This window comes from Nelusetta ayraudi, unplaced genomic scaffold, assembly GCF_046127955.1.
Source record: "Nelusetta ayraudi isolate G7.1 ecotype Tasmania unplaced genomic scaffold, CSIRO-AGI_Nayr_v1 ptg000120l, whole genome shotgun sequence".
NCBI classification, from domain to species: domain Eukaryota; kingdom Metazoa; phylum Chordata; class Actinopteri; order Tetraodontiformes; family Monacanthidae; genus Nelusetta; species Nelusetta ayraudi.
The window spans coordinates 2,893,846-2,952,089 of record NW_027466170.1 but is presented as its reverse complement, the minus strand read 5'-3'; the positions used below and the strand labels follow the sequence as shown (position 1 = coordinate 2,952,089).

General features: G+C 46.8%; 2 protein-coding genes across 2 annotated transcripts; one reads left to right on the top strand and one right to left on the bottom strand.

The window, feature by feature from the left end:
- The first annotated feature begins 3,581 nt into the window (after window positions 1-3,581).
- kcnj5 (potassium inwardly rectifying channel subfamily J member 5) lies at window positions 3,582-27,109 on the top strand. Its single transcript, XM_076049876.1, has 4 exons — window positions 3,582-3,731; window positions 14,610-14,692; window positions 17,439-18,312; window positions 23,771-27,109. The coding sequence occupies exons 2-4, from the start codon at window positions 14,630-14,632 to the stop codon at window positions 24,154-24,156; spliced, it is 1,323 nt and encodes a 440-aa protein (XP_075905991.1). The 5' UTR covers window positions 3,582-3,731; window positions 14,610-14,629; the 3' UTR covers window positions 24,157-27,109.
- A 22,510-nt stretch (window positions 27,110-49,619) lies between these two features.
- On the bottom strand, window positions 49,620-56,733 carry st3gal4 (ST3 beta-galactoside alpha-2,3-sialyltransferase 4). Its single transcript, XM_076049934.1, has 8 exons — window positions 56,624-56,733; window positions 55,789-55,886; window positions 54,685-54,748; window positions 54,390-54,473; window positions 52,528-52,720; window positions 51,882-52,016; window positions 49,909-50,058; window positions 49,620-49,803 (listed from the first exon to the last, which is right to left on the bottom strand). The coding sequence occupies exons 1-8, from the start codon at window positions 56,716-56,718 to the stop codon at window positions 49,720-49,722; spliced, it is 903 nt and encodes a 300-aa protein (XP_075906049.1). The 5' UTR covers window positions 56,719-56,733; the 3' UTR covers window positions 49,620-49,719.
- Window positions 56,734-58,244: the final 1,511 nt, after the last annotated feature.

The following is a 58,244-nucleotide window of genomic DNA, read 5'->3' as shown; positions in this document are numbered from 1 at the left end:
CTGCTGCAGGAGATTAGCGTTGGTGCTGCAGTCGTAGCTGTTTCATCAGAATCGTCTTTTTTCCCCCACATAACAGGAAGAGGGCCGAAGGCTCTTCTTGGCGGAGAAATTTCTCCCTGACCGGAGTGGAGGAGCCAGCCATGCTGATTGTCGGCAGCTATTTTGTTCATGATTGATTTTATTACTTGAGACACTTGGTGGCGGTAACAAGAGCAGGCATGATGAACCTGTGGCAGAGGCAGGTGACAGGAGGGAAGACGCAGGTGGTGAGATGCTGCTGCTACCTGCTGAAACTGCAGCGGGTTGTTTCGCATCCCAATCAACCCTCCTTAACATTGCACATGGTTTCTAAGGCTTACGGGAGAGCTCCAGCTCCAGCGGTGTAAACCGCCACGAGGGGATCGCGCCCTCCCTCCCTCTCCACCATCTTCTTCATCTGCTGCGACGTCGACGCTGTAAGCGATGAAAAACCAAAAATAGCACAAATCCACGTCGAACACGGAGAAACGTGGCCTGCGCCTCCTCCATATGGAATTCCTTGCATGGATGAATGTTAAATAAGGCTCTGAACCTACATGGCGTCTTACTATTTGCCCGAGGACCCCCCCCCCCCCCACTGCCTGGTTTATCACCTCCCCCTCTTTATGCTGCAATCCACTACAGAGACAGAAGCCTCAGTTGGATAAATTCTTGCTCATCACCCCCTTCCAGGACCAGCGGAGGCCCCGATCCAAGCCGGCGCCATGCGCACGATGGCACTTCTGCGCGTTCCTCCCCAAAGTTTCCTCCTCCGAAGGCCTCCACTCGAGGGGGGTAATGAATGTGCCACCAAGCTTTTATTAATGTGTGATCAATAGGATGCGGCGCAGTCTGCCGAATGGAGTTCCACGCAGGGCTGAACAGCCGAGGCAATAACGTGCCGAGTGCTGCCGGGCTCGGCCAGCTTTGATCAATAATGGCGGAACCTCGGGGGCTGAAATAATTGCGTGGATTGGCCCCGGATCTGCGCCAAGGCACCGAAGACCACAGATTTCTTCTTTTTTTTTTCGACAATTAAGAGCACACGATCAGTGCCAAGATTAGCTGGTGCTGCACGCCGGCGGTGGGCGTGAAGGCCTGGCCCAGCAGTGGGATCCTCCAGCCAAATCCCAAGCTCCTCGTTACTGGGGCCGCACCGCTTGCTGATGTCCCATAATCCGCTGTCACTGGCTCCCAGCTGCCTGAGGAGGAGGCTGTGTTGGGGGGCGGGGCGGGGGGGGGGGGGGGGGAGAGGAGGAGGAGGAAGAAGAAGAAGAAGAAGATGTATCTCCCTGCCGTGCCCTTACGACTCAGCAGGGAGGGGAAAGTAGGCGGAGCCTCGGAGGTGGTCATAAATCTCCTCCCGGACTCAATGAAGAAAGAACACGAAGCTGTGACGGCCCCGCGCGGCTGTTCGCTCCTCCCCGTTTCTTATCATCTCCCCATCTTCTGCCCCTCCCCCGTCATTTCTTCTCCTCCTCCGTTTGCGTCACATCTACTTCCAATTTTCTTCTTTGCTAATAACATCTCGGCGTCAGGGATCCGGCCGTCTGCCGCCGTCGGTGCCTGTTTGTCCTGTTTTCACAGAGAGAGAGAGAGAGAGGGAGAGAGAGAGAGAGAGAGAGAGGGAGAGAGAGAGAGACAGACAGAGAACGCCGCTCAACACAGATTAAAATGTGGGCAACTAAAGGAGCCCACGCACTCCAATTCTGTGTGAAAAAAGAAAAAGAAAATGTGCGGCGCTTTCAGATTCATTTTTGTCCAAGTTGCATTGGAAATGATAAAAAAACATGCTGCAACAGGGGAAATGACTGCAACAGAATCATGAAGCAGAGTGAGTTTGTGTTTTTTCAGTTATGCCATTCCATTCAATCTACAGCCATGCTGTAGGTCAGTAATGCAGAAATTCGCTATCACAAATGCCTTTTAGCAATAATCCATATCTGTCTGTCTGTCACAAGAGTGTGTAGGCGTTGCAGGACCCCAAAGCAGAAGAACGTAAAGCTGTTTATTGTTATTAACAACAAAACGAAACATAAAGTGTCCTCAAGGGTAGAAATTAAACAAAAGTGAAGCAGAGAAGTGACACAAAACTGAGCAAGACTTACCAGCGTGGAGGACCACGGTCTGGATGCGACAACATGAGTGATTCATAAGAAGGAAAAACAGAAGCGACCAAGATGAAACGACAGCTGAAGGGAGTCAAGGAGCACTGATACAAGAGGTCTGGGCAACACAGGTGAGAACAATCAAGGGCAGGACTGACAACGAGACACAGGTGAAAATCATGAGGCAACAAAAAAGGAGGGAAAACTAACAGGAAGTAAAATAGTGCAGAAAACAAAAGGGGAGATGAGACTTTGAAAATAAAACAGGAAACACGAAAACAGGCCATGAAATCTGATCTGCCACTGAATCCCAGAAGAAAGAAAAATATTTTTCTTTGTTTTGCATGCACCATCTTCTACACGCCATTAAACAAATGAGGCTTTTCTGATGTCACACTAGATACCGCGACCAAGTTGGTGACCACACCCCCAGCCAAGTGTTGACCCCACCTACTGAAATCACCTTGTTATTGTCCCCATCCAATATGTGGAAGGTCCAGCAAAGCATCAGTTTTAGCAGGAGGCTTTAAACAGAGGGCTAAACATTCTGTTGTTTTGCTGTTGGTTTGTTTTGCTCCACTGGAGTCCCGGGTTAAAAAATGAAGAACACGCGGTTAACTTGGCCTCACTGGAAGGACGAACAATCTTTCAATCTTTATCTTCTGCTTTGTTCTCCACACAGTCTCTTCCCATGTTCTAAGCCCTCTAGAACCTTCAGCTCCGTGACAGGTTTGCAGTAATTGATCATGCAACACCCCTCCTCCTCCTCCCCCTCTACATCCCTCTCCTCTTCCACTCTTCCTCCTCCTCCTCTATCTGCAACACAACCTTGCCCTCATCAATCATCGTCATCATCATCAAAAAATATGCACCGGGTCAAAAATAGGTTGCTTCTCTGGTGAGGCCGCAGAGCCCATGAGCCTGCTGCTGCTCCTCAGAGGAGAATTGCAGACACACAGAAAAAAAAAGAAAAAAAAATCACAAATCAGTCGACGTGATGTCTTCACTGCAAGCACCTCTGACTGCACTGCTCCAGAGTTTTATCGCATTTATTTCTCCTTGCCTTTGCAGCAGGGAGCCATGCACACACACACACACACACACACACACACACACACACATGCACAGACACATATACATACACACATACATAATGAAGCTTGGGGGGGTTTGCGCAACTGGGCATAAACACACGTTTATGAAGGACAAATCCTAAGAGACAAGAGGTCCAGCCTCTGCGTGGAAGTGAGGGAGCGAGAAAGAGAGAGAGAGAGAGAGAGAGAGAGAGAGGGAGAGAGCACGCAGCCTCTCCATCACCTCTCTCACCCACTCTGATGAGAGGGAGGGTGAGAGAGAGGGAGGGAGGGAGGGAGCTAGAGTCAAGAAGAGTGAGACACCCCCTCCTCCTCCTCCTCCTCCTCCACCGCCTCCTCCTCTCACACATGGGTAGAGCAGAGAGCAACGAGCAGCAGAAGGAGCAGGAGGGACTGCGGCTGCCGCTGCCTGAACAAAGAAAGCCAAGGAGCGCAGCGCCGTCCCGGAGAAAAGATCAGCCGTGAAATGCCTCGAAGGGAACCTGCCGGCGACTCCTGCAGAGACCTGAAGGTAAGCACCGCACGGAGATGAGGGGGAGGAGGTGTAGGAGGTGGAGGAGGAAGAGGAGGTGGAAGAGGATGGGGATTTCAAGCCGGCGATGCCTGTTTCGATTCCGCGGCTCCTCCTGCTCAGCGTGTCTGAGTGCGGATGCTGAGATTGCATGCGTGTGTCGGCTGCAGCGCAGCCTCGGATCCCATCAGGGGGATGTGGAGGAGGGCTGCCTGTTGTTGAGGAAATCACCCCCAAAATGTGTTGAATTTGTTTTTTGTTTTTTTTTTTAAGTCTGCACTACTTGGAGGGGGATTAGAAACTCCAGCATCCAGACAGACAGGCAGGCAGGCAGGCAGGCAGACAGACAGACAGACAGACAGACAGATGGACGTGTGAGACACTTCCCTCCTCCTGCAGCCTGGAGCTCCATCAGCTGCGCGTCGGTCTTGTGTGGCTGCAGATCAGGCGCCGCGCATCTCCTTGTACTCGTGTTGGGAGTTGTTGGAGGTGGAGGGGTGGGGGACGGGTGTGCGTGTGTGTGTGTGTGTGTGTGTGTGTGTGTGTGTGTGTGTGTGTGTGTGTGTGTCGGGATTGGGGGGGTCGGGGGGTGGGGGGGGGTATGCATGGATGGCACATCAAAGAGGCGACAGGCTGCCATGACGCAGGCGGAGTGGCGAGGAGCCCGGCGACGTGCACGGCAGCGCCGCTTCTGACTTCTCACCAGTGCAGCGAAGGAGTTTCACCCTGACACGGGCCAGAGGTGTGTGTGTGTGTGTGTGTGTGTGTTGTCTCCTGCTGAAACCTTTCTGCTCCCACGTGTTTCCCAGTGGAAACCAGGACCTGAACGGTCGGAAGTGTTTTGGATGTTGCAGGTGACACCGAATGCACCGCGAGGAAATCATCTGCAGCGATCCTCCAAACACACTCTACACTCTCCCACTACCCCAAAACCCTGCCACCCCTCCCACCCTGCTGGTGGAGGGGGAGAGTGTGCGTGTGTGTGTGTGTGTGTGTGTGTGTGTGTGTGTGGTTGGGGTAGGGGGGGTTGCAGCAGGACAGCTCGTCCTGAGAGTTGCACAAAAACAGTAAAAGTTTGATGTCGCTGTGGCGGACGGCGACTGACCCAGCGATGAAGTGGCAACCGCTCCTCACTTTTTAATCCTCCTCCTCCTCCTCCGTCCTCGACGCCCGCCTCGCCGCCTTCTTCTGCAAAGAAGAAGCCGCTGCTGATTTTGCCGTTTCCGGCCAGGTAAAAGTGAAACTGGCAGCCGACGGCCTCTTGACCCCGACGGCGGCAGCGACAACAACGGTGCCGTGGCCACTTTCCTGACGGGGCTGTTAAACAGTGGGACAACAGGGGGGGGGAAAGAGGACAAAGGCCACGAGAGCGGCTCATTAGGACGGCCTCAGAAGAAGCTCGGCTGTGAATAATGAATTGGATGTGTTTATTTAGCCAAGAACCGCTCGTTGCCTCTCGGGGACGTGGTGGGGTGGAGGTGGGGGTGGCGGGCGGTGGGGGTTTGGTCGGTGGGCGGGCGGGAGCGCACTTCTCCGAGCAGATCCACACTCGCTAATACCGCAGTGCCGCATTTATGTCAAGAGCTTAGCCAAGCGTGGAGGCTTTTTTTTTCAGCCTCCTTTTCCAATGTATTTAGTTCCCTGGATGTCATGGCGCTGCATAAATATACATTGAGGTTTTGTTTTTTTTCCATTTCACGCTAACAGAAGACACTTCATTATGCAGCATTCTTGAATAATGTATATCCTCCTCTTTAAAAAACAAAACAAACAACAACAACTGTGTGTATAATTCACGTCACTTCACTGCCGTCTCCTTAATGAAAAGCCGTCCACTCTGCTGGTATTTGCATTGAGCCGAGGAAGCGGCGGCGGCGCTGCTTCTTTTACGTCCTTCTTTTACATCCTTTTACATCTCAGGGCCTCGTAAATCCGCAGCCAATCCGTGGCCTCTTTGTTCGCTGCGTTTTAAAAGTGTCGCCCGGTGATGTCGGAGATTTACGGCCCGGAGAGACGCTTTCCAATCGCAACACGCAGCTCCAGGTTCCGTCCGCCGTCCGTTCACTGTGTGTCGCCATGCCTGCTGTTTTTCACCCAGAGCTTCACACTGTTGCAGATGACGGAGACGAATGCACATGCAGGAGGGAAGGCCACTGAGTGAATCAAGGACCTTGAATGAATAGAGACACAAAAAAATACAGGCTTAAATGTTTCACAGAAAAAATTGTCAAAGCAAGATAGAAGATGAAAAATACACAGTTTTGACAGGACAATCTAGAGATTTTGACGTGCAACCGGAGACGGGTGTTGTCTGGCACCAAGTTCCCTGAAGGAGCGACAGCACTCTGCCGCAACCTGTCACTTACAGCTTGGCATTCGTTCGCACCGTCGCTTGTTGCAAAGAGAAACGAACAACGAGCTCGTCAGCCGTCGCTGAGGTTCGGGTTGTGAGTGGCTGACACGACGCCCGTTCTGCTCAGCTGGTGTGATTGGTTGTCCTGTTTAGTTGCAGAGCCAACGTTCGAAAAAGAAAAAGAAAAAATCTGCACTCCAGACCTGAAAAGTAGAAAGATTATTCTCCCTGTAGTCTGATGTTCTGATGTGAAAATACATTTTTTTTTTTTGCAAAATGCGTCCAGGGAGCAAAACAACGGGAGGATAAAAAAGGGACCAAATGACTTTTCTACCATAGTTTCTCACACAACACCTCCTGACAGGCGTGGAGGGAGTGGGAACAAAATGAGAAACGCAGTGTAACATCATGTCCTGGTCAAGTGGCTCCCCAGAGCCTGCAGACTTGTTCTTATCTGTCGGCAGCAGGTAACAGGGAGTGAAATAGAAGCTTAGCGGCGTCTCCTCAGCCTCTCAATGCTGCTCTTTTTTTTTTATTAAAGGAAAGATCTTCTGCGCTGCTCACCGGAAGAACGACACAAAGCGACACAAAGCGACACAAAGCGACACAGCTGACGCTTCGTACGATTGGTCGATGAGCGTGCAGGTCATGCCGGTTTTCTTTTTATGAGGATTAATCGCGTTACAGAATTCTATCAGTGCACAGAGTTGAAAATATCACAGACCTGAAGATGGACAGGTCGGGGAATTTGGTTTGATATCCTGCACAGCAGCGGTCGCTGCTGATTGGCCAGTTTGAAACCAATGGCGACACGCTGTTAGTTTCCATGAGGTGTTCTGCGACGTTCCGCACAGGATGTTTAGAAACGTCTCGGTCTGATCTGCTTGCGGCCGTTCCCTTCAGCGATGGCCACAGCCAATCAGCTGCCTCCGTTTAACCACTTGCTCTGCATCGTCTTCTCTCGCACCAACCAACTTCCTGTCCTCTTTTTACGACGTGCATAAATCTCCTGTTAGCTCTGCCTCCAGGCCTCCTGCCTGCCACCTCCAACCTCAGCATCTTTCCGTTTCCATAACATTGCATCTGAAGGAACATGCAGGAAGATCGATTAGCATCTGGAGGTTGGGTAGCATCCAGAGGAACATGTTCATACTGTGCTTATTCATAATGTATGGGATTATGCTAACGATGAGTATATCAATAAAAACATACATTTTTCATCACTGTATGCCAGCCGGTTTGTTGGGGTCCTTTAAGTTCGCTGCATGCGTTGTACAATACAGATGATGAATCGTTTAAAAAGGTCAATTCTGAGATATTTGCACATGATTAAGCGTCGCCGGGCGTGAGACTCCTCAGGCTCATCTCCCAGGCTGTTTATTGTATCAACGCCAGTCTTCATCCATTAGGTACAAGTACATATGTAGTTGCAGTCAATTAATTTGAGTTAATGATGAAATTTACCCCACTGAAAAATCCTTTAAGTCTTTTGCCCCTTAGAAGCTGCATGAGAGAGTTAAATGCACCGTTCGGCTCAGCGATGGTTTGGCTTCAGCAGCAAGTGGAGGACGTTGAGGTATACGTGCACGCAAATTAGTTCCAGCCTTTGATAAAACACAAGGCTGCTTATTACCGCGGGATAACGAACATGTAGGGAAGGAAGCCTGCTGTCGGACTGGACCACGTGTGGAAATTTCCCTTTCTTCTGATTAATTGTTATTTCCCCCCTCTTTTGTTTGGACGGATTTTTGTTGCTTTATCCCTCAGCCAACCACAGAGTGTGAGCTTCCATCGCCCCTGGGAGTCACATCCCCGTAAACCTGCAACTCATTAAAACGTAAGGGAGGGATAGAGTGTGCTTAATAAGGCCTGCCGAGTGACACCATTGACTGTTTTTTAATTTAAAGCTTCCCTTTTCATCTTATCTTTAAAAGATGATGAGATTCCTCAGTGCTGTTTTTCCTTTTCTTTTCTTTTTATAATTTTATGGCCACCTCGTTTAGTTCCATCTACAGTCAGGAAAACAGGCGTCTCTTCAGGACACCTTGTCAGAATGAAAACTGTTCGGTGGGGGAGGGGCCTCACTCAGCTGCTCAGGCCAAAAGAAAAACCCCAAAAAAACATTGCCGGGAGGAATTTTTTTAACATTCAGCACTGCGGTGGCCATCTGACTGGGCATGTGATGACTGTGGGGGAGGCGCTACAAAGGGACGAGCGCAGGGACGCAGTGGAGCATGTCCAGAATCCCAATCAAGACTATTTGACCTTTGGCTCCCAGCAGCGTTTCTCCGCATCGCTGTCTGTCTGGTTCCACAGCCGCAACACTCACCGCCTCATCCAATCCATCTGTCTGTGTCCGTCCGACCATCCGTCCGCAGCTCAAATTTTCAATTTCAAATCTAATTCCCGCCGAGCAATTAACAGGCCGATCCGTGCGTTCAAGCTGTGCAGTAAAACACTGACTCAATTGTGCACCGTCCTCGTTAAAAAGTTGTTTGCTTCACGCCGACGTCCTGGAGTGTTAAGAGAGTCGTGGAATATAAAGCAGGAGCGGCAGCAGCAGCAGCAGCAGCAGCAGCAGCAGCAGCAGCAGGAGCCCGACGGAGACGCATGATAAGAACCAACAGGCCGGCTGCCCGTTTCCACCTTCACGCCGTTCACATCTCTCTCCGGCACGTCCCTCACACAGCAGGTCAACGCGGTTGAAGAGGGTGTGATTTGGCTGCGAGAGGTGTTGGCTGTTTAATCCCAGTCCGGGCGTCCTTCAGCGGCAGAGGAGACACCCGGACGCATCTGAACTGGCTCTGGTTCACGCTGAACCTGTCTGGAGCTTCACAGATTCCTTTGGATTTATTTCACATATCCATCTGGTGGATACAAAGTGTGTGAGGCAAAAAGCCGGAAAGGTTGATTGGACTAAATTACACTTGGTTGGATTTTAGCTCAAAAAAACAAGCTTGGGATAGACGGCCACTGTCCGGCACAGGGTTAAATGTAATGACGTCACTTCTGGCATGCAATCAGTGGCGAGTAGGCGTGATAGGCTTTGATGCTGTCAAGTGGCAGCAGCCAGTTGAGTGGAGGGTGGGGCAGTTCAGGCTTCCTATCAGTGTCAGTGGTGACATCGGCCACGTTGTGCGTTATAAACTCCTACCACAGCAGGTCGGGACTAAAGCAAAGACGTGCTTCCCCTTTGAGAAAATCCTTCAGTGCGATTCTTTGTTCAATTTTTAATGCACAAATGGCGTTTGGCTCTGATAAAACGGTGGCGTAGCGGCGTCCACGTTAAGCAGCAGCCTTAGCCCGCCGCTCACCGTGGCGGCTTTACCATCCTGCTCTTCTTCTGGGGTTTTGCTTCTCACAGCTTGCCCCTTCTTCCCGCGTCTGTGAGTCTGCAAAGAAAGTCAAATGGTTTGGTAACATATGAAAAGAAATGCTAATCAGAGCAGAGATTTCAGCAGTGAAATGTGAATGACCCTGACAGTGGTGTGAGGATGGAAATGTGCAGCTTTGTGGATTTTTTGATCACTGAACACTTCTCTTTCTTTCTTTCTTTCCTTCTTTCTTTTACCGATTAAGGCGACGTGTAAGCGGCGGAGTGGGGCTGATGTGTGTGTGGCAGGACAGGAAGACAGAGAGTGGGACGTGTCATTAGGGAAATTGTTTCTCCAGTGTGAGTCCGTGTCGCTCCAGAGAAGGTCACCCATGAGAAGGACGCGACGCGACGCACTCGGCTCACTATCGGGCATGATGGAGTGTGGGTCGCGCTTGTGTGTGTGTGTGTGTGTGTGTGTGTGTGTGTGTCTGCTGGGCCTGAAGCCAAACTAGCCGGGGACGTTTTTAGTCATTTGACCCGTCCGACCTCAAAGTGTCATAAGTGGGCAGAGATAGGGCTGAAGCCGTGTCATTTCATGGGCCAATCTTAGACCGGGACATAATCACGACAGGCCTGGTGATCATGACTCCGTGCTTTCACTCCAGGGGAGGAGAGACGGAGGGCAGGCAGTCCAGGAACTAGAAAAAATAGTGGTGCGTTGGAGAAAAAAGAAGTGACAAAGACAGAGAAGCCCAGAGAAGCCCGCATGTCCAACAGACGGCTCTCTCGCCGAAGGAGATTAAAAGTCGCCTTCGCACCAGCGGGTTTGTTTCAAAATCATCTGGTCCACATGCAGCCACATATGCAGGCCGTCAGGGAACGTCAAGCTCACGCCAAACCGAGAGGATGTGACACGACCCCTGAGCATGAGGGTGCATTGGCCAATCAGAGGCCTGCAGGGGTGACGCAGGTGGGGGTGGGTGTGGAGCACATTGATGGAAATGGCTCAACAGCCACAGCTGCAATAATAATAAGGAGGAGTCATGTCTAGCTTATGAATATTCCACTAGAATATACACTGCCAGTCAAACGTTTGGACACATACCTCTGATTTAAAGGTGTTTCTTTCATTTTCATGACTAGTTACATTGTAGATTGTCATTCAAGGCATCGAAACTATGAATGAACACACATGGAATATGTATTAAACAAAGAAGTGTGAAATAACTCAAACAAGTTTTATATATAAATATATATATATATAAATAATATATATTTAGATTATCTAGAATAGGCCATCCTTCATATACATACGTACATATATATATATATATATGAAATGGGGTTGCGTCAATAAACACAAAGTGACACAATGTCGAGCAAACAGGACGAGACCGCGAGCCACTATTTTTTCTTTTTCGCGCTCAGCTAGCACAGTTAGCCGGGGGCTAACGGCGTCCTCCAGCAGCTTCTCACAGGAAGTGACAGCAATATTCGCTCGTGTCGTGTCGTGCAGCAGCGAACAAGGTGGATAAAACTCTGCCACATCCTTTCATTTTCTCCTTTTTACTGCCTTTCGCTTCGTCTCTCTGCGTCAGCACCGTAAACTGATAAACCGGCAGGAAGAGGAAACTGCAAGCTCTGACCTTAAAATTTCTGGGTGACTGAGCGCCACATGACTTTTATGGGGAATTTGTAAACTGTAAACTAGGGGGGTTGCTGCTGACGTTGCAACATGGCGCAGCCGTTTGTAACCCCGACCGGGTCGCACCCTGGAATTCACCACCGAGGATGTAAATTATTACTGATAGCAATGCTGATTTAGTGGCATGCCTTAAAAAAAAAGAAGCTATTAAATTGAGAGACATGTTTTTTTTTTTTATTCAACAACAGTAAGCAGTATTTCCAGGATTGGCCAAATAAGCACATCTGAGGACAGATTTTAGCAGGAAGCGTCCCCAACCCCCCCCCCCCACCGCCTGGAACTAAATGCATTAGCTCTCGTACAAGTGGAGAGGAAACCGTTTGTAGTGACGCAAAGCCAGTGAGGGTGGAAAATAATCTGTTGCAGGAACTTCATTTGATCGGTTGAAATATTAATAGAGATAATTAACAGAAGCATCACGGCTGAGTCCAGCAGGCAGAGGCGACAATACGACTGCAGCAGGGGAGAGAGAGAGAGAGGGAGAGAGAGAGAGGGAGAGAGAGAGAGAGAGACAGAATTAAAGCTGTTAGCAAACACTCTGCTGCAGTTCAGGGGCCTGCTGGGAGAATTACCAAGCTTGTAACGTGTCACAAAGAAGGAAAGACCCCCTCTTTCTTTTTTTTTTTCATTTTCAGTGTGTGGGGGGCAGGTTGTATTACTTCGCTGTGGTGCAGATTATTGTTTACAACACGCAGCGTCAGCAAACACATGTCCTGCAAGCATCCCCGAGGTAACGCAGTCGCAACGCTTCGCCCCGCTACTGCTCGGCCCTCAAGCGCAGCAGATAAGTGCTCTCGTTATCAGGACACAAACACAATTCAGCAAAAGCTTCCTGTCACTCTCTCTTGCTAACAAGATAAATGCCTGTTACCCTCTTAAAGCTCCCAGATAAAGCGGCCCGGCTGCTATCCATGTTCAAACACCTTTCATCCGGGGCTCGTTGAGTTTGCTGCTGCTGCTGCTGCTACTGCCACTGCTACTGCAGCCGCTGCAGCTGCTGCTCCTGCTGCCGCTGCTGCTGCAAAACACACAAACTTAACCGAGGCTCCCGCTGAACATACATACAACAGTCTGAAGTGCACAAATCTCCGAGGAGCCGCGTCCAATGCACAGGAGAGCCCGGCGGGAACACATCCAGCCTGTTTTGTTTTTTTTTGTTTGTTTTTTTTCTTCCGTCTGCAGCTCCCCGTGTCCGTCCTGTTGCCTCCGCCGCCGTCTGTCTCCTCCCTGCTCAGATGCCCGTCACGTCACTCTGCCCTTTGCTTAGCAGCATTCGTGTCAACATCACCTTCCTCCCGCGTGGATCCCACTTTTTTTTCCCTCCCATTTCCCCACCACGCGCTCCTTCCCACCGCCGCCTCCTCGGCGGTCACCGGCTTTTTGTATTCCCCCCACGCGGCCCCGTCGGCGATCAAATAGAATAGCATCAAAGACAAGTGTGGGAGAAATGTCAGGTGTTGTCACGGTCAGGGGCAGGCAAACATAATTTACCCAAGGTGCCTTGCTTGGCTTGTTCTCAGGCTCTGTGTACTTCTTTTTTGTGAATTTTTAAGAGCTTGATTTTTAAACAGTGTGCATATCGGGACAGCACTAGAGAGCGAGAGCGAGAGAAAAGCTGGGCAGCAAGGCAAAGCAGCAGCCTCGCACACCTCCGTCGCAATGCTGCACCATCGTGGCCGCTGTGAAATGCTGCCTCGTCGGAACGACGCCGAGCTTCTTCCCTTTCGTCCTGTTCTACCTGTCATTCGGAGTCACAGATGTTTAAAAATACCCATTTTGTCTCTCAGCTCCGGGGGAGGGAGCGGCGGCAGAGACACTCTTCAAAAATCAAATCACACGCGGCGGCAGACAGTCGGCGCGCCGCCATCGCGTCGCTCCCTCGCCGAGCTAAAAACAAGCACAAAGATAACACGTGCACTCACCTTTTTTTTCTTTCTTTTGAAACTGGATTAGAGGCAAAGTAAAAGAGGCAACCGGATTATGCCGGTGACGGGAAGCAATTATTTGTCTGTCTGCAGCTCATTAAGAAAGCAGTGGCTGAGTCCGAGCTGATGGATGGTGATTGCGGCGCAGCAGTGTGTGTGTGTGTGTGTGTGTGTGTGTGTGTGTGTGTCGGCCTGAACATGAGTATTAGTTGCAATGGGATGGGAGCCGATGTCAGTTCCACACTCGCACACTCAAAACGGTCCCGAGAAAGAGACCGACTCATGTTTTGACATTTGTTCTCATCAATCACAACCGAAAAAAAGAGTCTCTGCACCCAAAACCATGTTGGTTTATGAGTGACTTCACAGACCTACGCTACGAGTTTTTGGTCCTCTGACTGACTGAGCTGCGATCTTTCGTCGACTGGAAAATGTTGGAGCCTCGACGTCGATTCATGTTTACAGCCACTGTCAGACTAGTGCACATTTCCCTCCACAAACATAACTCTGCACTCATTGATCTCAGCGTCATCGCAGTAATATTTAATTTAGCGTGTGTGTGTGTGTGTGTGTGTGTGTGTGTGTGTGTCCAGGGTAAATGGAATGCACATACGCTGATTAATGACTTCCCCAGCACCGGCTTTAGAATATACAAATCTTGTCGACAAAGTAATTAGCGTACAGTGTTTGGCCTGTCAAACATACCATTACTTCTTGCAAAAGTTAGTTTTTTTCCCCCTCCATTTTCTTTGGCAGTCCTTATCGGCAACGCCTCTGCATACATTTTCTGTCGATCAGCAAAGCATAAAATATTCCAGAAGAATCATCTCCACGAACGATGTGGTAAAGCCAAGTCACAGTCAGTCTTTGGCAGATGAAACATCCGTCCATCTGGATGGTGTTAGGAAGATGATTGTTGTATGCCGGTGTTGTGAAAGTCACCTAAGTCAGCCTGAATCACCTTCCGGTGACGAGCACATCTGTTGAGTGACTTTTGCTGATATGACAGTGAGATTCTCGGCCAGTTTCATAATATTTCACCTCATTTTCCAACGTTGTTTAGTGTGTTTAAGGTTTAATCCTGGACTTATCCGAATGACACAAGACAAGACTTTCTGCCAGTTGTAGCTGTATCCATACCTGCCATCAGGCGTGCTTGTGCCTTCTTAATTGCACCTTGAGGCAAATATTGACACTATTGACAGGCGGGGGGGTGTTTAAATGTCAGGCACGGAGGGGGCTGGACTACACGTCAACGCAACATTGTTAGTCTAGACCTAATGAACGCACATTCCAAGGCGGTTGTTTCGACGAGGCACTCAGGGGCCGAAGGGCCTGTGAGTCCTGCTGCATGGGTCAAGAGACTCAGAGTTAAAGCCCGGATTGGCCAGCCAGGACCAGAGAGCGTATTCATGCCCCATTAGGTCCCACTGAACTGAATCTAGTTTCAGTTTGCTGAGAAATCACCTGGATGGCAGTCGCAATGGAGCCAAACGGCTCAATCGGATGCGCCTCTCTGACTTTCTCTTCTGAATCCGAATGTATTTCTTTTTCATATTTGTTCCCCTTCTTGTTTCAGGTGTTGAGCTTCAGCTGAGGATGGCAGGAGATTCCAGAGTCCTCATGGACCACAACATGGAGATAGGAGTGACACCCGCGCAGGTAAACCAAAACGAACAAGCAAATCTCACATCTTTGCAAACAAAGAAAGACAATAAGAGACAAGAGAGTAAGAGAGAGAGAGAGAGAGAGAGAGAGAGAGAGAGATGGGGAGGACATAAACAGACGGGAAGGATTAGCAGAGCAGGGGAGAGAGATCCGAGGAAGAAATAGCAGACGGCGTTGGAGAACAGCGATGGTTGAAGGGGGATGAAAAGGCTGCTAGATATGCGGAAGATATGATGCGCTCGCGCTCTGTAGATTCGACGCCGATAAAGTAACAAGCACAAATTACAGATACAGCACCGCAGGGTGTGACCGAATCTCTCTCTCTCTCTCTCTCTCCCTCTGTGGCTCTGATCATCTGCTTGGTTCACTTAGCGGCGAAAATAGAGAGGTGATGAAGAGACATTCTGCTCACTTCCAATAACAGATGGCGGTGGCTTTGTGCTGGTTATCCGCCCCCGATACTCTGGCTGAGGGGGAACCTACAGCATTCTGCCTTGCCAGAAGGCTCCAGAGACCAGAGAGGCAGGAGCGACTCCTTCCTGCTGCCGACGCACTGGGAACAAATGAATTTCATCTATTGACCACAAACACTCCATTGACATCGAGGGTCTAAAGATTAGGCGGCTACCGCTTTAACAACCTCATCCATCACTCAATCAGGACCCGGAGCCGGTATCCACGTCCTTCCCTATCGTCCTCTCCTTCTGAAGCATTCAAATGATTTAAAAGCGATTCTCATTTTTACAAAAGGAAAGGAAAAAGGGAGCCTAACCTGCCACGCTAATTATGCCAGACTTTCACACTGACATTTCACTTGTACGAGTGCCCGTCCGCTGAATCTATAACCGATCCGATAACCCTGAGCGAGGTGGATAATGAGGCAGCCCAATGCCGTTTGGTGAAGCATCGTCATCAAGACACTAATTGTGGCGCCGCTCAATACGCATTGTCTTTCAATTCTTCTTTGTAAAAACGTTCCAGAGACGTGGATCAAGTCAAATCAATATGTCAACACTCAATACGGCACACACAGCCCTGACCCAAAGGTGTGTGTGTGTGTGTGTGTGTGTGTGTGTGTGTTCACGCTAGCACAACAACATCGGGAACATGGGCCTTGGATGAACCCGTCAAGCAGATTTTATGATCCGGGCTCGTAGATTTGCAGTCACTGCAAGGATCCTGTCATCTTCCCACAGTAGCGCATGACTGATTGGCCTTTAGGACAGAGCGAAAGAGCAGTCATTGTCAGTTCAATAGGATTTAACTCCCCCTGGTGACGCGGGCGCAACTCCTGGAGTCTCAGAGTGACACATCGTGGCTGTTCGAATAGCTCCTAGAGATGAAGGCATGACGGGGACGTGTCTCTTTGCCTCGACACAATGATTAGGGGGTGATGAAATCAGATTTTAGGTGACAATGTGCTGTCAACATGTCCTTGGTCCTTCTTTTTGCAAGGTGCCTTTCAACTCCCCTCCCCTGCATCAATGCACTTTCCTTTCAAAAAGACAGACAGGAAGTCTGTGTCAGTGCCTTTCCATGCAGACTAATATTCTGATGGTTACTGCAGCTATCCTATCATGTAAACCAGAATATTGTGGTTGCAATTTGCTGAGTAGGCTCTTTGTGATTCTGATTTATCACTTGCACAAATACATCTAAAAACCCCTGTGTGGTCCATGACGGTATTGACAGCAGCTGACGGGCTTGCTTCGAAGGAGTATTCCAGGAAAAAAGTAGTGCTGAGGGTACGCAACAGGAGCAACTTGGACTTAAGCTTCGCAAAAGAAGAAGCGGGGAAATCCACTTCTGCATGCTGTTTTATGCTGTAGTAATCCGCAAATTAAAGGCAATGTGAATGGGAATCAAGGTTTCATTAGCCGCAAAAAAGGCCTCATTCAAAATATTGCATTGGTTACAATACAGGCAAGACAAAAGAGGAATAATTGTGCGACACTGAGTGTGTTGCGGTTGACACCACAGCGTCTTCGCAAGGAACACGTTTTCTAGGCGAGTGCAGCGTGTGCACCCAGGCATATGCCACTCTGTTTAAGGATGCCTTGAGGCCGTGTTGGGGGAAGGATGGAGGATCTGTTCCGATCCAGGCTTGCCAATGTCCCAGAGGCTGTGGGGATGATGGGGGAGACGGGGAGACGGGAGGGGAGGAGAGGGGCGGAGGGGGAGAGGGAGGTGGAGACAGGGCACAGCTGCCTCCCCAGATCGAGGCACTGGAGCCGGGCCAGCGCAGACAAAGACCTGGGCGTCCTTGTGCTAATGTCCTGTCCTTACGCTTTCTCTTTCTCTCTCTCTCGCCCGTATGTGTGTGCATGCCCGGACGCCCCTACAATGTGAGTGCCTGCTAGTGGCACAGAGAGCAGTGACTTTATAACGGCCCTAAATTTTATTTTGCCAGCCTCCGGCAGCACACAGCCACTTGGTCTCGCAGGCAGGATTGAAGGGAAAAAATCTCATTAGAAGGCTTCACTTCTCCTCCGGTCCAAACTTCCCAGAGAGGGGAAATATAGAGGATATATGAAATAAAAAGAAATTGGTGTTCCAGGCTAAAGTTAAATACACTCATGTGGAAAAAAATGTAATTACAACATTTCTCTTTTTCCCATTTCTTCCTCCCTTCTTCACCCGCTTGGTTTCCAACCCTTCACTTTCTTCCTCTTCCTCTGTCTGTCACCACTCGCCCCCCCTCCCAAACACACCTCCCCGGTCCCTTTCATCTACCACACAGGTGAAGAAGCTGCCCAAACACCTGCGGGAGGCCCAGATCTCAACAGAGCGGACCCACTTGATTTCCGACCCGGTGAAGAAGCCGCGTCAACGCTACGTGCAGAAGGACGGAAAGTGCAACGTGCACCACGGCAACGTGCAGGAGACCTACCGCTACCTTAGCGATCTGTTCACCACGCTGGTGGACCTGCGCTGGCGTCTCAGCTTCTTCATCTTCACCCTGGTCTATGTGGTCAACTGGCTGCTGTTTGGCTTCCTGTGGTGGCTGATTGCACTCATCAGGGGGGACTTGGTGCACGCCGGGGAGGAGGGCTGGACCCCCTGCGTGGAGAACCTCAACAGTTTTGTCTCAGCCTTCCTCTTCTCCATTGAGACCGAGACCACCATCGGCTACGGTTACCGTGTCATCACGGAGAAATGCCCCGAAGGCATCGTCCTTCTTTTGGTGCAGGCCATCCTAGGCTCCATCGTCAACGCCATGATGGTGGGCTGCATGTTCGTCAAGATCTCACAGCCAAAGAACCGCGCCGAGACCCTCATGTTCTCCCACAAGGCTGTCATATCGCTGCGAGACAACAAGATGTGCCTGATGTTTCGGGTGGGCGACCTGAGGAACTCTCACATTGTGGAGGCGTCTATCAGGGCCAAGCTGATCCGCTCACAGCAGACCAAGGAGGGGGAGTTCATCCCGCTCAACCAGACGGACATCAACATCGGCTTTGACACGGGGGACGACCGGCTCTTCCTGGTGTCGCCGCTCATCATCTCGCACGAGATCAACGAGAAGAGCCCCTTCTGGGAGATGTCATTGGTTCAGATGGAGAAGGAGGAGTTCGAGATCGTGGTGATCCTGGAGGGCATGGTGGAGGCCACAGGTACGCCACGGGTGAAGGCTGGGAGGGTGGGGGGGTTGGGGTAGGGAGGGATGTGGACGGGGAAGACAGATGAACAGAGTTAGCTTTGCGCAGAGTGAGACAGAGATTGATGGCGTACCGGAAGGGTATGTGAGTGATAAGGATGAGTAGATGGATAAATGGATGGAAAGATCGGAGAGGACATATGAAGGGAAGCAGGAGTAAAGTACCTGTAAGTGCTGTGGATTCCATTGGTTAATAATTTAATGGACGGGAAGGCAGGCAGATTAACAACAACATTAGACTCTCTCAAGGAAACAGATACTGTACTATCGCATTACAGTTTAAAGAGTCTGTCTTAAGTTGCAAAAGTTGTAATATTTTCATGATTGCCAAGTTTCTTATTTCGATCTATTGCATAGATTCAAGTTACTTAAATTTGATCCACAAATGCATTTCTTGCCCAGCAAAAGGTTAGACGCTTCACATTTTCAAGTTGCAGACAGGAAATCAGAATCTGAAAGCTTTCTTGCACCCAGTATTGCCAGATAGGGAATGTCTAAGTGCCGTAGCAGCGGCTTAGAGTCATTGTATTTTGAGGAAAATGATCATACGCACACAATTTTCATTCTGACATATGTAAGGACCATCTGTGACAATAGCTCATTATAATGGACCGTGCATATTATGACCTATAACGCAGTCATAGAATTAGACAATTCTGACTGAAGGGTTCTGCTCTCTTATTTACGCCTTGAGTCACATGATGTGTGAGAACAAGCATCGAACATCCACTTACAATCTCTGTCCTGATTGTGTTTGTCAATGAATTAATTAGCAATGTAACAAAGAGGGCAGACTAATAGTGTGAGATTTTGGTAATAATTGATAGTGTTTCGTACAGAGGCCAAATACAATAATAAGGGCATACCTGGCAACCCTGCGTACGCCGCACCCCACCCTGCCACGGCACTCAGCTGTATTTTCAAGGTTGCGTCTTTGATTCTGTTTACTTCAAAATGAACAAAGTGTCGCCCGCCCACGCTTCCTCTCTGTGTTTTCGGGTAAACGACTGTAAAGTGCTGCGGGCTGGAAGCGAAGCAGGTGTTCCTGTGAAGTTCCACAACGATCCCCGCGGCTCCCAGAAGGAAACGTGACAAGGCTGAAAATGACATCCCATCAAAGCAAATGCAAGGAGCAGCCAAAGGGTTAAAAAAAAAATAAAATTTAATTTAAAAAAAAAAAGCTGCAGGAACACCAGTCACCCTATTTCATTAACAATTAAGTGTCGAATACGGGAGCAGCTAAAGCACGATAGCCGAGAGCTAGCTGTTAATTTCCTGATCCAGCATGCCGTCTGTGGGGTATTAGCTAAATTAAGCATTATTTGTATGCCAGGGCTGTGTTGTTCCCTCAACTTTATTCACAGACTAATTAGCATTCACCCATTCTAAATGCAATTCATTAAACATGGCACTAATTCACTTTATTGGTTCCTCTTGTACTTTTCATCATTAAACAAGAGACGCCCGCGACTGATTAGGGCGGTGATCGCCTTGTTTTCACCAATACAGGACATAAGGTGGGCTAAAAAAAATAAATACATGTGTAGACTACCCAACTGCTTAATGCGATCAGACGTGACTTAGCATGAGCATTTCTGCTCTATTTATTTTTTGATTTCTCATGCATTTATTTATTTATTTATTTATTTATTTATTTCCCTCCACGGTAATTGTGGTTCCTGCTCATGCTGCTGGATACTTGACCCAGCCTTTAAATCACCTTTCGCTTCGCTGCCGGAAGAGATCATAGATGGTCACCCTCCTTGACCGACAGGCAACGGAACAGTCTGACCGTCCACTAGCAGCTGTCCAATCAGAGTCTCTCGTCCCTCCCTTTTGTCAGCAAAAAGGGCAAGTCAGGAATGTCTGGAACAGAAATAAAGTGGAACACCCCTCCCCCCCAACACCGAAGTGTTTCAGTTCAATACAATCATTTAACATCAGCAACTCTGTACTGTGTGTGTGTGTGTGTGTGTGTGTATGTGCGTGTGTGCAACGTGGCGTGCAGTTTCAACAACACGCGCACCAAATGAAGAATTGGAAGTCAGTGTGGAAGTGACTGATAGGCGAGTACGGCGAATGGCTCCATTTATTTTCTTGAATAGATGTCTGCAGGTTGTGTGTGTGTGTGTGTGTGTGTGTGTGTGTGTGTGTGTGTGTGTGTGTGTGTGTGTTGTATGGAGAAAAAAGTGAGTCACAACCTATGAGTCAGGACTTATAGACAGTACAAATCAAAATCAAACACCAGGCTTGACAAGTTTTCCTATAAATATCGTTTCGCAGTGTCGGCGGTCTCGCGCGCATCCACAGGGGACGTAACCGGGACTTTCGTTTACCAGCCAATGTGGCTGGTAGATTTTTAAAGTTGGCACCAAAGTCTTGTCAGGGGAATGAGTAGCATGTTGTAGATGCTTGTATGATGCATGACACCAAGGTTTTCATTGGAAATGCAGCAGAGCAACAGTGCCACACAACCTGAAACGATATTTGCTACTCTAATCACTTGGTAATTTGGCTCTGAGGGAGAGTGCAGCAAAGCAGGATGGGCACACATGGTACCTTTCAGTTACCACCTATCTGCGCTCTAATTCATTGCTACTTAAAAAAAATCCAAAAGTGTTTTGTTGTTTTAGCTATCATCTGTATCTCCAGTCACCTTCCGTCTGTCCTTGGGGGACGACGGCGTCGCCCTTGACGTGCATCAATGCTGCATGTCGGTTTGTTCCAGCCAAATTAATTGAGTTTCCGCCCTGCGGGCTAACGCGTCACTTCTCAGCTGAGTCAGCAGGAAACAAGACCAACCAACGACAAAAACACTATCCGCTCTGAAAGTACACGCATCCCACCCACCTCCCAGGGCGTCTTTGAGGCGGGGCGCCCGCAGGAGGGGACAGAGGTTGTGAGCCACTTGAGAGGTGGCGGAGGCAGCAGCCTGTGATCGTGGCAGCGACACTTACCATCGCGACACGTCCACACAAGTGACTCTCATCAGCTCTCTTCGACTGAGCTGAAACCCGGCGCGACCCTGAAACTGTGGCTCATGTTAAAAAAAAAAAAAGGAACGTGGCCATTATTCCTGCTATTAAATACAGCTGTCATTAGGCATCTGCCTACTCGTCTCTCCCTCATTCATATTCAGGCCCCGTTTGGGTGATTGTTCTCCATCACTGCTGAATTTACAAGGGGTTGGGCTGCCCTGATTGCACTCAGTGCCACAGAGATTTGTGGACGCAGAAGCTTCCTTTATTCACATCACGTCTTCTGAGGCAGTGTTCTTGGACTTTCAATACGTTCTCTGTTTTATTTTATTTCTTCTTTTTCCATGCGTGTTGGACAACAAGAGCGTAAAGAGATTAGTAGAATTGTGCATGGTTATATTGAGCTGAATGTTTCTCTCATTATGTGTGTAACTTAAATCAGGATCAAGGATAAAATTGTAGCTACTGCCATGCATGTGCATTGCCTGTGTGGGATGTTGATGCGTCGGCGTTAAGACAAACACATCATGCAGAGCGTCAATCATCCAATAATAGACGACGTCTTGTAGTTGTAGCAGCGCGCATAACGGAGTGTTTAAGGCTTGAAGTGGGAATTGTTTAGCACCAGGAAGGAGAGAAAATACGACACGTCGCAGAACTGGCATTCTAAAGCAGAAGGTGCCCCAGTCATTTTGTTTGGCTAATCCACACTGAGAGATGATGTACAAGACTCTGTGAACAACAATTCAGCCATGAGGCACCTGGAAAGTACAAAGTCAAGACATTAGGGTGACTCGAAAAAAACCTTTGGAAATATTTTTAAATCTGTTTGCATCTGAGCTTTAATGCCCGCTTATTCAAAAAACAAAACACAAATAAAGCTTCACATTTTAATGAATTTGGACTCTAAAGTGTTTGGCTCAGAGACAGCAGACAGATATGCCAACATTTATTACTGACATTATAGAAAATCCTCCATGCTGCAACCAAGAGACAGGAGACTGTCTTTGATAATCTTGCTGCAGCGGTGGGGGAGAGGAAAAAAAACACAAATTTCTCAAGTTAAATGTGGAAACTGGGACGCTTTTATTCTGGAGGAGGGCTGAGGAAGGGGTGCAGTGGCCCCTCCTTTTCTTTGACATCAGACTTGCCATCTGCATCTTTTGTAGTGCACACAATATTGTCTGCAATGCTACATACAAGTTACGTGAGTCAACAGCTGGCTGCGTGGTCATTTGCTATTCGGCTTAATGAACACATCTGTATGAAGTGATGAAAGGAAACAAGTGTCAAGTGTTTCACTCGTTAATTCCCATCTCATAGTCCTTGTTATCGCAGCAGGGCCTATAAAACATATCTATGCATTGATAAAAATATGTTTTCTACCATGTTCTGGTGGATGATAACGCAAGGGAGGAAATGAGGCATCTTTGCACCAAAACCTATAGGACAAAGTTGAGGTCAACTTTCAACTCTGAAAATGGAGGAAGAGAAGATGGAAGGAGAAGATGTCAGTGTTTTTAAAAGTGTCTTTAATGACACCCAACAGTAGGACTACCAGAAAAAGCTTTCTTATTTTTCTGCTGTCCTGAGCAAGCATTCAGTTTTACCTGCCGAGGGTTTGGGTTAAGGCTGGGGTTACGGTTGGGGGCTGGACTAGGGTTGGGTTTTGGGCAAGAGTTAGGGTTGGGATTAGGGTTAGGGTTAGTACAACGGCTAGGACTAGGGTTAGGGTTGAGGTTGGGGCTGTGGTTGGGGTTATTAGGGTTAGGGCTTTGGTAAGGGGTAGGACTGAGTTCGCGCTTTGGGTTTTAGGATCAGGGCTGGGGTAGCGCTTTGGGTTTCGGGTTGGGGTTAGTGCTAGAGTTAGGTACAAAGCTAGGGTTGGGGTTAGGGTAAGGTTAGGGTAGGACTAGGGTTTGGTTAGGTTCACGGCTAGGGTTGGGTTTGGGTTTATGGCTGGGAATAGGGTTGCAGCTAGGGTTAGGGTTAGGTTTAGGACTGCAACTGAGGTTAGGGAAAGTAGATATGGGCTGTTTTGAAACAGGACATACAGCCACTAAAGCGGGATCAAAAACACTTCTGTTTTACTTTTTGAGTGTGAGTTACACACGCCTAAAAAAATTACCAGCAGAAAAATGACAGAATTCAGTTTTTTTGTGTCAGAATCATATCGTTGCACTGTGGTTTCTGTGTGTACGCATGCGGGTGTACGTGTGTGTGTGTGTGTGAGTGTGAGTGTACGTGTGTGTGTGTGTAAATAAATGAATCATTCACTGACTTTACTTTCTCCCGTTTGTCTCACACCATCCCACATCTTGTTTGTTTGTCTGTGTCCACTCGTATCTTGCTGTTGATTCTGTGGGGTTTTTTTGTGTGTGTGTGTGTGTGTGTGTGTGTGTGTGTGTGTGCATCATCTTGCTATGTCCATGGCAGGGATGACGTGCCAGGCGCGGAGCTCCTACCTGGACACGGAGGTGCTGTGGGGCCACCGCTTCACGCCGGTGCTCTCCCTGGAGAAGGGCTTCTACGAGGTGGACTACAACAACTTCCACGACGTCTACGAGACCAACACACCCACCTGCAGCGCCAAGGAGCTGGCCGCCAAGATGCGGGAGGGGCCACTCTTGCCTCAGCTGTCGCTCCTCAGCCCCGAGGCCAAAACGCACATTTTTGACGCCCTTGACCACCAGTCCGAACCGGAGCAGCTTGGCCCAGAGAGGGACAAGGAAGAGGGGGATTTGGGTGGAGACAGGGGCGAGACCAACGGCTCGGCGGCCCCACTAGAGGAGCCGCAGCTGGCCGACGGGCTGCCCGGCTGAGCACACGGGCCGGAAAAACCCGGACAACACAGAGCTTTTTCCTTCCTTTATCGCCGAGCTTGTTTCATTGCAGCGCTTTGGCGAGGCCGAGACTCCGCCCCTTCTCTCCTCCCACCCCCATCCCCTGCCCCCGACACATGCAATACTCCTCTACTAGAGTGTCAATCTATAGTATAGATTGGGTTGGTTTTTCTTTGTAGACATTGCAGATGCACAGGCAGCACACACGTATCGCATCTACACCCACACCCAAAGGTCGGCGGTTGGGATTGTCTTTTTATAATCGTTGCGACCACTTCCTGCTGTAACAGCTCAAGCCGCATCATGTGAACCTGCGCTGGAACCTGGCAGCCGTGGCGAGAATTCAGCCGGCTGCACACGGACCCCTCCAGTGTTGTCATGTCAGAGTGTGTCGGTCGAGGCCTTGTCCACACGCACATTGGTATTTTCCTAAACCGTTTGGTGACATAAGCAGGGGGGTGAGCACAAACCTCCTGTCAACCAGTAGGTGGCAATATGAGACGTAAACGGATGCGGGAAAGGGCTCAATACAGAACAAGCACTAGGGGGCGCCAATAAGTGCAGACTGAAAACGTCGCTTGATTATGACGCTGGTAATGACACGAGAAAATGGCACGTGACGCCTCCCAGTCCAGTGAGATAGTCGATTTCTACAGACACGCAGACGTCTTGCACAAGAGGTTGAAACCGCCGCTGTTAAGTTCCTGTCTGCCTCTTCTCTGAGGTTATAAACAAAACATGAGAGCGCAAAAAGAAAAGAAAAAAGTCCAATTTCCTGGAAACGTGCACACGGTCTTCACCTTTGATTCTACAAAGATCAGTTTCTGTGCCAGACTGCTCGGAAAAAATGAAAATACCCACAAACGTGTGGACAAGGCCTCGGCTGGGTCCTGACCTGAGTGTCCGTCTCATAACCCTGTTAACGTCAGCAGAAGCTCCTTGTTGCTGTTGATTCTTATTATTATTATTATTATTATTATTATTATTATTATTATTATTATTATTATTATTATTATTTCAAATGCACTGGGATTGTTTTCTTTTTATTCTGTCTGTATTGTCATTATTCTGTGTCAGATCCTTTAGGAGGCAGCGTGTTAGTCCGCCGCTGACAGAAGGGATGTAGGAAGTGTGTCCTGGCAACAACCATCTTGTCCTTTTGTTTGTTTGTCTGTTTGTTACTGTCATCATTTTTTCTTTGATCGTCACGCTTGTTCCGCCGCGGACGCCTTGCACATCGTGTGTGTTTGTCTGGCGAGCGTGCCGCGAGTCTCGACCCCATTAAAGTAGCTTGTACCTCATTTTGTACCAATCTTCAGGGTTTGAAATAAACATTGCCGACACCGAGGACGAGGCCAGTCAGAGCTGCGCAGCCAGACGCTGCAGCGGGCGACTATTTCTGAACTCCTACACTGTTAAAGATTTAATTCCCCCCAGTGCTGCAGCAACTGAAACATTAATTCCAAGCCATTTTTCCTAGTACGTAAAGCACAATTTATACACATGAATATTTCAGAGCAGCTCGGCGAGTCAAATGAAAAGGTCCGTGTTTCCTTTCATGTCTGTTTTGTTTAGTTTTTTTTTTTTTTAATATTTAAAACATGAAGCATGACTTTTCCATCATATGTCTCTGACTTAACCCACACTGGACCATTTTAACCTCTTACTGAGGCAACGATTTACCTTGCCCCCACCAATCAGGGTGGAGGGGGCGTGGCCTGATACACTGCTTATACAGGAAGTGTTGATGTGCTGTGATTTGGTTGTTATTTGTTCCCGATGCAGTCAAAGCTTTAAACTGTCTGCTTCTATCTCTGGAGGTGGTACAGTGCAACTATTTTGGCACGTTCGACAGGGCCTTTAGGTTCCTATTGCCACCTCGACCCGGCATCTGTGTTTGTTTGACGACGGCAGTGACAGTCAAAACATGTCAAAACGGTAACGAAAAAATTTCAACATTTGTTGAAATGAACAGGAATCAGTCGACTCTCAAATTTGGAAATCGTTATAGATTTACAATCAAAGTTATTAGGCTACAAGGAAGAGAGAGAGAGAATGAGAGAGAGAGAGAGAGAGAGGCAGAGTGTGTGTGTGAGTGTAGCTAGAAAAAAATCTGTTAAAATCCTCTTGAAGTCCGTAATCACACATATTCTTTTTTTTTGTTTGTTTTTTTTCTTAAATTATCTCCTGCGTGTCCGACTTCAGGCCAGTTATCACCCACAACATTCCTGCTGCTCTATTTAATCGCCAACATTTTTCTTTCCCCGAGAGCACTTCACTGTTTCCCCACAACTGACTGGCCAGAGTCGCTTCTGCCCGACGACGATCTTCCTTTATTCATCCTTTTCATTTTCACCCAGAGGACACACATCACTGCTTGCGTTGCATGAACCTGCTCCTTATGCGTCCCATTGATGAAAAAAAAAAAAAATGTTCAGTACAGTAAGAAATACAGGGTATTTTCTAGGCATGCAAATATTGAGATTTCTACACTATATTATCAGAGGATGTATTAACATTGATTATCATTTATGGGAAGGGTTAAAAAAAAAAAAAGAGAAACAGAGAGAGAGAGAGAAAGAGATCCCTCATAATTTAAAAATCTTCCACACCTTGTGTGCGTTAATGTTGAATTATTTTTTTTTGCAGTTTTTTTTATTTATTTTTATTTTTACAGATGCTTGTCCAATAAGTGTATTTGTCCCCACAATGACATTTTGGCATCTTGGTACGGATCCGATATGTTTGTCGTTAGCGAGCAGGAGGGAGGAGGGGTCATCTTTCATTGCTGGAATGTCATCTGTTTTCTCTGTGTTCTCATGGGAATAAACATAATATGGTCGAAAGAACAACATGTTCCTCTTAGATAATGTGTGCATGCATGAGCGGTCGTGTGTGTGTGTGTGTGTCTGTGTGTGTGTGTGCACGCGTGCGCTACTCTGAGCAGAACTTGTCAGCTGTGCTGCAACGAACCCACACACTGAACTTTTGGCTCTCTGCAAAAAACAGCGTCTGCGTCTCGCACCTGAAAAAAACCTGAAAAAAAAGAAACTGGATTAGTTCTGCATCATGTTATGGGAAAGGAGACTTAGCAACCGAAACTTTATCAGCGTGAAAGAATCTTGCGTTCAAGCCTGAGGCGAACGCTGTTTCTTTTTATTTTTCTCAAGCATATGAAGGCGACGGACGTGGGATAACATCAGGAACTTTATCAGCCCGTTCATCTCAAATCAAAGCTGTAAGTTCAAACAAATATTCCATCTCGCCCGCTTGTCTACGTCAGATATGTTTCCTAAATCTTTTGGATTTATTTCAACAGGCCTTCTGGTTTTATAAGACAGAGAAACCGTGAAAGCTGATCTTACAGACATGCCACAAGATGTTTCCTCTGTGATGACCACCGTCTTCGGAAGTCAGGAGGGAAAAATAACCATCTTTTTTCCGCCTAGGAATTCCTCTTAGGCACACTCCTACTTGTGCTTTTTGTGCGGCTCCCGAAGAATCCACGCCAATCCCATGAGCTGCAGCTGATCCTGCAGCGGTTCCCTCCATTTCTTCTTCGATGGTTTGGAAGAGAAGCTGTGCACGCGGTGGGCCTGGAGCTCGTAGCGATCGGTCACATAATTCAACCAAATTTTGGCAAGGTGGAAGATTTGGGAGTTAGAGTTGGTCTCTGAGTCAGCTCGGGCCTGCTCGCCAGAACACAACAACAACACAAACACGCGCACAACCACGAGAAAACAAAACCAGCTGGCGCAGCAAGAGCGGCAAAGAGGGTTCAGGATGATGGGCGGGGCGGGGTGGGGTGGGGGGTGGGGAGCTTGGGGGGGGACGCGATCGCAGTAAAACAGCGTCTGCGGCCGACACGCGGTGAGAAAATTAAAACATGGTGTGAGAGCCGCTGGTGTGTCGGGGAGATTCAGTGAATCACAGCAGCGCGCTGTCAAGGCTATTCTTGTCCGAGCTATTAGATTTGGGAGCCGGATCGTCCGCAAGCTGACAGTCCCTGATTCAAATCTGAATAATGCACGATGATGGATTTAATGCATGCAGCTGAATGGCGCATTGAAATGGGCAGCCTGGGCAGGTGCATGTGGATGGGCATGTGGATGATCGTGTGTGTGTGTGTGTGTGTGAGAGAGAGAGAGAGAGAGAGAGAGAGAGAGAGAGAGAGAGAGAGAGAGAGAGAGAGAGAGAGAGGGGAAAAGCGACGGGACAGAAATAAAGGGGGCAGGGGAGTGATAGGAGATAATTCCTCTCCCTGGGAAGCCGCCTGCTCACTGGAAACCGAAGCGACGACCACGATTGCTGAGCAGGATCCGGTTGAGCCGCGGCCGAGCGACAAGAAGCACGAAGGCAACGCGGCGGCCACGACGGCGGTGGAGGACGAAGCCATCGCTCTCTCTCTCTCCCCATGGCCGACTAACACTCACCCCCCGCCCCACTCTAAATAATGCATGCTCATGACAATGAAGGAGGCACATGGTCCATTAACAAGAGCAGAGTCGGAATAAAAATTCTCGCAGAATTACAGTCGAGGAAAAAAAGAAGAAGAAATAAAACAATCGAGTCAGCGGGAAGAATCTGGCCGTGTTGTGCAGTTTGGTCTCCTTCCAGTTTCTGCACCTCCTCGGGCACTTCTTCCATTTTCCACCGTGCTTTTTCAAAGTTTGCGCGATTGTGTCTGGTTCCCCTAAATCAGGGGAGAGTGAGACCCCTGAAATATAAAAAAGGCAAATACTTTCTTTCTCTCAGATGTCTTCCAGTTTGTTGGTACAGTGGACCATGGCTGATTCCATAAAGCCTTTTAATGCGCTTTTTTTTTTTTAAACGCGTATTGAAAAAGGTTTGCATGCTGGCTTGAGGTGCGTCTTTGCTGGATGCATCGCCGCCGTCCCTGCTCATTTATTGCGCCTGCTGGGAATCCTTCCTCTCCACTGTGGTCCTGGACAAAAGGCTGCACGGGCTCCGGCATCCTGCAGGGAGCATATTTCGTTATGTAACGCAGTGCTGCTCAGATCCAGTGAAGCCGTGGCAGCGAGCTGCGAGGAGACATCTGCTCGCTCACAACGGTTCAGCGGGTCAGTTTGACGGGTTAGATTCAATAGGAAGGACGAGGAAGGAGATGATAGCTGGTCTCCGCAGCGGAACAAAGAAAGGCAACGCAGCCACGGCTCCTTAGCTCCGACTGGCACGCTGATAAACGCAGCACATCGCAGAAACGCAGGAACCAATGAAACATTGAAAATGATTCCGATAATCGGAAAACACCAAGCGAGCGACACCTGACGTGGTTTGTCTCCAGTCCAGCAGATCGATGAAGGAGGTTTTCCACCAACGCACAAGAACGCAGATGAAGAGGAAACCTTTCAGCAGCGAAAGGCCAAAGGTCACTCCTTTGATTGATCACATTGGCCTTTGAGTTAGACAGACTGCGACTGAAGGAACATCCACCTGTGATAGTTGAGGTTAAAAGGCTCATATGGCAAAACTACAGGACTCGGCAAAAGTTGTTTTTTTGCATTTTATTTTGCAAGTCCTGACTTTTTCATGGTCTTCCAGGAAAAACAAAAGACTTGTCAAATAACATGCTCGACTTCATGGTGGGGGCTTTGGGTGAGAAGCGCAAAAGCTGACGGAGCGCACAGCGTTGGAATAATTAACGTGACCTTTTGGCACCACCTTCACAGCCATTCATTAGTCGTCAACGCCGCGCTGATGCGAGAGCAGCATCCGGAGCTTCTGCACAAGACGAGTGTCTTGACGGCGACTCTGACAAAAATCAAAACTCTCTTAGGGTTTCGGAAGACAGCAAGGTTGCACGTTGGAGAACAAACATCATCAGGTGCCCGTGAGCTGTGAAATCTCTCCATTTTTAGAGAAAGTTTTAGGCTAGCAGAGTAGTTCGGGCAATTATTCTGCCAGCGCTAACAAATGCGAGTCCTTGTTTTTTTCTCTGCAGTTATTTGTCTTTGAAACAGCGAGGCCTCTGTTTGTTTTCATGCCTTTTGCTAGGAAGATTTTGCACCCAGTCGGGACATGAAACACTCCCAGACATCCAAAGACTGACGTGGCTAAAGTGCAGGAAGAGGCTGGAAGCCTTTGAACTGCAGGTGGATTTAAGCCCACTGGAGAGCCCAGTACAGTGTGTGTGGGAGAGAGAGATGTCTGCAAGATGAGAGGGGGGAGAGAGAGAGAGAGAAAGCGAGAGAGCTTGCACATCAATGCGGGAGATGAATCAATAGTTTCACCACAGAGGCTCCAGATGAAGGAGCGGCTGAGCCCAGACGGCCTTTGTTCCAAAAGGGACTTTTGTTCTAAATCCACTGTTCAGCAAAAATCCATAAACGGAAAACTAAACTAGTGTAAGGATACTTGGTACTTTTGTGGTTCCCATCCTGAGAATCAGAACCAAAACAGAGCTGTTAGGTTGCATAGGTGCCGGGAGCTGCAGCACCTATGCAATATACCGAGATTTGACTCATTTAAACACGACTGGAAGAGGAAAAACCCTGGTGAGCTGGAGCTCCTCCCACCAGGACCAGCTGAGGTAAGCAGCACTTTAGGGGAACTTGGTCTTTCCCAGAAATAATGCTTCATCTCCGGGTATATACTATATATAAAAAAATAAAATAAATTGCCCATCGCAATTTTTTAATCACAATTTATGTCAAAACAGTATATAAGCCCAGCCTCTATGCACCTGTTTTCTCTTCATAGGACTCCATCAGAAGCTGTTATTCAGCAGCTGTAAAGTGAGAAGCTTGACTGTTTTCTATTTTCCCATTGGTAATTCTGTGATCAATCCCGTGGCCTATTTAAGAATGGCTTGGATTTGCACTCATCCCAACTATGTTCACCTGGCTTGACATAGCCACGCCTTTTTATCCTCGCTTGACAAATGTGCAACCAATTAAGCCAAGGTGCGCTGACCAGACTGGGTCAAGCCACGTTTGATGTGTTATCCCGGATTTCTTTATTCCACTTTTGTGCAATACCCCTCTGCGCTCACCTGCAGCAAGTCAACCCACTTCCTGCTCTCTGCAAGTGGGCCATGACTCATGAAGCTCGAACGCGTGGCGACCTGGCTGCTCCCGAGGTCGGCTCCAGGTCTGGTGCTGATGCGGAAAACCAGCGTGTCAATACAATATGCACATTATTGGGACTGATGTTAACACGGGCGGGGCAGGGGTACGCGCATCCACGGAGAGAATATAAATCAGCGTTTCACTTGTTTTGTGCACTCCTTCCGCTTCTGTCCGCGTCCGTTTTGTCTTGACCTTGTCGCTGGTCTGCAGTCAAACCCTTTTCTATCTCACAGCTGATTTCCCCATCAGGTGAAAGTAACCGCTAAACAGAAGAAGGAGCTACTTGAAACACAGCTACACAGTGCTGAGATTTCAAACCAGAGGTCCCTCAAGGAGACAGACTGGTATTAAATTGCATCAACTGATAAAGTTGACCTTGGACGCCCTCTGAGAGATAAGGAGCGGCAGCCCAGTGGATTCCTTCACGACCACTTCTTGCTTGGCACGAAGGAATCCTCCTCCATCACCCAATCACATGAAAGTTTCTTCCAGAAGAGACCCGACATTGCTTATGTTTATGCCCAGTATCCTCTTCCCTTCCATTCAGTTATTGGCCTGTTGTACCTCGGTTGTCCCTTGGACCAGTTAGAGATTCCTATTGACCTTGCTTGACTGTAACTCAAACTCTCCACCTGATATTAAATCCTCGACTGCCATCAACCCTTCTGTTTGGAACTGCTTCCTCCGGTCAGAGTAAGTCCAGAGTTCTTATCGACTCTCAAATTGTTCAACCATCCAACACGATCATTCACTGACCATGTGTGGAAAAAGTGTTTGCCCCATAAACCTAATAACTGGTTGGGCCACCCTTACCAGCAACAACTGCAATCAAGCTTTTGCTTGCACTGAGTCTTCTACAGCACTGTGGAGCAATTTTGGCCCACTCATCTTTGCAGAATTGTTGTAGTTCAGCCACATTGGATGGTTTTTAAGCATGAACCACCTTTTTAAAGTCATGCCACAACATCTCAACATAATTCAGGTCAGGACTTTGACTGGGCCACTCCAAAGTCTTCATTTTATTTTTCAGCCATTCAGAGGTGGACTTACTGGTTTGTCACCACCACCATATTTTACTGTTGATATGATGTTGTTTTTTTTTGAAAAGCTATAAAAAAAAAAAAAATGGCTTTATAACCTTTTCCATGCTGACAGATCTGAATTGCTTTTTTTCTCATTTGTGCCAGAATTACACTTTTACAGGCAGGTCCGAGTTAAGTGACTTCTGGATTGAGAACAAGCCTAGAAAAATTGAGAACTTGAACTCAGCTGTGATAAACTACAGTTAAGTTTTGTTTTAACAGGGGGCGGAATTACTTTTTCTCACAGTGTCATATACATTTGTTTTTCACCCTTTATGATAGACACCTTCATTTAAAAACTGCATTTTGTGTTCACTTGTGTTGTCTTTTTCCACACCGCCATAAATGAGATGTATTTATCAGAAATGCATCGGACCAACGACGATCCAGTCTCCAGGGGCTGTAGTTTAAACCCATGCTATGATGCAATGGAGCTCCACAATACAAACCAAATGGACCCGGACGGGTTTGAATGCGCAGCAGTGGTGAAGACGCAGCATGTGAAAATGAGATAAATTAAATGGCGGCAGGATATCTACTGTCTTTTTATGACTCCCTGCTGTCAGGTTAGCAGGGAGCCGGATCTGCATAAAAAAAAATATAGTGAATCTCAAGAGAAGAGTGAAATAAAAGGGTTGGCTAATTTTATGGAAGTGCAAAAAAAATAATTCTTTCCCAGCGTGCAAAGGCTTCGCCGGCTGGTTCTCTAAAAAGGTGGGATTACCACTCGCAGAGATAAGTTAGCGCTTTAAATTTATCTCCTCTTCTCATTTAGCAGGTTATCCACTCCTGTCTCCTCAACCTCATTCTCTTCCTCCCACTCCTCTTCCTCCCCCTCCTCCTCCTTCACCTCCCACACACCACAACAGCCCTGCAACAGGAAAGCTCTCCATCCGGTTCTTACATACCTGTGGATGACTCACTTGTTTCCAGGGCAAACAATGGGCGTCGCGGCAGCACAGACAACAACAACAACAACAACAACAACAACAACAACAGCCACCTACGTGTAGTCCAAAGGTGATTTAATGTTTATCCGGTTGCCACTCTTTAGTTTTTTGTTTTGTTTTTTCCCTGCGCTCAGGTAAAATCCTGCATGTGAGGGAAGACAGAGCAGAATTCAACTCCTTCCGTCTCTGCGGATCCCAACAGATCCGTCCGGCACCTTCCAAGAAAGCGTCTCGCTAATGCTCCGCTGTGCTTTCAGTCTGGGTTCGAGAGGAAGAGAGAAGCGTGCCAGCTGACAGCCAGTGTGCCGCCAGCCAAATCCCCTCCTTCGCACAAGACGCGCTGACTTCTTAGTCGCTGAGACAAGCGGCTGTGCCTGTGCAGCGGCTCGCTCGGCCCGCTGGTCCCACTCCCAGCGTCTGGAGAAATAGCACAAATGAAAAGGTGAGAGTCCCCACATTAGGCCCACTTTCAGATCGTGATTTTCGAGCTAGACTCCGGTTGTTTGATTATGAACAAAAAAAAAATGTCGTATTTATCCCTCTGTGCAGCCTCCTGTTAAAATGTTGTGAAGGGAGAAGCTAGTGGATGGTGCGAAAAGGCTCCCAAGTGCCAGATCCAACATTTGTCACGGGATTAAATGATAACACATGCTGTCGACAGCTTGCTCTTTGTTCATTTTTTCTGATCTTTACATCACGACAATCAAAGAAAAAAAACAAAACAGTATATTAACCCTCTGTTTACAGCCCCCCGATAAAAAAAAAAGGTGCTTTGTTGGGCCTTTTTCACGTGTTTGGACAGGGGCAAAGAAAAAGGTGGTCTCACAGCGGCGGAGCCGACACCTCGCTGGGGACGCAGTACCCTCACCTTGGAGTTGGTACCCCTGTCCTCTGTGACATCACACAGGGCTCATTTCCAAAGTTGTCTTTTTCAAACCACATTTAATGAAAAGTGCTGCAAGATGAAGACGGTCAGGACGCTGAAGGACGTTTCCTTTCTGTCAGCGAGGGAAGGGGGGTTCTTTTGTTTGTCTGTTTGTTCACACGGCATCGTTAAGACCCTATTTTCTCTGCCGGGGGGGCCAGCATTTCAATTCACCCGTGCAGCTCTGTGCCTTCACCCCTCCAGCGTGACGAGCCCGTCCTCTGTGACTCACGTCGTAATCGCATCAGGCGCTACCTTTGCCTTTTCCCGGCGTGCATGACGCACTCACAACCAGCGACCCTGAGTGTACGACTGCAGGGGAGAGAGAGAGAGAGAGCGAGCGAGCGAGAGAGAGAAAGAAACATCTCACGATGCCTTTAAGCGAAGCGGGCTGGACGAGCAGGCGGGGGGGCGCGGGAGTCCCAGCAGCTCTGTGCGTCTGTGCCACGCGCTTCCTCGTCACTCCTCCTCAAGCCAAGCGACTTGTTTTGCCTGTGACCTTTCAGCAGATTCCCCCAGCGTCGCCGCAACCGCCGCCGGCAGTCATTTGCGACGCTGCCACCGTCACAAGCAGCATAGCAAGCGACCCCCCCCCCATCCCCCTCCCCTCCCCAACTCCAACCAACCCACCAAAAAGAATAGAAAGCAATTTTTTTTTTACACTAAACTAATGCATGTCGTGTTCGCCCCTCCACCCAACCGTCGTGGGTCGTGGCGTTTGAGGAGGAGCGCAAGGCGGGAAGAAGGGTGAAGAATCAGTAAACACGCTTCACACATGCTGCGATTTGTTTGTTTGGCCTTCAGCGTCGGATTAGGCTCTATATTTAGACAAACGGGCTATGCTAATGAGCACCTAGCTTCTGGAAGCGCTCGCTCCACACGCGCTGCCAACTCCATAATCTTTACACACGATCCATTTTCTCTCTTCCCTCCAGTAGACCCCCCCGCACTCCTTTCCTCCCCGGTTCACTTGTTTAAATGCTGATCCGTTTGCGATACACAAGGTTGATTCACACGGATATGCTGTCTGCTGCTGCTGCTGCTGCTGCTGCAGGCGAGGGCAGTTCTAACCTTTACTGCATATATCTGCATTTGAGTCAGGAAGTCCTCTTCATGTAGTCCGTCTTAAGTTGTGACATGTTTGATTTAAGTGGCCGGTTATAGTCGGATTAACATGTCAAAGCCTTGGTGTTGTTTGTTTGGTTTGTGTATTTTTTGTTGTTTTGTTTTTTTCAAAAACAAACACACTGGTTGTCCAGGCTGAGAGATCAGTCGAAGCACCGACACCAGCCTGAAAGCCGAAACCAAAGAAGTGTCAGCTGAGGACAGGAAGGGCAGTTCACTCGTTCTAATTAAGAGGAGCTCGCAGCGCTCACTAGAAATCAATGGAGGTTATTTCAGTAGTAAGCTTTTAAAACCCTGCAATCAATTCCCTGTCAACATCTGGATCAGGCTGTAAAAGGAGGACCCTTGTGGAGTCCTTTCTGCTTACTCAAGTCTTACATATCAGCAATGTGTAAAAATCAGCCAAACATTTGTTTTCTATTGTTACGGTGTAGAAATGTGAACTGTGTGGGGACACATAGTGCACTCATAGAAGTGAGTGAAAACAGAGGATTTGGGCCTTCAAGCATGATGTTGTAAGAGAAGCAGATGAGGCCCGTTCTTCAATGTCAATGTCCTCTGAAGGCCCTGCCCCATCCGTGGTGACTTCCTGCACAGGCAGTCATTACTTCTCGTGCAAAAGACATCAAAAAACAAAAATGTGAATGTCTTCTTAAGGAATAATGGCGAAAAACAGCTGCTTTTTTGTGTGTACATTCACAGAATGTCTAGAACTCATTCACTGTGCAGTGGATCGTGACGGGTTTTGCATGAGTAATTCAGCATTTCTAAAAAATAAAATAAAGCTGCAACGTAGGGGGTTTCTCCATCAGTCGCCTCAGGCTGAAATACGGCTGGTATTTATTCGTCCTCGACTGCTTCCAAGTGTCCAATGTGATATATAAAGGTCTTCAGCATTACTTGAGGGTCATTTTCCAGTTGCACAATGGAGGCTCAACTCTCGCTCTCCACCAAGGAATAATCGAGGGGAATGAAATTTCCCGATGGCTCTCAGAGAATCTTAAATAAGGTTCAGTGGGTGATTCACTCCACTTGATGCCAAACATGCAGATGAGCAAGAAAATCAGCAGAATCGATAAAACACTGCATGTCAGTGGTGGCGTAAGCTAGGACTTACATGGAAAGAGAACATTCGCAGTAGGACCTCCTCTGTCTGCAATATTGGAAACATCGATGGTCCCATTTTATCCGTCATATCTCTCTAGATCAGTGTAGCTTCAGTGCTGCTGCTGCAGGACCTGCAGAGAGACGGTTTGTTTTGGTGGACATGTAGTGCAAAAGCTGTAGTCTTTCCAGTGGTGAAACTACTGTATCTTGCAACTTTAAACATTAATATTGTTTGACACGCATGCATTTTCTGTTTCCTTCCTTCTGCGTCTGTGATTTTACTTTCAGTTTTTTTGGTTTCTGTTGTCACTTCCTTCCTTCGTCATCACAGGAAAGATGCTGATAGATCCACAATTCGACTGAAAACGCTTTAGATGGGAGCTCAGCGAGGGGTCGGACAACGGGCCGTGTTGCACGGTTTGACGTTTTGCACACGCGTGTTGAATAAAAGACGAGGCACACTGAGGCCGATGTGAGTAACACCGTCCACTCACCGGAGCACAATGCCTTATTATCTAACAGATGTGTGCCAGCTCGGCAACCAGCCCTCCCCGTGTGCACGTCTGTGTGTGTGCACGCGTGTGTGTAAAGGTTTTTTGTGTGTGTTTCTGTTTGCCAGTCTGTGCATGGCTGCCCTTGTATGTGTGTCGGCGCACGCATTTATATGAGGACTCAGCTGTAAAAAGGTCTTTAATTAGGATGGGACGGCTCATTGTATTCTGGGTATTCTCAGCTTTTCCATGGGCAGCTCCCCCCATGGGACGAGCACTGCGAATTTAGAAATGGACGAGGACGGTTTGCCAAGGTTTATTCACCCATTTCCCTTTTTATTCACCGGAGGGCAAACGCTTCAGATGTTCCCTTCTCTCCTCCTGCTCCTGCTTCGCGGACCATCTCTTATGTGAACCGTCTAAATGGTCTCTAACAGAGTACAAAGCTTGAAGTGCTCCATTAAGCCTGCCTTCAAAATACTGGCAAAGCCATCAGAGATACTGAATGACGATGGGATATCTCTGGCGCTAATGTTCCACCTGGAAAAGAAAAAAAACAAAACTCTTGATGCTGTTATCATATCAGCACTTTTCTTGTGTTGGGAGAAGACAATCAATCAATCATGTGGTGAATGTCACCTGCAGCTCGTTGAGTGATTGTCATCACATATGCAACTGAAATTACAAGAGAAATTAGTCCAAGTTCCGTAGTTGTTGTTGTTGTTGTTTTTGTTGTTCTGTGTGTTTTGCCCGCCACCCTAAAAAAAACACAACGCTTTACACAGCATCATCAAATCATCAACCTGTTGTCTTTCCATTCATGTCATGTGATGGCTCCTGAGACAGAAAGATTTATGGGCTTCACCACCTCCTAATGTCATTAAAGTTCCAGGTTCGCATCAAGTATATGCAAATGTTCTAATTAACATAACTTTTAGTAAGCATGATGAATAGTAAATTGGAGGTATTAGTCTGAAACTGCATGTTATATGAATCATGATTATTTATGGTGCACACTGCTGGTGTCAACACAGCCTGCGTGCAAAACAGATGTGCGGAAAATAAATAAAAATGCTCAAATTAGGAAATTAGCAAAAATGGTGGGGAAAAAAATGTAAATTAGTAATTGTGATTGAATGAGTGAGTTGATTGAATTAGTCAGCAGAGTCAGCAGTGACCGATGATGAGTTGAAGGTGTTTGGGTCTGTAGGTCTTTTTGTTTTGTTGTGTTAACACTGTTCTGTTGTGAATCTCCAATCAGTTCAGGTTGAACAAAAAACTACAACAAACATTAGTTCCATTCAAGAACATTAGTTCTGAAAAATGCAGGTGAATGATTGTTCCAGTACCCATGTAGTTGCACGTCTTAATCTCAGGTGGCACCACCTCTTAGGCTTTACTGGCCCAAAGTATTTTTTTTTTTTTTTTTTGGTTGGCTTTATTATAATCTGAGTGCGTGATTGGATCAAAGGTTGCGAGTTCAAGACCAAAAATGAAAATGAGCCACAATGCCCCATGAATTAGAGTCACGCCTTCAGGTTTTAGTGTTCATTTTTAGTCTGAATTATTCCTCTCTTGTGTTTATCCTCTCCCTTTCATCGTCTTGCTCCTCTGTGTTGACGTCCACGGCCCCGATTTGCAGCCGCGCAGCAGCTCCAATTACACCAAAATCCATGTAATGCAGCGGCGTTACAGCGCTGTTGTTTTAGAAAGGAGTTTGAAAGGCGATTGTGTAATTTAGTACGGCATCAGACACTGTCGGCATGTCGTCTCAGTTGGATTGGATCAGCGGCACGAAATCAGAGAGGCCTCCATCCCTCTGCACACAGACGGGGTCATGATTAGTTTGTTGGTTTTCAACAAAAAAAAATGTTATTTTGCATGCCGGCACGTCAGTATTATGACTTTAGGTTTTATTCCAAAATTGCACCATGCAATTACAATGTGCAAATTTTAATGAAAGAGGAAAAAATAATTTCTTGAGGTATTTTTTTTCTTTATATTTGTTATTGGGTGACAGTGAAACTGATTGTCTTGCCCAACTTTAAACTGAAGAAGCTTCTGAGACTGTGAAGCTGCATAAGGAGAGCTCTTTGGAGCCCACAGTGGAAAAACAAAGACCCTAAAAGTTAATACGTTAGTGGCATGACCACGTTTCATCATATATTGCAATTTCTTTCCAGAGAAATGTTTTGGTTGGAGTTTTTCTCTGAATTTCACCACCTTTTTGTCACCATCCACAAGTGCAACTCTGTCTGTGTTTGCATGTGTGCGTAACGTGTCTGTGTTTGTGTGTTTGTGTGTGTGTGTGTGTGTGTGTGTGTGTGTGTGTGTGTGTGTGTGTTTGCATGCATATGTCAGCGTCCAGGCTGATTAATTAGGACACGAACCGAGGGAGAACCGATCTCCAGCTGCTACTCCTGCCTCGATACCCCTGGGTTAACTCACTCCTCTGAGACCAATACGCATGTCACTCTGCACGTGGGCACATACGCACACACACACTCACACAACCAAGGAAGGGAAGCGTGAGGAGAGGAGAGGATACGAAGTTCAGTCTGGTTCTTGAGAAAAGACAAAACAGAAGTTTGGAGAGGTTTTTTATGCTCCGGCAGCCTTTCACTGAACATCTTGTTAGTTACATTCACAGCTGCACTCCGCTACTGCAGTACTGTCACACTGTGGCGTTTAGAAATCTTATCAACTACCGAGGTAACACCTTGAAAAAAAAATAGAGCCTCAGATATGTGGTGGAAAAGACTGTACCGTCTCAACTCTGAGGTCCTCGTGACGTATCGAGTCTTACAAACTTTGCCAATTTTTCTGTTGACAAAAATGTTATTTATCAAAAAATCTAAAATCTTTAAGGAAAGTTTGGCAAAGAACCATTTGAAATTGTTGCAACCTCAACTCTCAGGGTGAAACTTTCACTCTGGCCCTTTAAATGAAGTCCGAGGAGAATCAACTTTTCATGGGAGATTACATACACATGAAAATGGAACTAAAAATGTATTGATTTTTTAATCATTCCGTCATGTGTGGCAGTAGAGCTGACTTGACCTGTGCACACTCACTGTGACTCTCTAACGCCTATCTGCTCATCTGCACACAGATGTTTTATTCACATCAGGAGCTTCTACCCTCCCACCCTCAAGCCCCTCCCACTGGTCGTGTCCTTTCTGTTTCAGCAAAGATTGAAAGCGCCGCTGCTGGTGGTGGGCCTCCCTCTTTCTCCCTGTCTCGGACGCTCTTTCACCAAGGTCCTTGTCATTGCCACACCAGCCATCAGGGCCCCGGCTAATCAAGGCCCTGACCCTCATCTGCTTACTGCAGCATTTTTCTTCCTGCAGAATGGGATGCAGTATATTCCGGCGTGTCAGACAAGGTCTCCTTTTGAATAATCAGCGGGTAGGTCAAAAGAAAAGAGAGAGAGAGATGAGAACGAAGAGGTAGAGCTGCTACAGCTCAGATTTAATCAGGTTGGGTTGAGACTGGATTTCCTATAGCTGCAGTTAGTGTCCAGCTTGATAAAATGTGATCCACCTCAAAGTGAGTTTTTTATTTTTTATCTATTCATTCATACATTGATTCATTCATCTATTGCCATTCCAGTGCCATTTCTCTTGGACACATCAACATGGTTTTGCTCTTGTGGGACAGTCAAGAATGGACGAACTTGGAATGACTTTTTTATAATGTTAAAAAAGTCATTCCAATTAAAATGGGGCCCTGAGGCGCAGGAAGGCAAAGACTGAGGCAACAACACAGCCACGGCCAAGATTGCAGCTACACGACAGAATATAAAGAATGAGCACAGTTACAGATGCCCATCAGCTGTGAGCATGTACAGCACTTCAGTGTCTCACCTTATCTCGTCTCTCAATTTTTAGGCCTCTTGACGTCGCTTTGCCGTAGCAAAAGTTCATTTAAAATCAGGAGAAAAAAAAAAATCATTGTCGTGACATTTGCACAGTCGGTCCCCGGAGCAGCAAAAAAGCTGTGTACTAAACAGACTCTCCCATTGGCGTGACGGCGCTGACGAGTAGATTTCGCGAAGAGCTCGGAGGAATGTGCTCATGAATATCAGTCAGGCGACGAAGAGAATGACAATCGTACTCGGGCTCCTGCAAAAATCGCCCGTTTTTGCCGTCGGTGTTTTTCGCCTCGTTTTTTGCGCGGTCATTACAGGCAGACGGCGAGAAGAGGATCAAGAGAATCAGCCCCCGGAGGATGTGGGTGGGCATTAAGAGGCGGTCAACAGGTGCAAAAAGCTCGAGCTTACTCGAAAACATGGCGGGTGGCAGGGGGAGGGGGTGGGGGGCCGGGGGGGTTGCTTTTTCATGTAAGTGTATCATAATGTGCAGTCGCTCTGCACCCCAGAGGAGAAGCAGGACGGGGAGAGACGGCCAGGAGGTGGAGAAAAACCCCAATCTTCGCCCGCAGCTCGCAATTTTGAGCACGCAGGCGGGCAGGCGGGCAGGCAGGCAGGCAGGCAGGCAGGCAGGCAGGCAGGCGGACTTTTATTTATCTGTATATAACAATAACAGTCAGATCCCACACAGCATGGCGCATCCATCATCGCTCATCGCCGCGCACTCGCCTGCATTTACAGTCAACACGGCCACGATGAGCCGGAGCGCTCCCATGTGTCGGCAAACAATTCTTTTATTGAATCACACAATAATGGAGAACGTGAAACAGACGTGCGGGAGGGGTGGGGGGGGGGGGTGCCGTAACTGGGTTGTGTAACCGCAGGAAGAGAAAAAAGAAGAAGAAGAAACGGCAGCTAATGAATCCGTTTAGGTTGCGGCTCTCTGCGGAGTCGATGAGCTGCGGCGGGAGATATTGTGTGAAAACTCAGTGACTCTCATTATGAGTGGAAATCATATCCATCTCTCTTGCGCCGGCCCACGCTGTCCACGAGTGAGGAGGCGGAGGCGGAGGCCCTCCGTCCCGCATTCAGTCAAGCTGCCCATGTGGTTGGTCCCCGGTGATGGAGGTGGAAGGTCTGAGGAGCCGAGGACCTGAAAATCAGTGGCATCAATAAGCCTAAATTTAGAACCACTCTGCCTGTTGTTATTGAGAGGATGAGGCGTTTGGACTGCCCGGGTGTTAACATCTTCCCGAACGTTTCGCAAAGATCACGTACCACCGTCCGTCTGCAGCGACTGTGACGAAAGCTGAGTTTTTATTCTACAGTCGTGTTCCCATCCAAACGATATGCGCATTGGCTCAGTATCCAAAGTTTTCAAAAGGTTGCCAATACAAAGAAACTATCAGTTGAGCATCTTTGGATGAACTGGATGAACTGAACCTTTGGAAAAACTGGCAGGTGCTTGTGCAGCAGCAAAGCAAGGCGGAGCGCAGTGAGCCGATGCATCTTTAACTCTGTGACTCAACCAACGGGTCAAATGGCTTTCTTTGCTTTCCTAATGAGAAGTGATGCACCTTTGATGCCATCTGCTTGCAGACAAAGTGTGGAGGACTGTGTGAAAGGCTGCTGCAACCCTCCGGCACTCTGGCAGCGCAGATGGCTGACGGGCCTTTGGTGGATTTTCTGACCCGTTTGTCAGTCACACAGGCTGATCTGAAACACGCCGACGATGCTGCCGCAGCTCTTTTTTATTAGTAGTGTTTAGAAACACCTTACGCACACACACACACACACACACACACACACACACACAGACACAGATGCATACAGAGGTTGGTAAGAAAAATAATTAAATATGTGTGTTTTTGATTGATAGAAATTGATATAGAACATTGCATGAACGTGTTCTCCTGCTCCTTGGCGCCGACGTCAGTGGTTCCTTGATCGTTTAATGACTGTGTAGTTCCACTCTTCGGACTCTTGGACACCATCTGACGGCTTATAAATAATTGATCGTTTGATGAGAGAAACATCGTGGCGATGGAAAAATATTTTCAGCCGCGTGGCTCTGAGTTTTGATATATATTTTTTTTTTAGCTTTTGGACATTTTAGGTTTTCACCTGCTTGTTAGTCAGTCAATAAACCCAGTCTAGGTGGGAGATTTTTAACATGCAGCTGCAATATTTCAAACTTGGAATATGTTGCAGGGTTTGTTGGAATAGAATAGAATAGAATAGAAAATAAACATCTAGAAATGCAATTTCCACTGTAGTGAGTGTAGCATGTGTAGCGTTGAATCAAGCCTACAGCCAGGATCCTGCCCCATGGGTCCTGCTATAACTTCCACCTTGCTGTGCTGTGCCCTCGCAGGATAAACTTGTTCCAAAGGCTTGAAGGCTTGAAGGCTGAAGTAGCCCGGATTGCACTTCACCAACATGACTTTGTCGTTAGCTTTATCATAATGCTGTGCCTTAAATAAGTTTGCTTGCCCCAACATAGAGCACATCTAAAATTAGCATATACATTAGTTATTGAGTTGTGTTTACACAGTGCTCGTATGTAGTAATGAATACTTTGCAGCAATACAACAGCAGCCCAGTGTACTGCAGTAGTATTGTACTGTGGGCTATTGTAGTCAAAGGAAGTGCAGAAGGTGCAAGAGGGTGGAGGAGGGAGAGACTGGGGGGTCGATGATTCATTTAATAATTCAGTGACAGTGTCAAGATGTCATCAAAAACCTGCCGCTGCTGTTTGAAGCTGCGGCTGTGCAGGGTCCAGGTGCGTCTCCAGTGACAGAAGGCTGGTGTGCGTACCAGTCCAGACGGCCTCCACCGGACCAGCAGAACCTGCAGGTGCAGAGACCGGCTCACAAGAGCCAGCTTCCACGGCACAAGGACGAGTCGCACAACACGCGCAGAGTGGGATAACTGTCTGTCATGGCTGAGTGATGCACACGGCACCAAAAGAATTCTGTCTGATTTATATTTTGCACCACTGCTGCATCCTAAATCACAAACTCCTGCCGGTGCTACTTCTGTGTACCGGATATGGATGCTGGACCTCTTGCCTTGGCAGCAGCGTGTGTGTGTGTTTTTTTTAACCTGTTTTCATGGCAAGCTTTGCTTCTGCCCAGCAAGATGTGAAGACGCTTCAGCATCGGAGCAGAGCTGACCCACAACACCCAGGATGCAAACAACGGTGAGACGGTGAAGCACTCGGGTCACGTGGTTGCAGGTGGCTGATTATCATTCTGCTCTTTGGGTGTGTGACAGTCTATCAATTTATCTCTGCAGCTGAATTGACATTACGTCTCTCTTTAAGATGTAATTTGTGTGGCCAGCAGGGGGCAGAGAACAACTCTCAATTCTAGACAATTTACCACAGCCAATTTAACACAGAACCAGTCCTGTTTTTACCACCTGTTGAGCAGAACATGATTCTTGCCCTTTTAGTCAATATTTGCATCTTGTCAGGTGACTGAAATCCTTATTTTTGGTCTTATTTCCATGTGGAATTACAACAAAAAATACAGTGCTAAGCTGCACAAAATGTTCCTTTAGCCTTCAGCTAGAGAGAGAGGAAATGATGGCTGTTTAGCCTTTAAATCAGCTGAGTTGGCTGACCTTTTGCCGCTGGGAAACACAAACTTGGAACCATTTAGCATAAAGTGTGAAAATTACTCAGCCTCAACATTTTTTTTTTCTCTGTACTCCACATGCTGTTGCTATTTTTAAATGGTTGTCCACTTCAGTGAATGGGAAAAAAGAAAAAAACGTGTATTAAACACTTTTTTTTCTTCCCTTTTTTTTTTAAAAAAAAGCCGTGTAGGAAGGAAGTGGATGGAAACCACTGTGAATATCCAACATCAACGTTCACACGAGAGTCGGGAAAGAAGCTTTGGCAAAAAAAAGAAAAAGAAAAGAGCAGAGCTAGCAAAACAAATTGGCCCCAGAGTAAAGCAGCTTACGTTCGTTTTCCTGTCTTACTTCTCTTACTTCCTCGCAGGGTCCTGTGGTTGTGTTTGCATGCGCTGACTCTGACTCTGCTGCGCTCCGGGGGCTGTGGGGGAGTTATCAGTGAGCCAAGCCAGATGCCCTCTCTCTAGGTAATCTGGCTACTCACTCCTGTGCCGCCGCTCCTGCTGCATCTCACATCAACGGCCGGGCAGCACCACAGAAGCGCAGCAGCGTCATGTTCTTTTTTTTTTGGTAACAAAGCTCAGAATTAAACAACGGTGTGTCCCAAGGCGTCTGTGTTTGAGGAAAGTCAGTCATAAAGAGCGTGTGAGCCTATCAGACGCTAAAAGAGATTAGCCAGGATGCTGCAGGAGTTTTGCTATTAAAGGGAGAGAGATTCCACTTGTTCACTCCCAAAACCACAATGTGGCTGCGGGCGCAGGTGAGATTGTCTAGATCCACAAAAGAAAGAAGGAAAGAAAACTGCCTAAGCCGGCCATTTTTTCAAATTGTTAAAGGGGCAATCCGTGCGCACCAAAACAAACCGACTCCCTGCAAGTCCTCCGGCAAGGCAACGCATCGGTTTGGTGCATCTGACACTGAATCTCTATGTCGCACGGTGGAGGAGGATCCATCAGCAGATGGCACAACAAGGCATAACCGGAACAACGGTCGCGTGGAGTTCCGCCTCAATTCCCCGGCACAGGGCAGCGATCAGCATGAACAGCGTTGGGTTTTTTCAGCACAAGTGGCGCACTCAGAAATTACAGCCGGCGATGCTTCCAGGGTCACAGTGCAGACGGACTGAAGTTGCTTGGGTGAGGAGAGGACCCGCCGTAAAGTTCAAAGCTATGCATTTCAAATAAATGGTATTGTGGAGTCGAGCCACGTGCTCGCTGTGACGTGCATATACGGGCTCGCAGTGGGAACAGCGTGCCGGGGAGCAGAGGGTGGAGCACACAGGAGCTGCCAGAGCTAAAAATATCAACACTTAGTATAACATGGGACACTCTAAAGACTAACACCACAGTTGCATGTCTGCTTATTATCAAGCTACTACCATGGGACGCTGCTTGAACGACTGTTTCTCGAAATAAAATCCACATGAAGCTGTGGAAAGGATCCCACTAAAATCTGATGATGGGCAAAATATAATCTGACTCACAAAGGCCCCGTCTTCCACAAATGCTCACGTTTGTTTGTTTCATTCCGGGAAACAAAACAAAACCCTCCTTGCAGATGGCTGCATATTTAGCCCTCTGTTGACAGCTTCCTGCCAAAATGCTTTTTAGAGTTTTAACTTACTGCTGGAACTAAAGCTGTGTTTGACCGTGCATGTTTGGAGGGCGTTGCAAAAACAAGGCAGAGTCAGTGGGTGGAGTCAACACCTGGTTGGGGGCCACTAACCTGGGAGATGATCCAGTGCCCTTTGTGACATCACAAAAGGGACCAAGACTGTGTATTTAAGCACAACAGGAGGAAGCACTTTTCATCACAAAAGTGATTAGTAAGTTTAATACTATCGTGAGAATTTTTTTTCTGAACATTTTCTACATGTTGGAAACATGGGGAATATGACCACATGGCAATAGTCGGCACTCGGGTGTTAAAGAAGTGCTTACAGAACAATAGATCCCCCTGAAAAGTCTGACCTGTTTTATTTTCCTGTTGTCATGCAAACAGCCCGCACTCTCTCAGGAATTTCAAGTCTTTATATAACTCCCGGTTGTGTAAGGTGACACGACAGGTTCCGGCCTGATATCATTCATTTTGCACGTACAGCACAATTCCCAATTTGGCCTTTTTCCTCTTTTTTTTTTTTTCTTTGTTACACACAGACGTTGGATGGATGCATGATGAGGGTGGGGGTGTGAAAAGGGGCTCGGCCCTGCTGCAAACAGGATTGCCCCCCCCCTCCCCACACACACACACACACACACACCCGCGTATCTGCAGCGTGCAGGCACAACACACAGATTTAGGGCAGAACGGAACGCACAGCTGTGTTCATACACGACGCCGGCTCTGGCACACGGCCGGTAAAGAAAACACACCTCGGCCGTGGCGTCTGTCGCTCAAACCCCCACCCCCCCTCCCCCCTCCCCAATAGGCCAGTGTTTTCTACTTTTAAAGTATTTTCCTCTCTCCGGGCTCTCCGGCTTCCTCGCAACATTGCGGACACGGTCACATTAGACGTTACTGTGTGTGTGTGTGTGTGTGTGTGTGTGTGTGTGTGGCTTCAGCATCCCAAGGCCCTGAGTGCAGGATAAGTCATGGATGGATGGATGGACGGATGGATGGATGGATGGATGGGTTCATGGATGGATGGATGGATGGATGGATGGATCAAAGGGCACAATACCATCGCCCAGGTTAGTGACCACACGCCCGACCAGGTGTTGGCTCCACCCTCCACTCCACATCGCCCCACTGGTCTCCTTTATCTCCTTCAAACATGCAGGAAGCTCATGCAAAGCACCAATTTTAGCAGGAGTCTCGAAACAGAGGGTTGAATAACGCTGCTTAAAAAAAACAAAAAAAAAAATGAGTTTCACATGAAACTCGTCGTGTGCGCCTGAAACCTGTGCAATTTACCTTCTCCTCCGTTATGTTCATTGAACCATCAAGCCACGTGGTTTCGCCCGTCACTGCCGCCTGCATCACTGTGACTCCTTTAGGACAACTGTACATGCAGGTTGGGTGGCGGCCGTGGTGGCCGTGAGGAAGGACCTGCACTGCATTTTATGTATTTACAAAGCACCTCCTTACCTTTTCAGACTACCTGTGTCTTTTCAGTTAGAGGTCATGGTCTGCTGTCATTGCCACTGTGGAACAGACCTGCACAGGCTCTCACACCCTGGCAAGTTGATTCCTTTTGTGTATGTAACATCACAATAAAAAACTGGTAATGGAAACGCCTAAACTTTGAAAAACCTCTCAAATATCACTCAAGGTTTTGACGCTCTCATGAGGTGGTTTTTCAGATCCCTACAGAGGTATATCGCAAAAGTGTCATGGAAACACTTTTTTTGTATTTACACATCGACGTATGGGGTAACGTGACCAGTTCACTTCAAGTGAAAATGGCGCCTTATGTTTGGACAGAGGAGGAGACCAAATATTTTTTGCAAGTCATCAAAGAGAAAATTATGACAACCATTCTTGACAGCAAACAAACGTAAATGAACAAACGCAAATGTAATTCTCGTAAATCTTGCAGGACGAGATCTTACGAGAATTAATTACAATGTATGCGCTTCACACCATTCAATGGAAACACCTGCAAATCCCAGTTGTACTTTGTGGAAATTTTAGAAGTAGAAATTTTAGACATTTTTATGTGTCACCCAGAGTTAATGGTCGACTCATAGACTTGGTGGTCAGGGTGTCACTATGTTGTTTTTCGCACTGCGGAGTCCTTGCAATTCTTAACTTCTAAGAAATTTGAGAAGGAAAGCGCGAGTTGCAAAATTGGCCCCTCTGAGACGTGAGACGTTTGAACTATCCCTTTAAACGTCAGACATCAGCCTCACCTCCGGCCGATGAGCTGGTGTCTTGTCACAACTAGTGCTGCCCTGCACCGTAAGACAGGGCGTGCTTTCGAAATGCCAAAGGCCCAACTTCCTCTGTGTCAACTTCAATCTGCTGCCGTGTGCGCAAACCATCGTTAACGTCTATCGCCGGCAGCGCGCTCCTTCCAGCCGCTCTTAATTACTGAGTCGTGCAACGTTCCGCTCCAGATGTTCACACTCCTACCCATGTTGTCGGTCAGATATCTTTCAAGATGGGCCGACCCGAGCGAGAGCGCAGTTGAAACACCCGCTAGGTGCTTAAAGAAAACGACAGTGAAACAAAACTCTTTTGCCCGACCGAACTGTGTCAAGTATCGCTGTGTAAAAACAGAAAAATAATGTAAACTGCTGGTCTCATAAAAAAAATTTAAAAAAATCCCTGCATTTTCCTAATCGTAGTTTTATAGTAAAATCTGCTTTATTGTTTGGCAGCCAAACTGACGAGTGTTGAAGCCGATACGTCACGTTGACGTTTCACAGTAAAATGCAGCACATGTATAAAAACAAACTACAGCACATTTTAGATTATGATGAAAATGATGATCCACCGATGATTGACTTCCTTCCTGAACGATTCTACCTGCTGCGATCGACGCATTTGCCAGCGTAAAGCATGAAAAATAGAACAGACGCGTATTTTTCCAAAGCGCCTGATGGACAAACGCACAATGGCCGCGGTCTGCTGCGCAGCCCCGAACGCGCTGCAGACACTTTCGGTGGGTTTTGGGCTTCATGCATGCGACAGGAGCTGTCTGCCATCTAGTGGTCACTCATAGAGCAGATGAGTTTGACGTCTTCATCGGCGCAGAGTTGAGCAATCAATGTGGTTTGCTGTGCGGTTTTGTGGTCTTTCACACTCACTTCATGGATTCAAACAAAATTAAATGACCCCTTTATTAAAAATGTATTTATTTCCGCACAATATAAAAAACATTCAGTGATAACATTTACCAGTATAACGTCTTTTGATATGGCGGATAAAGGTAATAAATCAAACATAAAGCCAACCTCAGAGACAAGGAAAATATAAATTCTGCTTCCAGTTGGAGAAAATCAAGTGTCTGAAAAGCAGCGAGCAGCTGGAAGGTCATTAAAAGTGGAACAAAAATCACCTCTTCACCATTAAAATCATATTTATGATTTCCCCCTATAATCACCAAAACCAACACAATCTGATGCCCATGCCGCAGAATTAACTTTGGGGAAAAAAAAAAAAAAAACATTAAAATTTTTACTAAACCAGGCCACCAGAGACCGACAACACCACCAACAGGATTAAAAAACACTGTTCATCGTCAATCCCAAGGACACAGGAACTGATTTTAGTCCTTGTTTGATTTTCTCTTTTGAATGAGAGTGACCCAGACACTGTTATGGGTGAAGCCTGAGGATGTCACCCAACTCCTCCAAGTGTTTAAGGGCCCCAGCTTCACGTTGAAGGTCATGTCCACTCTTCTAAAACCGAGACACAGAGGCAATGCATTTAGACACAAACACATACACACATACACACACACACACTCACTCACACAGCTCCTCTCAGATGAAATGTTTCCTCACCTTCATGGCCTTCATGGTGTAATTTCCGAAGTAATGTATCATCTGCTTCTGTTCCTTGGTGTTCGGGTACCCAAACCCAGCAATGTGGACCACACTGCAGTGGTTGAGGGCAACAAAGACGGCGAGGATCCCAGTGGAGGGATGCACAGGCTTTTGGAATAAACACAAAAAAATGTTCACTGCCGGAATTAGGAATATTAGCACTACCCATTATCATTAATAAGAAAATCCCATCACAAAAAATTTAAAATGATTACATTATATTAATTATTGCCTGTGATGATGATGTGGCTTTGTTGATGTTGTTGCATGGCAAATAAAGAATAATGGAAAAGCAAAATAATTATAGTCTCCCTCTCTATTGTGAATACAAAATTTGGCTGCTTTAGTCCTTTTCCATCTTTTTTCCATTTGAAAATGCTAAACCGCTCTATCTTTGATTACCACTAGATGGCAGAAGTGGCGAAGTCAAAGTGTGTCCTTTAATCTAAGTGTTCGACTGTTGTCTCTCAATGTCGTTTCCATGTTTTTAGATTATTAGCATACTTTACTTCCTCAACATTAAACAGACGGGACACAGTTGAACAGTCGTGCCTGGCATATGGCTCGGATGTCAGGCTGCCTTGTTGATGGGCAAACAAGTGCAAGAGTGCAGAATAAGTGAAGAGGCTACAACTTTGAGTGGCCTTCTCCCTTGGTCGTGGCCACCTGAGCTCGCTACCTGTTTAAATTGGCAGTGAAACCATTTTTTAATTATTTCATTTCTTGTTTCCACCCCTTTGCTCTATCAATTTTCAAACGACTGCAGGAATTAATTAATTTGCTGTGTTTTTAAAAGCGTAGCCAGTCCTCGGCTCCATGGAGACTGTACACACATCAACAAGAATTTCCAAACTGCCAGAAGTTTACACATGCAAAGGTTTAAGAGTTTTTGCTCTCCTCCGTTGTGTTCTACAGACATTTCAAGAAAGAGAAAACGAGAAGATGCATCGACAGACTTCAGGACCATTTTCCAATCATCCTGTGACACTGCTCCCCTGGCATCCAAGGCAAGCAGTGAAAATTTTGCAGAATGTGAAACCTTTGACTATGTAAATGACACCCAAAGTCAGGTCAGGGGATGTTACAACACCCAGTCGGTTCAGCCAAAAGCGACACGTGTCGTCCAAAATGTGAATCAGAAACAGATCTCCACCACTGCACTACAAAGACAACAGAGTTGTTGTGTGTGTCATCATCTATTTTTTTTTTATTATTTACTGCAAAACTGCTGCTGCCCCTGCCGCCATGAAACCTTTGTTTTCCAGGCATCTAAGAACTTGCAACCAAGTGAACTTGCTTACAGGGAAAATGTCTCTTGAGGTAAACAATTTATTCAGGGCATTCATGTAATCGTTCAGGGAGCTGTGTCTAATCAGTGGGAGCTCCGTCCTGTCTTGTTAACATTCACAAGGGAGGCAGCAAAAAGGGCAGAGAAAAAAAGGAATGAAGATTCTGGTGAGCAAAAGTGTTGGGGTCGTGTCTTTAGATTTATCAGGTCGATCTATCCATCCATCTTCAATACCCGCTTACTCCAATTCAGGGTCACAGGGGTCTGCTGGAGCCTATCCCAGCTGTCTTAGGGCAAAGGCAGGGGGACACCCTGGACAAGTCGCCAGTTCATCACAGGGCCACATAGAAACAGACAACCATTCACACTCACATGCACACCTACAGACAATTTAGAATACTCAATTGACCTCACATGCATGTTTTTGGACTGTGGGAGGAAGCCGGAGTGGCCGGAGAGAACCCACGCAGACACGGGGAGAACATGCAAACTCCACACAGAAAGGTCCCAGGTCCAGGCCCCGGAATCGAACCCACCACTTTCTTGCTGTGAGGCGGCAGCGCTAACCACTGCGCCACCGTGTCACCAGATTTATCAGGTGGTCAACAGTTTAGGGTGGTTTTAAATGTTAGCGCTCCGCTGCTAAAAGTTCCACTTCTCTCACCGCGGTTGGGTTCAGTTGCTTGGCAGTCTGCCGCATAAAGTACGGGTCCAGCACTCTGATCTTACTGGTGTCACCCAACCAGGTCTGGGGAGTACGTCTCCAGAAGCCTTTAACCTGGAATACACACATAAACACAGGGAATGATAAAGTTGATGCATCGGGTAGAGAAGAAGATAAAAAACAAAAAACTGAGAGGAAAGCAAAGATTCAAAACACTTGTTCACACACAGAGAATCTTGTTCCAGTAAAACCAACACTATTCAGTCCTCAGAGAGTGAGAGAGTGACACGCACATAATATTTTTTCCGTACTAATTGGAAACATTGCATATTTTTTTAGATAAACTCTTACGTGCATTGTATTAACTCGACATGCCAGAGTCGGGCAATTCATCCAGTCTGGAAAAAATAAAAACTCTGTAGGTGATGGGATAAACTTTCTACTTCAAATCAAAGCGGCCCAACTCAGTCACTCTTTCAGAAGCCAATCATAATGGCAACTGTGATTGGCAAGATTTCAGTCTTGACTTGGACATTGGGATTGAGCAAAATTCTAGTGACCAGTCAAAGTTTTTAAAGTCAATGGACACGTTAAATAAATGTCAGTGTGTGTCAAACACAATTGCTACCATCTGCTCATTGTAGAGGATCGCCTTGAGCCACTGAAGGTCCTGCGGCTTGAATGGCACCAGGACCATGAGTGTGCCGGGCTCGTTGTGCGGTCTCGGGTCAGCAACGGCCGACTCGGGGTAGAAGAGCCTCATGGTGGTCTTGTGCCCAACGTCGTCCTCGTATCCTCTCACTGGAGCATTGTTCAGCCTGAGGCACAGATAAAATACTCCCCTCAGGTTGACCTTTTACCACCACTCCCTACCCATCCCACTGTTCTGTGTCTCAAGACGTCGGGTGTTTGTCGGCATGGCCCAGCTGGCATCTAATGTTGTCGTGTCAACAGCGATATTGCGCTGGTCTTCTGAAAAATTGGCTGTCAGATTGGCTGTCAGATTGCATTATGTTCTTGCACCAAGGTCATTTCCCTGCCGCACACACATTGGAATTAGCAAACATTGCACTGATAGAAAACAAAGGAACTGGCCGAGTGATCGGGTCGAGACTGAATTCTCTGTTTCACTCTTGGTGTAGCGACAATTTAATACTGTAGCTGTTCAAAACTAAATCTTAGTTTGTACTTTTGGGGGATTTTAGGGGCTCCTTCAGAGAACTCCTTGGATGGAAAAACCATGGGTGCCTGGTGACGTCATCGTCCCCGGTATGCATTGAAGTGTGATTGTCAATAAGCTCCTGAGAGACTCCTGGGGCACAAAAATGCATTGTGTCCAGGCCAAATATGGGCTCATTTCAAGAGGCTTACTGAAGTAAAGCATTTTAGGCCCTTTGGCCTCTGTTGGGTTCTGCACTTGTGTTTTCCTCTGTTTCCCCTCCTCCCTTCCTGTTTGTTGTCCTCTGCCCCCCCTGTCTGGCAGCTGGCCTGGAAGGGATCATCAGCATTATCGGCAACACCTGCTTCCACGACTCACCTGCCACTGATTCCCCTCGTTGCCTCCTACTCACCTGCACCTGTACTTAAACGTGGTCTGATCACCCAGCCGCTGCCACTTCAGTTACTCTGAGAGCACCACTGCCTGCCCAGCCACTAGCTTGTGGCCTGACTCCCATTTGTTGAACCTTTGAACAAGTTTAGTGAAATAAACTTGTTCTACCTTTGTGTACAGTCTGTTCAGTCTGAGTTGTGGATCCAGCTCCTTTGACCTTAACACAGTGGCCCTTTTTCTCAGTTCTGTTGTGTACTAGATTGCATTTTCTTATGGAATTTGTCTTCTTTTGCAAAACCCTTCAGTTCCTTTCTTTCACTTTGAGCAACGTCCAAGAAAATATTTAGCACACTGCACAATCCATCCGTCAATTGTCTTGATCATGACCAAACAACTTTAGACTTACTGAAAGTATCGGTAACACTTTCTATGAAGGTCTAGTCTATAATGCGTTATGAGAACATTCATAAGACATTATAAAGCATTTATAAGGCTTTATAAAAGTTGTTATAAACTTTTATAATCATGTATGGCAACTTATAACAAGGTCCATAAAGTATTATATAAGTGGTGTACATAATGCATTATAAACTTATACTTCCACACCAAAGTGTATGAAAGAAGAATGTGAAGTCCTGGGTTACATAGCACATTATAACTTTAGCCAGTTATAAAGAGTCAAAGAACTGCTCTGACATGTAATAGATGCTTAGTTTCTGAAATGGAATAATGCCTTATAAACATAAATTATATGCTATAGGATGACTTCAAGAACCCTAAGTAAAGTGACAACACCATATAAGGTTATTAGCAATGAAACTTTAAAAAATATAACAGCCGGTTCTTTTTTCTCTCTCTCTAAATGTATTCACCTTACGCACAACAATCCATTTCATAGTGTGCGACACTACAACCCACAAGGCGGGTGTGCTCACCGAATGACCACGTCGTAGCTGTCGATGATGCTTCCCAAGGATCTGCTTTTCAAGGAGAAGCTGTTGCCGATGACAACGCAGGTTCTGCAACAGAGACACACACATTCAGGAAGGATAAAGGAAGAAATGGCGTCGTCCACCAAAAAAAAGTATTTTCCTCGGCTATAAAAAAAAAAAAAAAGCTGTCAGAGTGGGAACCAGTTTCTTGTGTAGCTTTGGGTCATTATTTTCTTTTTTGTTGGCACTCTAGCTGGAATATTTCTTAAAAACAACGTCTAAGGTTCCAAACACTTACTTTACGATGTCGGTTGAGTCATAATGGCTTTCAAGAGCAGTCAGAACTTTGGTCAGCAGCTTCTCTGAGGGGAAAATGAGAAGAGGAGCAGGTGTGTAACTTGCTGCGATTATGAAAAGATGTTGTGTGACTTGGTATAGGGGTATAGAAATAAGAGGGAGGGACTGCTGCGGGAGGACTGGAGATGATGGTGGAGAGCACCCATAGGCAGGACAGGTAAGAAGAATGATTTGAGAATGGTTTCACAGCTGGGACACCTAACCTCTCCAAGAGCAACAGAAAGAGTCACTAGTTTTGTCGCAAGTCGCTTCCTTGAAAAAAAAAGTTGCTAGAGGAGTTTGAATAGTTGCTAAATAAAGCGACAAAGTCACTACGTTGGCAATACTATGCGGTTTCCGGCAATGCCTTGCATTCAGCACGAGGAATGTGTCATTGATGCCATCCATGGATGAATTATAAGAACTGGATACCAGACAGGCAATATGGCGGCATGCTGATTTTTCCCAGTGGTCACTGGAGGTACTACAGAAATAAAATCCCATGAGCCCAAAAAGCATTTTCCCCAAAGACCGCAATACAAAAATGAATGCCTTTGGGACGACAGTAACCTAAAACGCGATTCATAGGAATTTTTTCTATTGTAGATTTTTCAGTTATGCTCTTGTAGTTGTTTAAAATGATAAAGATAAAATAAATGATAAAGGCCAGAAAATCACCAGAAAAGAGTTTATTCCCAGCGTGCCATTACAACATGCTGTGTGTCAGCTCGTTCTTATTGGCTGCGTCCAGACTGATTGGTCAAATAGATCATGCGAGTTAAAGAGGCATGATGGGAAGTGACACTACTGCACATGCTCTATAGGCCCATTAATGCGGAAGTCAAAAACTTTTTCGGCGTTTGTGCTGCATGAACAACTTCATTGAAGTGAATGGGCCGCCATTTTAGATTCTGGGGGCCTGGTGCCGACACAATTTTTTTTTTTTTTTAATAAAGGAAGGTAAATTAACCTAAAAAAAGACAACAAAATCTCTGACACGTTGGTAATAATCGTTTAAGGAATGACAGGGGATAAGACGAGTGTGCGGACTGCGGAGGCGACGTACCACTTCCACTGAAGCCGAATGGCAGCGGCAGCTTTGGCCAGCTCTCCCGCTGGGAGAGATCACCCAGTTTGAGGAAGAGCTGCGGCCTTCGGCTAATGCTGCAAGAAAAATGTGAGAGCAGAGTGGGGACTCACAACTTTGCACCCAGACAGTGTTCCATTGTGCAGGTGATGATTTTACTGACTGTTGGCTCCAAAGAGGACGTGGAGAGGAAACAGCTGGCCACTGACTTTGATGCCAGGATGTATTACGTTAATATGGCAGCGTAACATTTTTTTTTTCTAGTGGCCACTCGAGTTAATGCAGCCAAAAATCCCATGCAGTCCAAAAAACATTATCTATTTTACATAGAAAGCAATACAAAAATCAACACTTGTAAAATGGTTGACAGGACGCCTCTGACCTGAAACATGATTCATTAATATAAAAATTTGTTTTTGTTTTTGTTTCTTTCATTTTTATTCAATAAATACTTCTACTGTATATTTTTTAAGTAATGGACTTTTAATCTTTCTATTTAAAAAAAAATTATAAAGGCCAGAAAATCCCCACAAAATACTTTATTCCCAGTGTGATGTCACAGCGACTGATGTATCGAGTGAGTTCCAGAGGCATGATGGAAAGTAACACTGTGAATGCTCTGTTACAAACAACCTGACACCTTGCCTCGTGCTCAAAATAAGTGTAGGCAGTCGGGCTTTCCCTCGACTGCATTCAGCAAACCCATTTTAATTTAAAAAAATAAATAAATAAATAATATAAACATACATATTATATATATATATATATATATATATATATATATATAAGCACACACAGACACATCATTACTCACTTAGACTCAATGAAAATCTTTAGGCTCCCAATTTTCAGAGGCTTGTCGCTGAAAGACAGAATGACCACATACGGCACTGAAAGGCTGCTGAACATGTGGTCGTGAGTCAAAATCAACAAATAAATAAAAGGTGCAGTAAAGGGCTGTCTTGGTTCTGTTTGACTTGGTGTGTGTGTGCAATTACCTCTGTGATCCACTGGAACAGTAGTACACAACAAAGGTGGTGGAGAGGGAGAAGAGGAGGAAAAGTCTGCAGAACAGCACTGACAGAGAAAAGAAAGACATGGGGGAACCGACAAGAGATCAGAATGTGTTTTTGCCGTCTGTCATTAAGCATGTTAGGTTTTTGTTTTTTTATTTCCATGAATGTTATCCGCTAAATATTGAAGAGAGCTTTAAATATATAAATATGTCCTTATGCAGGTTGGGAATTGAAAATTGAAACCAAAAAAGTAAGTTAATATTCAGACGTGACTCAGCAACAACAGGACACCCAGAACACGCTGCTTAAAGCTTCTCTCTTGTGCTCTGAGCCCATTGCGACTGTTGACACTGACCTGGGACACAATTAATTCCAAATGTACCACAAATACGTTCAAGTCTAATATTTCAAAAATATTTATGTCATACCAAATATTTAGTAATAAAAATAATTTAAAAAAAAATATTCACATTGTTTTTCAAATGGAGTTGTTAACCCTGCTCTTCTTTTTATAATCTAATGATTATAATTGTATCACAATTAAGGGTCTCACATTATGCCAAATTTGATTTAAAATAATTTGCAATCATTTTCCAACTCTTGCAAGAAGATGTACCCCCCGGTTTTGAGTGAGTGAGTGCAGCATGTGTACCCTCCTCCTTCTGACGTGTCTGGTCCCCTTACAACCGGCTGGATCCGACTTCAATGAGCGCTTTTCAAAACCAGCTGGCTTGACAGTGTTTCATTGCCAAGTCGAGATTGTTCAGGTTACAATCTCACCAACAATCTAAAGAGAACAAGTCTAGCATGTCACTAGCTCAGACCTTATTAAAGTGCTCACCTTTATTCGCACTCTTGGACATCTTCACATGCTCCTGGTCCTCTCTCTGTGGCATTCAAAGCCTTGCTGAAAGGTTTTAGCCTCTTGACAAAGAAGGAATTCCTCCATTAGAAAAAAAACAATTATAAAGAAAACCATTCAAGAGACAATTTGTCTGCACTAAGAGGACAATAACTGATAAGCAATGCAACATAAAGAACATCACCATGGGACTTGGGCATGATTATTATGGACATGAATAAATACAACATACATACATACATATACCTTCATTTCTGATGCAAACAGAGAATCCAGAGATGACCTCTGGTTAGGTCTTTACAAAGGCCGAAGTGATGCCGGGAGGCAACAAAAACAACAGTAACATGTGGCTGTGCAAAAGCTAAAAAGGAGAGTGACCTGGAGGTCAAGGGACAAGGGAAATACAGACCGAGAGGGAGACAGGCGGCAGATGAGTTTAAGCCGATCTAAACCGGGCAAAATCCTTCTGCAAGTTCATATTACAACTCAGATCAGATTAGCGGGCCTTTAGCCGCGCACACATCTGACTATTTAGTGGCCATGATGCATGCAGCACA

Bases quoted from the DNA above. Each gene is read 5' to 3' on its own strand.
- st3gal4 (XM_076049934.1), bottom strand. From the start codon at position 56,718: ATGTTCAGCAGCCTTTCAGTGCCGTATGTGGTCATTCTGTCTTTCAGC. The intron at 55,887-56,623 runs GTGAGTAATGAT...TTTTTCTTGCAG, and splicing joins AAGATTTTCATTGAGTCTAA to CATTAGCCGAAGGCCGCAGC. The intron at 52,017-52,527 runs GCAATTGTGTTT...TGTGTATTCCAG, and splicing joins TCTACAATGAGCAGATGGTA to GTTAAAGGCTTCTGGAGACG.
- kcnj5 (XM_076049876.1), top strand. From the start codon at position 14,630: ATGGCAGGAGATTCCAGAGTCCTCATGGACCACAACATGGAGATAGGA. The intron at 14,693-17,438 runs GTAAACCAAAAC...TCTACCACACAG, and splicing joins TAGGAGTGACACCCGCGCAG to GTGAAGAAGCTGCCCAAACA. The intron at 18,313-23,770 runs GTACGCCACGGG...TGTCCATGGCAG, and splicing joins GGGCATGGTGGAGGCCACAG to GGATGACGTGCCAGGCGCGG.